The sequence below is a fragment of the Pieris napi genome, chromosome 11 (genome assembly GCF_905475465.1).
Source record: "Pieris napi chromosome 11, ilPieNapi1.2, whole genome shotgun sequence".
In the NCBI taxonomy this organism is placed as follows: domain Eukaryota; kingdom Metazoa; phylum Arthropoda; class Insecta; order Lepidoptera; family Pieridae; genus Pieris; species Pieris napi.
In genome coordinates, this window is record NC_062244.1 from 886,786 (window position 1) to 957,330 (window position 70,545).

General features: G+C 34.7%; 5 protein-coding genes, 1 long non-coding RNA gene and 1 other non-coding gene across 8 annotated transcripts; 2 read left to right on the forward strand and 5 right to left on the reverse strand.

Annotated features, from left to right (window-relative positions):
• Window positions 1–5,768: 5,768 nt before the first annotated feature.
• LOC125054176 (potassium channel subfamily K member 15) lies at window positions 5,769–24,951 on the reverse strand. Of its 2 annotated transcripts, none has more exons than XM_047655913.1 (11): window positions 24,819–24,951; window positions 18,608–18,760; window positions 15,013–15,160; window positions 14,318–14,454; window positions 12,366–12,467; window positions 11,472–11,575; window positions 10,179–10,285; window positions 7,844–8,038; window positions 7,685–7,774; window positions 6,713–6,842; window positions 5,769–5,884 (listed from the first exon to the last, which is right to left on the reverse strand). In XM_047655913.1, exons 2-11 carry the CDS (start codon window positions 18,723–18,725, stop codon window positions 5,816–5,818), a joined length of 1,200 nt encoding a protein of 399 aa, XP_047511869.1. In that variant the 5' UTR covers window positions 18,726–18,760; window positions 24,819–24,951; the 3' UTR covers window positions 5,769–5,815. The 2 variants fall into 2 exon arrangements, with proteins under 2 accessions (XP_047511869.1, XP_047511870.1); XM_047655914.1 differs by having other exon boundaries at window positions 18,608–18,763.
• Window positions 24,952–29,091: 4,140 nt separating this feature from the next.
• Window positions 29,092–31,106, forward strand: LOC125053984 (60S acidic ribosomal protein P2). Its single transcript, XM_047655628.1, has 5 exons — window positions 29,092–29,233; window positions 29,456–29,628; window positions 30,077–30,169; window positions 30,530–30,613; window positions 31,020–31,106. The coding sequence occupies exons 2-4, from the start codon at window positions 29,457–29,459 to the stop codon at window positions 30,598–30,600; spliced, it is 336 nt and encodes a 111-aa protein (XP_047511584.1). The 5' UTR covers window positions 29,092–29,233; window position 29,456; the 3' UTR covers window positions 30,601–30,613; window positions 31,020–31,106.
• LOC125054246 lies at window positions 30,395–30,467 on the forward strand. The gene has a single exon (XR_007117689.1). It is a non-coding gene; the product is annotated as a small nucleolar RNA Me28S-Am982 (small nucleolar RNA).
• Window positions 31,107–32,367: 1,261 nt separating the features above from the next.
• On the reverse strand, window positions 32,368–33,529 carry LOC125053851 (17-beta-hydroxysteroid dehydrogenase 14-like). The gene has a single exon (XM_047655442.1). It carries the CDS (start codon window positions 33,158–33,160, stop codon window positions 32,417–32,419), a length of 744 nt encoding a protein of 247 aa, XP_047511398.1. The 5' UTR covers window positions 33,161–33,529; the 3' UTR covers window positions 32,368–32,416.
• A 336-nt stretch (window positions 33,530–33,865) lies between these two features.
• LOC125053849 (retinaldehyde-binding protein 1-like) lies at window positions 33,866–40,213 on the reverse strand. Its single transcript, XM_047655441.1, has 7 exons — window positions 40,088–40,213; window positions 38,538–38,685; window positions 37,666–37,816; window positions 36,632–36,736; window positions 35,733–35,880; window positions 35,099–35,315; window positions 33,866–34,187 (listed from the first exon to the last, which is right to left on the reverse strand). Exons 2-7 carry the CDS (start codon window positions 38,671–38,673, stop codon window positions 34,033–34,035), a joined length of 912 nt encoding a protein of 303 aa, XP_047511397.1. The 5' UTR covers window positions 38,674–38,685; window positions 40,088–40,213; the 3' UTR covers window positions 33,866–34,032.
• Window positions 40,214–45,756: 5,543 nt separating this feature from the next.
• Window positions 45,757–47,521, reverse strand: LOC125053954. The gene is made up of 3 exons (XR_007117643.1): window positions 47,173–47,521; window positions 46,191–46,268; window positions 45,757–45,871 (listed from the first exon to the last, which is right to left on the reverse strand). It is a non-coding gene; the product is annotated as an uncharacterized LOC125053954 (long non-coding RNA).
• Window positions 47,522–49,301: 1,780 nt separating this feature from the next.
• On the reverse strand, window positions 49,302–58,967 carry LOC125054041 (alpha-tocopherol transfer protein-like). The gene is made up of 6 exons (XM_047655706.1): window positions 58,729–58,967; window positions 57,268–57,421; window positions 55,980–56,084; window positions 51,535–51,682; window positions 50,204–50,420; window positions 49,302–49,471 (listed from the first exon to the last, which is right to left on the reverse strand). The coding sequence occupies exons 1-6, from the start codon at window positions 58,850–58,852 to the stop codon at window positions 49,317–49,319; spliced, it is 903 nt and encodes a 300-aa protein (XP_047511662.1). The 5' UTR covers window positions 58,853–58,967; the 3' UTR covers window positions 49,302–49,316.
• Between the last annotated feature and the right edge of the window lie 11,578 nt (window positions 58,968–70,545).

The window sequence follows — 70,545 nt, forward strand, 5'->3', positions numbered from 1 at the left end:
TTCTTCTATATAGTATTAATAAATATTTAGAAAGAACACGCGTCATATAGGTAGCAAAAAACAAAAAGGCAATAATTTTCAGAATTAAAATGCCCAAAACATTACTTTACCTTTGTTTATTAATTTGCCATCTCAACTTCACTTGTTAGAGTATTGTGGCAACCCTAGCAGCCGCCATTTGTTAGAAAACTTCCTTCTAATGAACGACGCGATTGAAATATGGGGCAGTTTTGAGATGAAATGCAGACCTGCTAATGCTAATTTTCAGGTTTGAATTTAGAACGACATACAGATAAAGAATAGAACGCTTCAGTTTTACCTCTTCAATTTAGACTCTTTTGTTTTAATGTCACCCTGGTAGGTATTTTCTTTACTGCCAAATACATCTTCTTTGAAGGGGGGCTAACGGGCAAGAGGCTCATCTGACATCATAAGTGATACACCGCCCATAGACATATTCAATGCCAGAGGGTTCGCGAGTGCGTTGCCGGCCTTTTATGAATTGGTACGGTCTTGTCTTAAAGGACCCTAAGTCGAATTCGAAAACAGAGGGCAGCTTGTCCTGCATAGTGTTGGTGCGCAGCAAAAAGTGCATAAAAAGAGCTCAGTTTTGGAACGACGGACCTCGAGATGATACTGGTGGAATTTCGTATTCTGCCTCGACGTCTGATGATAAAACTCTGCAGGTATTAATAACGAACAACTTCTTCGAACACTTTCCATGGTAAATGCGGTAGAAGATGCATAGAGACCCCATCTCTCTACGCAACGCCAAGGGATCAAGTCCCTCGGAAAGCTGGTCGTCGACGATTCGAATCCCTCTTCGTTGAATACGGTGTAATACCTAAAAACGCCTTCATAATATACGTGAGACAGAAAATTATGTTTTTGTTAATCATTTCAATCAATACTATGCCGCAAAAACAACCCTTTGTGGTTATAATAAATCAAGATTAAACTAAATCCTTTTGAACAAAAATACACCCGCATTATTAATATCGGATGTTTTCTTGTTTATTTTCATGTAAATAAATCTATGTCACAGATTCACAACGCAGAAAGTGCCCCCACAGCGCACGGTTATCTTGTTTACTACAACATGTAATCAAATCTCTATTATAGAGAATTTATTTTGTTTACAATCAGTTTTCCTTGAAATAGGAAAACTGTACGTTGTTTTTCATGGATTAAATAGTTTTTAAAAATGTAACAATCATAGCCTTATTCGCAGTGAAAGTTTGGCCTAGTAGAAGGCTTATCAACTGGCCTATAAAACAATTACATTACGAATTGATAATCTCTTCCTTTGTATTTTTAAGTCGGTTAAAAAATAGATACAGGCGCATAAATGTATATGCCATGCCCCAGTTTGAAGTAACAACGCTTTTTAAGGTTAAAAAATAGATATTGACGCACAAATGTATCAAATAAAAATAAAATAAAAAAATCATTTAATCACATAGGTAACATAATGTACATTGTACACTTATGACTTGTCAGTAAAGAAATACATATTAATGCTTCTAATTTTACATTTACTCAAATCAAGAGGGTAGAACGGGAGAGAAGAACTAGCAATAAACTCTCCGCCACTCTTTTTAATCGCCATTTTTTTGTTTTACAAAATGTTTGTAAGGAGCTGCAACCATTACACCATGTCCCATGTGACATTTTAAGTAATTAATAATAATAACATAAATTAAAAACAAAGATTTTTCCTCTATCAGGAGAAGGCATGGTGAAATAGGAGCACGCACTTACATTATCGTGGGAACAACACGCATTGCATGCCCCAGTTTATTTAAAAGAGTACCGAGAGTTTTTTACTCCGGTTTGCCTACAGATTCAAATTTAATGACGTGGAATAAGTGATACCTGTATCTTAGGTTTCATAACAAACATATTTAATTTTATATTTTTTGACGTAAAAAAATTTTTTGAAGGATAAAAATTAGATCCAGACACAAAAATGTATCTACCATGCCCCAGTTTGACGTAACCACTTCATACAAGAAAGTAACAGTGTTACTTCTAATAAAACAATAAATTTATGACCCAAAGTCCACAAGTCCCATAGGTCATAACCGAAATTCAAAACCGATCGACAATCATAAAATGGATGACCACTTCCAGTGGTTCAATGGCATTCATATAAAAGATTTATTCGCCACATGCTCCCGAATAGGGTAAGTATAGAATTGGTATCGCGCGGACACGCCCCTTTTTACAGCTGCCCTCGTAAATATGGAATGTACTTGGGCATCAAATTCGAAATTGGAACGTTTGTGACACGTGTCAATTGCATTCTAATGGAAAACTGACGAAGCCTTTTTTTGTTATGTTACTAAAAATATGTAGGGACAACGTTTGTATTTTGTATTTTTTTAAAGAATGGGGGTAAACGGGTAGAAGGCTCGGCCTTTTAAGAATTGGTACGCTCTTTTCTTGAAGGACCCTACATCGGAAATGCTTTAGCGGGCAACTAGCTCATAGTGGTAAAAACTGCATTAAAAAAACGTTAAGGTGATACGGGTAAAATCTCGTAATCTTCCTCGTCCAATGATGAAACTCAGCTGCTATTAGCTCAGGTATTAATCCAAACTACTCCTCTGAACACTCTCCATGACAAATGCGGTAGAAGATGCAGAGCGACCCCATATCTCTACGCAACGCCAAGGGATCAAGCCGCTCGGAAAGCTAGTGGTTTCAAATAAGTGAAGTGTCTTATTAAAAACTTATTAACTGAATCGAAATCTCGTTTTGACATAAATAGCACGATATTATTATTTTTTAGATTTAATATTTGCCACTCAAATGTATTACAGAATATGTGACTTGGTTAAAAGATACCTTTTTAACCGACTTCAATAAACTGAAAGAGGAAAGGCGAACTTTGTAGATTTTAATGTTATTGTCACCCTACAGAGATATGGCGGTAATCTTTATAAGGTGATAACACATGTGTCACTCAGATAAGGGTGACCTGTTCATTGCAGCTATTACATATAAAATACGGTTCATTCCTTTCCTACATAAATTTCCAAAGGTTATTTGGGTGCGGAATGTTTAGAGGATGAAAATGGCTTTTTTACATAAATGCCGCAACCTGATTTTATAGCCCATAAGTTTGTAATAATCTTGAATAACCAATCTTGTGTTACCAATAGAATGACGTTTATTCTATTATTTATGTACTATCAAATTAGGCTTCCTGTTGGAAGATGTGGGTGAAATTTTTACTCAGACCCACGGATGGAAGCTATGAGGTTGTATATATTAAAAACAGTGGGTGCGGACAAAGTACACATGTTAGAAGTGAAACTTTGGCTAAAACTTTAGATTTCCGAGACTTAGAGGGAGGGAAAAAGGATGATATGTTAGGAATTTAATTGACATTAAAATATTAAAAGTGTCGAAAATTTATACAAATTATTATTTTTTTTAATTTATTTCTTTGATAATAAAAACACGTGGCAAAAGAAGACTTCCAGAAAAAAGCATTCCCTGAAAGGTCGGTAACCCGCTAGCCCAGACGTTGCAAGTGTCCATGGGCGGTTATCCCTTTAATAAAAGACTCGACTGCCCATTTGCCTCCTGTCCCATAAAACCACCTGGGCCAATCTAAATTTCTTTCTATATACGTAAGTAAATGAGATTCGTAGTATCGTATTTAGACCTGGAAGTTTTTAATACATCTTGTATCTAATCTAAATTAAAATCACAAGGCTAATGAAATCCTCCCCTAACAAGGCCTGAGTGCATTCCTTAACACATAATGAAAGTAAGTGGCTTGCGGGTTGCAAACTCTTTTTGCGGAGTGCTCACTCTTTCTCGAGATTAGCTACTCCTTGAGTACTACAGCACATCCATTTTCTGCAGAAATGAATGCGCACAGGGCTGGACTTACAGCTATCGGTCATTTATGGCCACCTAAATTTAGAACATCAGGTAAAATAATTTCTACCATAATAAGATTTTCTTTGCAAAGCACGCAAACGGACAGGAACCTCACCCAAGGTAAGTGATACCGCCGCCTATGGACACTCAAAGGCAGAACGCACTCCAGAAGGCTCGCGAGTTCTGGCCTTTTAAGAATTGATACGCTCTTTTCTTGAAGGACCCTAAGTCGAATTGGTTTCGAAATATTTAAGTGGGCAGCTGGTTCCACATAGTGGTAGCGGTGACGGAAAAATTGCCTTAAATAACGTTTAGTTGTGGAACGACGGATTTCGAGATACAGGTATTAAGTTTACAGGCATGTCACGAAATAACAAGAACAAAAAAAACAAACGATGGTGGTTTCATAATTGAAATATGTATAGCCAAATTTCAGTAAATGGCAACCTCAGTAATGACATGTTTCTTTCACACTCCTGATATCTGACCATTTTTGTTCAACTTAATACGTAATTCATTTGTGGTAAAATACCAGAGCAAAGTCATATATCCAATCCTAATATATCAAATACTAACACAGACAGTCAAAAATTTTCTTTACTTATTTTTATTTAAAATGCTATAAAGATCAACATAACGCTGCATGCATTGTTTATAAAAATATAATCTTTTTGTCTTTACCCGCAAATTTATTTTAGCTCAGAACCCTTGGCATATTGAGGCCCCTACCAAAAGCTCATTGAGTCCGTCCCTGTTGTTGCACGTACAATCTTATCTGCGAGCCACGTTCTAACCGCCCGGAAGACAAAGCGAAACGGATGTATTGAGTAATGTTGTATTTCCTTATATTTATGTTGAGTTTATTTTTCTTATAACCTTGATTATAAACGAAGCGTATACAACTGAATTATTTTTAGGACCCATATACCAATGGAATATAGGTAACACACTTTTGCGGTTATTTCGTTATTATTTTAATTTGAAAATATTTGTGTATAATGTATTTAGGTGAAGCGTATATTTGAGTTTTGCGTAAAAAATTCGGAATCTATCGAGATATTCTATCGCTTATAGTAGGTAGCTGAGGCTAGTGAACTATCTCTTTTAACTAACATCCTTTTTATTATGTGCAATTTTTTTTCTTTATTTAATTTCTGGTACGGACAGCACAATAATGAGTTTTTGTTCCGCGCAATCAGAATGTATTGGATGGATATTGAAGGAACAACATCTAACTTGTATGTATGACATGTATAAACAGATATTTATCGTTTAATTTCTAATTACAGACAGAAGACAGATGTCTAAAACCGTAACCGAATGGACTGTCCAAAAGGGAAAAGGAACAAGGGCACACCAATAGAGCAATGGGCCGACGGGATCGAAAGGGTAGCTTGAAAAAATTGGATGACGATGGCAAAAAATAAAATAGGGTGGAAAAAGTTAGAGATGGCCTTCTCTCGGGCAGAGTAAAATTCTATGTATATTTATTTTTGTATAATATGTATGTCAATAAGATGTGGTTGATCAAAGCCTTATTATTAATTTTTAATTATTCTTAACCTACATAATAATAATTAGACCTCCAGAATCCATTTATATCGTCCTTCAAAAAGCCTCATTTAAAAAGTTTGGCATTCCTCGCAGGATGGCGATACCTTGAGGAAAGCACCAGCAAGAGGGTCACCGGTACTATCTACCAGGCGCCAACTTAAATCTTTAATTGAGCCTATGAACTTGAACCCCAAGGCACAAGTCTACTAAAGGGAACAAAATTAAAATTGAAGGAAAGACTCTTATATTTAAATTACTATTAAAGTTAAGTTAAGTAATTATTACACATTCAATAAAAAATCTCATAAAGACGCAAGTAATTTTTTACAATGAAACAAGATTTTTTTTTATAATTTTATTAATGTCATCTTTTGCATCGACAAATCCTCTTAATGACGCGCTTAAGACATGCGTAGTAGTGTAGTACTTGTTCCTGAAAAATAAAATGTGTACATTAGTTTTGTTTATGATATAAATATTAATCCTTTTACTAACAAAAAATTAATGAATCTTAACACTTTTCATGGCAGCTTAAAGGCAATTTGACAGTAAGAGATGAAATGAGAGATAAAAAAACTTAAGATAAAAGAGTTCAATTGGACTAATTTAGTTCTTAGGAAGATTTTGTATAAATATTTGTATCCTAGTTCTGCGAGTAACCAGTGGTGATGTAACATATTTCATTCAATTATTGAATGAAACTTCTTTAGGCGCATGAGGGTAAAATTTTTACGGAACGTCACGAAGATGTGCAGCGTTTTTGTCAAAGAAAAGAGAGAGAGCGATTGAGACCGATTGAGAGATAATAAGAAGCGACCTTATTGAAATTATTTTTTAAAATTAAAATTTCGTAAAGAGAATTTATGAAATATTAGTACATATTTTATATTTTATGCAAAATAATATGTGTATGTATATGGTGAGATCTGGTTGGGTTTGGCTTGTCGTACATTCCTGGACCAAATCCAGGAGGTACTACAGAAGGGACAAGTTCAAAGTACCCATAACTGACGCGCATGCATGGTGAATTCCTTGAAAGTGGATGAAGCAAGAGAGGTACGGCAGAACCGTAGCAAGTGGAGATCCATCTCTGCCTACTTCTTCGGGAAAAAGGCATGATAATATAAATTAATAAACAGGTATATTATATACTGGAAGTTTTGGGTTCGATTCGCTGCGTAACAATAATTATATATTGTATGATAATGAAAGATAATGTTCTGACCCGTTAACCGTTGAAGTTTTCCATATTTTCACTTACTTGCATTAAATTAAAGCACATGGCCACCAATGCCATGCCCAGCATGAGATAGAGAGAGCAGACAATGAAGGAAGTCTCTATGCGCGGAGTGTACACTCGCTCTCCTGGGACGAAGTCACCGAATCCAATGCTGCAATTGGAAAATACCATCAAGATCTAATCAGTCGTATTCTTCATTGCTGAAGGTCGCGTCAACGTACGTGCGTACTGCCCTGCTAGTGATATCCCTCCACTTTGTTTGGTCTATAGTTTCCCTTAGCGCAGATGTTATGAAGAGACCCGTGAGAAGCGTGGCTTGGTCACAACAGCGGGTTGGCGTTTTGCCCCGCAAAACTCTCTGTCTCGGTATGGAAATGGTCACATGAGCAAAACGCCGATACAACCCTTGGTAATAATTATAAATGGTCATAATTTTCTCTAAAATGCCTTTATCATTTAATTTTATAGGCGGTTTTTGGGTTTTGCACATATACGTATAGAAGGAAAATTAAAATAAATGCGATCTTAGGGATGACAGTCGCTGACGTTAACATCAAAATTGGCATAAGGGTTTTAAAATAGAAAATATACTAAAACTGTTGTACCAACTAAGGCTTTCTTACCAACAACAAATAGTTTCATCGGGGATACGCACAACGGACCAAATGGGCGCCTAAGTGCGGTAACTGAGTCCACAGTACCATAGTTCCATCATCAACTAATTCGTGTTCTACGCTATGTATGTTAAGCACTTAAATATAACATTAATACTCATTTTTAATATATCTACCACACCACTACTATGTAGAACCAGCTACCCACGGAAGTATTTCCGAACCACTGTAATCCGACTTGGTCCTTCAAGAAAACAGCGTGCCAATTCTTTAAAGGCCGGCAACGCGCCCTCTAGCTTTGACAGTGTGAATGGGCGGCGGTATCACTTAACATCATATGAGCAAGTTTGCCCCTGTTCTATAAAAAAAAATTATGTACCTGCTAAGTGATATAAAGCAGAAATAGGCTCCGTCCAGTTTATCCCATTTCTCCCACATCCCAAACAACATTGATCCGAAAATTAAATACCTGAAAAACAAAACTGTTATTACGAAAAACCCAAAAACTAAAAAGTACTTTATTTTTCCCTGAACTTACCCAACCATGAATGCAACACAGGCACTTATGGGTACAGTGATGGTCTGCACGTCGAAGGTGACGTAGGTGAAGTCGCTGGAGACACTCCCTGGACGAGGAAGGGGTTCAGACCAACCCCTGATTGGGTCTGGACGGGGGTTTCGTGATGGTTGAGGGAGAGATATGCTTCGGAAGTAATCTCTTCTTGGATCTGGTCTATGAACAAGACAATTGTTAATATTACCTTGTTATCGTGAGAACAGTGATGGTTCTCGTACTTTAAAGACATTGTGAGGAAACTGGCATTCCTAGGACCTAAAAAGAATGTCGTGTGTCAGGCACAGAAGGCTGATCACTTACTTGCCCATTAGAAAAAGATTATATATATATAATACCACTAGTATTTTCATTATTTTTGTACAGGTAAAAACGATATAAGCGGTGTTGGCCTAGTGGCATCAGCGTGCTCCTCTCTCTCCCTGAGGTCGTAGGTTCGATCCCAGGTTGTGCACCACTGACTTTCTTTCTATGTGTGCATTTAACATTCGCTCGAACGATGAAGGAAAACATCGTGAGGAAACCGACATGTCTTAGACTCAAAAAGTCATGTGTTAGGCACTGGATGCTGATCACCTACCTGCCTATTAGATTTAAAAATGATCATGAAACAGATTCAGAAATCTGAGGCCTAAAGAGGTCGTAGCGCCACTTATTTTTTTTAGAAACGATATAATAACTTATGTAACGTACTTACTTTTTGGTTTTTTTTTTCTATTTCTATAGTTATATGTATTAAGGCAAATAAGTGTAAATAAATAAATAAAAATAAATAATAAGGTTTCTTAAATAAATATAAAAGGCAGAGAAATTTACCTAAAATAAACTGTTTTAATTATAATAAAAACGTCTTTTCACATATTTACCATCGCCGGGGGAATAAGTTGCGCTTGCAACACTAACTTTGCCGTCTAGTCTGCTAAAGTTTGGGACAATTTTTTATAACCTTAAATAATTGTAAAATGTATTTAAATTACTGTGATATTTACGTTTATGGGTGTATTAATAAGATTGTTATAATAACTACGACATACGATTTTCATGAAATAAATTTAATCGTTTAACAGACTCCCAGCATCACAAATTAAATTAAATTTCGCGAATTTCATCTCAAGATTTAATTAACATAGTTGGATAAATACTTTAAATTTAACTAAGAACGAAGAAACCGGTTGGATACATTCCTGTACTGTAATTAGCAGAAACAACGAAATATTGAAGCATGTTTAATTAACGTTCAATTTTAGCTTTAATCAAACTGAAACGTAATCAAAATGTAATAATAATTTCTAGATCCCGGAAGATTTCTATCAACGCATATAATACATACCTTTCAGGAAAATGATAATTTGTCTCGCAAAAATTTCTTTTAAAAAATTAATATTTAAAATTCCCTAATAACCTTCTGAACTGGATTTATATAATAATTGACCCGGCAATCAGCAGAATTTTCCAAATTCCGTCTGTAAAAACCAACCTAGGAGTTCAGGTCTGTCTTTCGAATTCTTCGGGTAGACTAATCTGCTGTTATGCTAGTAATTTTTATTGTATTTTTATAGCAACTTTGAAAAACTGAGTGTTATAGGAGGAATTCACGTTCTATGTATTGCACGAAACCCGATGTTAGTTACGGGCAAATCGAAGGTATCGCTCAACTAATAAGTATCGCAATATAGAGAGGAAATGCTGCCAGCGGTAAAAGCCACAGGGACCAAACTTTCAGGGATCAAAATTTTTATCATTACTATGCAACTCAATAAAATATATTAAAATTGTATTTTTATTATAAATGTAAATACTGTATATTCGCTTGTTATGATTACTGATGAAATGTATGTATTGCTTAACAAATTAACATGGTCAAAGATACTTACATTGTTTTTAAAGAAAATACTTCGCGAATATAACAGAATAAACATTTCTTACTTATCAAGAGCTTGACATAATAAATTACTTACATATATATATTATTCGGTAGTGGGCTGTTCAATTTTAAAAAGCGTCGTAAAGCGCCTATGAGATACCTTATCTGCCGTTTTGCTAGTAATTTATGTTTACCATAATTGTCATATATTTTAGAAAAGATAGCTTTTAATATATATTGTACATAAAGCATGAAATAAATATATAAATTATGTATCATGTGGTAATTTTAATAAATAAATAGTGTTTGAATAGAGTTAGTGACGTTAAAACTTTGGCAGTAAATGTAAATTTAGAGATTTTTCTTTTGGCGTTCGTAAATATACAAAAGTTTATACTTTTGTTATATCACGTCGCTATATAGATTGAAACTCACCTAGGTTGAGGAACATAAGGAATTGGTTCGGGAGTGATCTCCGACTCTGAGTATTCTGGCCTCCATCCTACAGGTCGTTCAATACTCTCTACATCACTTAGTTCCAGCTGAAAAAAACAACGAAATGCTAAAAATAATCAATTCAATCTAAAAATAATTATTACAAAAATTTGTTACAGTTAAAAGTTGTTTTTGTTTTCCTCCGGATACTCTCACTATTCTCTTTTATAAAAAACAAACCACTGGCGCTACAACCTCTTTAGGTCTGGGCCTCAGATTTCTGTATCTGTTTCATGATTTGTCAATCTAATAGGCAAGTAGATGATCAGCCTCTTGTGCATGACACGTCATCGAAATTTCGAGTCTTATGATAGTCGGTTTCACAACGATGATTTCCTTTACCGATCGAAAGAATGTTAATTGCGTAAGTAGAAAGAGATTGGTACATAGCCGGGGATCGAACCTACGACCTCAGGGGTGAGAGTCGCGCACTTAATCACTATCAATACTGCTGCTTGCAACTTTCTGTTTTACCATAATAATTTAATTCCAAAAATACTTCTTTCTATCGCATGCTGGCACGAACGTATTTTGGCTTTCGTTTTGTTTTGGTAAATCCAAGAAAAGGAAGGAACTGGACAGACATTTGGCCCCGTGATATTTAGTGAGATGTGGCCTATTGAGGGCACGCCTGTCCAGCCCTGAGGTTCTGTAACTCACTTTTCGAACTCACACAGCGGTTTTCGCATCGGCGGTCGCTCTCAAATCAGTCATGAAGCAGTTTCTGATAAACAATAAACTTCAAGCTCCCATCTTTTCAGAATGCCAAATCATAAAATGACTGCTTCACGACTGATTTGAGAGCGACCGCCGATGCGAAAACCGCTGTGTGAGTTCGAAAAGTGAGTTACAGAATCGCAGGGCTGGAGATGGCTGTTTATTTAGTAGTAAGAAAACACTCTGCTATGCTTTACAACTAACCCAAAAAGTGTGGTAACTCAGGGTGAATTTTTTTTATAAAAACTACTGAAGTCAGGAATTACATTTCATTATTTTGGAAGTTATATTTTTACCTCAATTGTCATGCATTTTGGAATAGATAGATTGTAAATTATACTATAGAAAATGCTTCATATGTGATATGGTGTACTTTAATAAATTAGTTTAGTCTAGTCTAGTTTCATCGCAGAAAAATAAAAGAAACAAAAGATTACGTTAATAGTGCAGTTTGCGTGGGAATTGCAGGTGAATAAAAACCTCGTCGTTGGTTTCAATAACGTTTTGGTTTTGTACCTGTGATCTAAAGTGAACAACTCGTCGCCTTGTGAATCCAGGACAGCCTCTGCACATGCAGACCAGAGCGTATATACATTTGAACCAGTTTGCAAGTAAGTCACCTATAAAATACAATGTATTATTAGTAGACACTTTAATTAAGAATATTTTGCTGTATATTAATTCATAAGTGGGTATTTAATTGACCTGAGTCACTGGCGATTTATTTGTGAAATATTACTTGTTTAAATATAACTCGAGAACGGCTGGACTGATTTGTGGTTCTAAATTTATTGTATTTGTCAACAAATAGCAGAATCACTATAAAAATATTAGTAAATTTACTTTAAAAAATCCAATTCGCTTTGTGTTAATTGCTTGATAGTAACATTTATTTTGATTATTTTTTATAATGTAATACGAGGCAAACAGCCAGGAGGCTCATCTGATGTTATGTGATACCGAACAGAAGAGAAGAAGGCTGGCAAGTGCGTTATCGGCCTTTTAAGATTTGGTACGCTCTTTTCTTGAAGAACCCTAAGTCGAATTGGTTCGGAAATACTACAGTAGACAGCTGGTTCCTCATAGTGGTGGTTCACGGTCAAAACTGCCTTAAAAAACGCTCAATGGAATTTCTTTCATTATTTAATAAATCATAATTCATATATAACAGCACATTCATGAATTGTTAGCATTACAAAGTTCGCGGGGTCATCTAGTAATAACTAAAATTAAGTTTGCGTTTTTAACTAAAGTACTTTTACGTCTGTTTCCGTCAAATAGTGTTTGTGTTCTCATAAAAAGAGATAGTACTTTAGTTTCAATAGTGCAATTTGGCTTTCATTTTATTCTTAAAATTTGGCATAAATGAAGCTTTATATAATAAAACAGATATATGTGAATATTACTTACCAACATTACTCAGATATAGCAGAAACAGCGGCATGCCCAGTAGAGCATAGAATATAGTTACTATCTTTCCCCAACTTGTCCGTGGACTGAGGTGGCCATATCCTGCAAATATTAAAAAAAATAATCTCCATGGTCAGCCATAGCTTATCTATATTGACACTAGCCATTTACGCAGGAGATATAATGCGCAAGTATCAGTAGACACGACACAGTATCACTCTAACGCGTACCAGCTGCAACGGCCGCGCTTACGCTACGTCACCGATCTCGCCAGAGAGAAGTGAATACGCAATATACGTTCTGTCCCACTCTAACGCACCTGCGCTACATCACCGATCACGCCAGACCGATGTGAGACGCAGTATGCGTTCTGTCCCGCTCTAACGCACCTGCGCTACATCTCCGATCACGCCAGACCGATGTGAGACGCAGTATGCGTTCTGTCCCGCTCTAACGCACCTGCGCTACATCTCCGATCACGCCAGACCGATGTGAGACGCAGTATGCGTTCTGTCCCACTCTACCACTTATTGGCCGCACCTATATTACGTCATCGTGTATTAGGTTTTTATTTTCGTTACGGAATTTCTTGATTCGGTGACCGCGCTCAAAGCCCGCGATATAATCTATGCAATAGCTTAAACATATCTGTTTATACCACGAATACATCCATCTTGACCCAACTCCGCTTACGGACTTGCCTTACTATATGCCGACAAGGGATAATATCATATTTTGGCCATACAATGCGCAGAGACGATGAGAACTTGGTGAAACTGAATGTTGGTAACACAGAAGCCAAATTACGTGGCCGTTCACCAACCAGATGAACCGATCAAATGAAAGACTCATGGTTAACAAAACTGAAACACTAGCGATGGACAGAAACCGGTGGAAACATTGTCCAGATGTTTCCTTGCTGACGCTCAGACATGAGCTTATACCGACTGAAGAAAGAGATATCTGTTTAGTATTTTTTCTAGACCAGTAGGTGAGTCTTCTGTGCTCGACTCGACTTTTTGGTTGGCCTGGTTGGTTTGTTGGGTTGTTGGACAGAGAAGAGGCAAAAAAACTCTACGATGACGATGACTCATTATTACAAGGTTGCAGAACGAGAGCCATCAACAGCTTTATGCCATTGATAAAATAAATCAAAACGGCGTATTTTATCGGCCGGGATTCGTATCTATTCGAACATGCTACATGAAAAAATGTGGTACAATAATCCTTGTGTTACAAAGGAATTTAGATTGATTAATTAAAGCGATTCTAAATAGATTTATGTTCGAGATAACGTGTTGAGCGTAAATTATTTTGTTGGCGCCGTGTCAAATATAAGAAATACACATGTTTGAATTAAGCTTTCGGTGTTTTTGCTCTTTTTATGGGTCAAGCGAGCTTGCACATGGACAGATGCAACGCCAAAAACCTTAGTAGCTGGTGGGTCACTTAGAAAGTAGCACTTATAGCCGCCCATAAAGACTTGGTGTTGACGGCGTTTAAAGGAATGGTGCGCTCTTTTCTTGATGACAAGAACGAACAAATTCATCTTCGGACGTCGAGGTTATGCAAAATTCCATGACTGATCTGATCCGGACGCCCGACATTTCACACAGCGCTTTTAATGCACTTTCTGCCGGTCTACCTCTTTGAGGAACCAGCTGCCAGTAGAGGTATTTAAAACCAATAAGACTCAGGGGACTACAAGAAAGGAGCGTACCAAGGCCACAGCCGCTAGACCGCGGCGTCACAGGTGTCCATGGGCGGCGGTTATCAATTATGTTTTATTAAGTATTAATAATGTATTAGGTTGTATTAGGTATTAATAATGTATTGTATTAAGTAGACTGCGTGAAGAGATCTATATATTTTGTTTCACCATACAACAATTCGTTTTCTATTTAAATAAGATCTTTTTACTAATATTAATGACAATTTAATAAAAAGTGTACCTATGGTGGTGATTACTGTCATAGAGTAAAGGAAAGCTGATGAGAAACTCCACTGTCGCGATGATATGCCACCATCCCATCCGCGCCGCACCGCAACGACTATTTTCCTTTGATAGTGTAATAGTTCTATGCTTATTCTAAAAAACACAAATAAAACTTATTTGACGACTTTTGTCGAATACATAATTAGTTATTTAAGCAGCTTTATATAAAATAGTATTTAATTCTCAATCTATCTATCCAGTAGTCGGATAGCTACTGATTAAAATATTTAAAAAAATCAGTGGCGCTACAACCTCTTTAGGTCTTGGGCTCAGATTTCTGAATCTGTTTAATGATCATTTTTAAATCTAATAGGCAGTGTTGGCAGAGTGGCTTCAGCGTGCGACTCTCATCCCTGAGGTCGTAGGTTTGATCCCCGGCTGTGCACCAATGGATTTTCTTTGTGCGCATTCGCTCGAACGGTGAAGGAAAACATCGTGAGGAAACCGACTTGCCTTTGACCCAATAAGTCGACGGCGTGTGTTACAGTAGGCTGATCACCTACGTGACAAATCATCATGAAACAGATACAGAAACCTGAGGCCCAGACCTAAGAAGGTTGTAGCCAGCGGTTTATTTAATTTATTGTGATGCCTTATATAATATTTTATATGGAGCTAAATTTTGCCTTAAAATCAGTACAAAAAGCTCACCTCTCTTTGAGAGCAGTTTCGTTGAACAAATTGAGCGTTAACGTAACATTTTGCCACAAGTATTGAGCAGTGTTGTCCCTTTCCCTCGTCATATTACTAACTCTTTCCATCTCGCTCGCACCCTCAATTGCTTGAAACATAAATGCACCTGAAAGTACTCAATAAGTTGTAAAATTTTACTTGAAATTTATAAGGAATGGATTGAACCACAATATATTTTACTACTATATGAAGTTTTATAATATTTAATCTACGTGGGTACTAAACTTATTACAAATATTACGATGCGATATTATAGAATTTACTATTAAGTTTGTTGTGGAAGATCTGGGAACCCTGGCAGGTATTTTTTATTAAAAGGGTGTCCAAATCTTACACAATTGTTTATAGTGAATAAACACATATATATAAGTATATGTTTCTAAATATCATAAACAAGAAGTACATCGATATTCTTTTCACAGGATTTCAATCAAGAAGAAAGCCTTATAAATAGAGTTGAGTCACCAAAGAGATTTAATTATTTGCCTAACCTTTAAAGTCAATTACATATTCCAATAGGCTACTTCTTTACTCTATTTATAGGTACACATTGACCTTTTCATTTCTTTGATATTCAGTTCAATCCCATTTCCCAATAATAATTATTACTGACATATATTATACAAAAATAGATATAATAGGTTGGGGAAAAAGTTTCTTCGCATTTTTTAAGAAAATTCAAAACATTTTTTAATATAGTTTATTTACATTTAACTAAAGTATGTAGGTACCATTTTGTTCGATAACTTTTTGCCATTATTTAGGTAGGGAGATGATCCCATTGCTATAGAAATTTTGGGGCTTCTGATCAAAATACCGCGATAATTGGTTTTGGCAGTCCTCTCGTGATGATAACCTGACACTTCCTAAAGAATTCTGAAGAGACTGAAACAGGTGGAAATCTGAAGATGCAAGGTCAGGACTATACGTCGGATGCATTATCACCTCCCAGCCAAGCTCTCTTAGTTTTTGCTGAGTGGCCAAAGATGTGTGAGGTCTAGCGTTATCATGATGAAAAACCACACCCCTTCTGGTGATTAATTCCGGCCGCTTTCTCTCAACTTCTTGCTTTAATCTCATCAGTTCTTAGCAGTAGAGTTCAGAATCGATGGTCCTGCCTGGTGGTAAAAGCTCATAATGAATAATGCCCTTCCAATCCCACCACACTCACAGCATCACCTTGTTGCGAGTTATCCCGGGTTTCACCATAGTCTGGGAAGCCTGACCGACCTTTGACCACGACCTTTTTCGCACGTTCTTGTCGTACGTGATCCACTTTTCATCATCAGTTATCAGCTTCTTCAAAATTTCAAATTGACATTTTATTATTATATTTCTTGGGACAACCTGTATAGAATGTTACTACTCAAGATGCGGCCCCTGTCCGGGAGAAGGCCTCTTCCAACGTTTGTCGTCACGACAGATTTTTTTTTTCAGCTACTCTTTCGACCAGTCCATCGCTCTATTGGTCTGTCCTTGTTTCTTCTTCCTTTTGGGCAAGTCCATTCCGATCATTCGTGCTACGAGACCTGCCCATCTTCATTTAAGTTATAGGGCTGTTGATCAAGATTAATTATTTTTGTTTCACTTTTCTGTTTGTCGCATAATTTAAATCCAAGAATACTTCTTTCTATCGCACGCTGGCACGAACGTATTTTGGCTTTCGTTTTGTTTTAGAAAATCTCTCTTTGTTCTTCATATGAAAGGCAAGGGAGCAAGCACGAATCCACCAGAAATATACAATATTCTGTTCATCATCTATTGAGAGGCGAACTAACCGAGTTCTATCTTTGCAAATAAACTCTTTCCACTTTCATTGGTGACATCCCCATGTGTCACTCTGCATGATTAAGATCTTCTTTTCTTGTAAAGAGAGATATGGGCATGTGAAACTCCCTTCTGTCTTCCCCAGAGAGTATGGATAAATAGGCACCTCCAATGCTTTACATTAAGTGGTAGCATTAAATCTACCTGGTCAAACATATAATATACTTTAATTAATACCTATAGCTAAACCAATTTCATTTTAGATTTATTTTAATTTCCGTTCACCGCAGTCCCCACGTCAAACCAATTAATCTAACAAAAGCCGACCAAAGTTAAATATTCCATTACGCTAATGAAAACTAATTCAGTAACAATTTTAAAATACACGTTCAGAAAATTTTCATATCGTTAATTCGTAAATTGTAACTATTTATTATATTTTTAAACTACCCTCATACATTTTTGTACCACCTAAACATATGTGAAGCAATTATTCCAATAGCTGCTCTTGTATAACATTACACACAACACACACAAATGCAAACACAGTATACCATTCGTACCATACACGAAAACTGGGTACTGGCAGAAATTTGTATTTAATTAAAGGGGGGTACATACGTAACAAAAGAAAACACAGTGCGTTTTTGGTTCCAACATTTTCGTTCTGGAAATTTCGAGATTTAAGATTTGAATTACGTTTCAAGTCATAATAATTAACCTACCATTATTGAGTTTCATTAAGAAATAATAAACCCAAAGACAATCGAGTCTGCTCTTTGTTTTAAAGTGTCGACACCTTATTGAGTATCGAGATAGGATTTCCATTGTTAATAGCTTTAAATCTATTAATAAGGTTCAACAAATGCCTTTAGGCGATCAAATTTTCAGCCAATGTTTATCTCAATAGAGGGTTTGTTCGTAATTATTTTATAGATAAATATTATTACGAAGCTCCGTAATTAGTAGTAGATTTTCGTATCGTTATACGGGTGTCTATCATAGCATAAGCATAATATATTAATTTCAAGAACAGGAATAATTCACAATCAGCCTATAGCTTTTATATTTCAGTCAATTAACTTAAAACTAAATAGTTTATATATTTAGATTATACATTTATTAATTCACAAAAAATACAAACAGTACTAATCCAATACGATACAATATTCAAGTTTGCCTTTGAGGAAGGAACATTCTTACTATGAAAAGTCAAAAATCATTTATTCATGTAGGTAACACAATGTACACTTATGAACGTCAAAAAAAGAAATATACATTAAACGCTTCTAATTTTACATTTACTGCCAGTTCTCAAATCCAGGGCATAGAACGGAAGAGAAGAACTGGCAATGAAATCTCCGCCACTTTTTAATCGCCAAATTTTTTGTTTTACACAACGTTTGTAAGGATCTGCAACCATTACACCAGGTTCCACATGAAATCTTAAGTAATACATAATAATAAAATAAATTGTCAAAGAATTGTCCTCTATCAGCAGGAGTCATGGTGAAATAGGAGCACGCACTTACATTCTCGTGGGAACAACACGCAAATACATAGTCGAAACAACAACAGTTGGGAGATCGTATCTTTTAGGGAAGGACCCTCATCGGGAGTCGATTCCACAGTTCGCTAGATGAGCAATTATGTTAAGCAATTGCTTTATAATAATAATAAATAATTTTGGATAAATAGAAATTATTAATTTGAGTTGTAAAAATTTTCTTTAAACGCAAATAAAAATGGTACATATTTAGTATTAAACGTATTTGTATGAACTTACCAGCTATAGTATAGGCGATGACTAGAACAACAACACCAACATTGCTGAAGAGGAAGGCGAGAAAGCCACGTATGTAGCCACGCACGCGCGAGGCCAACCTGCGCCTGCGACGCGCCATCACCCACCGCACATTATGACTACCTCAGGCGACATCTGCTGAAAATAAAAAAAACATTTACTTGATTTTTTTGATAATATTATTATTTGTTTTTCATGTTTTTTACAACTTATCTGATATAATTAACTGAAACCAAAGACATAATATGTTTCAACAATACAAGACTAGATGGTGATCTAGCTGATGAGCTACATTTAATTAATTACACTTCTTTGCAAGTATATAGAAATACAATTAAAATAATTAAATAAAAAACGAACGGAAGGCAACTAGCACCCCTTTCGAGCGATCTCTTCCAGGCAACGTGCGGGAGAAAATTAGATAAGGTGAGCGCAAGAAGTGCAAAACTACATACAAACACAAAACTACATGTAAACAGTGAAAGGGACATGGAAAAGAACTTGTACGTGAATCACGATAATGTCAGATCAGATCAATATATTTGTTATAATAACCAATACAATTATTATAATTACTAAACCCAATAAAAAATATGATTATAGCTATCACACTAAGACGTTAAGATTTAACAAAAAGATAGTATGCCAACAGCCGTATTAAGTCTACTATATATAAATGTATCCCTTTAAATTTACTATACCAGTTTTTATCCACCAATAGGTACAGCGATCACCGAAACATTGAACTATTAATGAATACTAAATTGTTAAGCAAAAATTTAGTTTTTGAAGTGTAATTTTAATTTTTTTATTTTTACACCTATGTATCATGTATTTTATAAAAGATAGCTTGTAACATATACCGTAAATATGCAGTAAATGCGAAGTGGTTATCTTTAATAAATTAATAAATAATAATTTGTGTTACGTTATAAAACATTTCTTGTATTAGTTGTTGTTGAAACTTCGTTTTTAAATTATATTTCGTTGAATTCTTCCAACAAATGTACATAGAATTCTGACACAGAAAGCCTATAGCTCCAAGGAATGTTTTCAATTCAACATAAACCAATTTCCTTCAATTTATCAAGCGATAAACAATAGTATAAGTTTCCATTTGTATACAGTGCTTCGTTCGATATTGTGCAGGCAGTTTAAATTTAAACAAACGTCTAACATACGTGCATTCTCAGTTTTAAATCGTAATTTGAAATAGTAAAATCGCATCGCATCAAGATCGTACACCTGGGTGCTACTTGAATAAAAATATAAAAATGTACTATAATAAGGATGACATTAAGTTTATGTTGTTATTGTATTTAATGTATAGTATAATATATATTTATACTAGCAGACCGGCCAAGCGTTACTGTGGCTAAGGTTTTTGTTATATTACATAGTAGTAACCTATTCAAGGGAAACGGTAGGAGAACACCATGCTTTTTTGGTGGTAATGTCATTAAATTGTAGCTTATGTGAAACGTTGGTAATTTCAACACAGCGCCATCTGTTAGAATTTTGACTATCAAATAATTTGCAATTAAATACCTAATATTGCGGGTATAAATTGAGATGTAAGCTACCCTATCTCTTAAGTTAGATCAAACCGCACACGGTGTGCAAATTTGATAGAAATTGGTTCAGTAGTTTAGGAGTCCATAGCGGACAAACAACGTGACACGAAATTTATATATATTAAGATTGTCAGTCTATTAGTCAAGTAGGTGATCAGCATCCTGTGACACAGGCCGTCGACATTTTGGGTCTAACGCAAGCCGTTTTCCTCACGATGTTTTCCTTCACCGTTCGAGCGCATGCTAAATGCGCACATAGAAAGAAAGTTAATTGGTGCACAGCCTGGGAACGAACCTACGCCCTCAGGGATGAGAGTCGCACGCTGAAGCCACTAGGCCAACACTGATCTGCTTAATTAATAAATGTTTTTTAAATACCTTTATAAAGTCTTCGTTAGTGCTACTAAATGGAACCATTAAAATTGATACAGAAATTTTGAGTGAATAATTATGAAAATTAGCCAATTCAGGCCAATTATATCATCATACGCTTTGAAAATGTATGAAAAGCTGAGTTATAATGAATGTCACAAATTCTAGCTGTAACTCGTTGGTAGTGGATTAAAAGGACGACAACGCACTTGCGAGCACTCTGGTTATGTGTCTATGGGCAATATCACTTAACATCAGGTGAGCCTCCTGCCCGTTTGCCCCATATAACATATAAGAAAATTGTCAGTAAACACCCAGCTTCGATTCCGTGTACAAAACTTGATATAACACACTGTGGAGGAAGTAGTTCTAGTGTTCCTCCAAGGCCGCAGTGGCAATTAACAAGGCCGTCGTGGGGTGGTCAATCGCCTGAAGGGCAGGACAGAAGCTCACTGATGACTGGAGTGTGCGAAGTAAAGATCCACGCCATCCCCGCTGTTGAATGCGGTTTTTTAAACTAATCTGAATTTGATTTGGCTTTCAATTTGGCATTAGCTATTGTTATTGGATCATCCATTTCCGTTAAGACATTGAGCCCTCAGTGGCTAAAGTCGAGAAGTTATATGCATATATAGTTCTATGCTGTAAAGCTTAAGCATTTAAACTTTACAGCATAGAACTCGCATTGCGCGATGTTACGTCTTCTCGGCTCTACGGCGTAGAATCTTGGACGCTGACAGAGACTATGTCCAAAAAAATGGAAGCGTTTGAGATCAGGGTTTATCGTATGCTTAAAATATCTTGGACAGACCGCATATGAAATACAACCGTGCTGGACAAAATGCAGAAGAACAAAGAAGTGCTTATGACGGTTAAGAAAAGGAAACTTGAGTATTTCGGACACGTTTTACGTAACTCCAAAAAATATGAGCTCCTTCAACTCATCATACTGAAGGCAAATTGGCAGGTAGAAGGAGACCTGGCCGCAGACGCACGTCTTGGTTGAAAAACTTAAGACAAATGTTTGGTCAAAGCACCAAGTCATTGTTTAGAAGTCCGGCCAAAATTCAATGCCATGATAACCGCCAACCTTCGCAATGAGATGGCACTTTAAGAAGAAGAAGAAGAACGGGAATAACCTCGTTAGCGCGTTTTAAGGGGTGACGTCATCGCAGTGATTTGTAGGCTACAATATTATTAAATAATCAAAGGCGGATTAGAAATTCTAACATCTTTATCGCATTAGTGACTTTAAATTTTTCATAGACAATATGAAAATCATAATATTTCACTCTATATTTATAACGCCCGGCGCCGTATAAAGCACGGAACACACTATACGTTTTTTATTCTTTTTTGTAGTAATTAATTTTTAGAGAGTATACGGAACAAACGCGTCCATCCGTCCTGTAAGACTCTTACAGGTAAAAAAATCGTATTTTGACACTTAGTTACCAACGCATCCTGACTTTTTTTTGACATGCAATCCGCAGAGGTTTAGAAAAACTCATCGTGACTGGCAGAGTGGAGGGCACCAGACCTCGAAGCCACTACTCGCTGGACCGATCTTTACAGGTCTTACCATAACCCAGGCACGGGTCGTCAAAGACAGATGAGAGTGGAGAGATGCGGCGCCAATAACACGACGTTCAGAAATACACATTGTATCATTAAAAAGTTCGGTTAATTTTTTTTATAAATTGCCTCTACACAAAGGCATCTTTTAGCATTACGATCCAGCCTAACTTAAGACTAATAAGTAATTTAAAAATAACCTTATTTAACCTAAAAATATTCAGATTAATAAACGCGATATTATTTTTTTATTAATTAAACATCAATCAAGACCGCATCGAAGTATATCTTTTACAATCACAATTATTTTAGACACTACTTACATTTACACAAAAATAGACTGTAGTTGCATGCGCACTATGTTGAAACAGCTGTCCACTGAAGTATTTCCGAACCAATTTGACTTAGGGTCCTTCAAAGACCGTACCAATTCTTAAGGTTTCTGGTAAGCCGATCTGCAGATCTGATTAAAAGGTCGGTATAGTCAAAGTCAATATATATATAAATAAAATAAAAATGCTTCTAATATCAAGGGCGAAAAACGGAAGAGAAGAACTGGCAATGAACTCTCCGCCACTCTTTTAAATAGTTTTTGTTTTACACAATGTGTGTAAGGAGCTGCAACCATTACACCATGTTCCACATGACATCTTAAGTAATCAATCGTTAATTAATAATAATAAAATAAATTAAAAACAAATATTTGTCCTCTATCAGCAGGAGGCATGGTGAAATAAGAGCACGCACTTACATTCTCGTGGGAACAACACGCAATATCGCAGCAACGTCATTTAACATTAGGTATGTCAGAGGTGTCTGTTTAACAAATAAAACGATTAAGCTTCATTAACATTCCAGATATTTGCTAATAAATATTGTTGATTCAATTTAAGTATCGAGATCTATTCTCCTAAGTTTTTTTGTGTTTGTAGATAGTCTCGCGTTTAGTTAATTTAATGTTTAATTTGGGTACTATTATGGATTAAAGCTCAATAGTTTATTGCTATAAACAAAATGTAAAAAGTCGACGAAAAATATATCCAAACTCATTACTTGATTGATCACAAAATTTGAAGCAATTTTAATAGTATGTAACGAGTCTAACACGTGTATATTTTGGGCCACAAATTATTTTTATTGTAAAACATCTCCGGTAGGGAATTTATAACGCGACCTGGCAACATAGACAATATGTCACAATTTTATTGACATTTTACGACAATAGATAATAGACATTGTTTTTAAAATAAACTATAAAGTTTCACACATCGAAATATTACACACGATTGGGTCATTTTGAATAGAATCAGAGGCCATACAAAATTTTTAGGTCTGGGCCTCAGATTTTTTTATATGTTTCATGATCATTTCTCAATCTAAAAAGCAAGTAATCAGCCTCCTGTGACCCACGCCGTTTACTTTTTGGGTCTAAGCCGGTTTCCTTACGATGTTTTCTAACACCGTTCGAACGAATGTTAAATGCGTACACAGAAAGAAACTACATTGGTGCACAGCCGGGGATCGAACCTACGATCTCAGGGATGAAAGTCGCACGCTGAAGCCACTAGGCCAACACTGATTGTGTTTGACACATTTCTATATAAGTGTGAGATACAGGAAAAATATTAGAAACTATTATCTGTCTGGCTTCACACTATTATGACATATAACTTCCGCCGAAATATACGTTTTTTGGCAAATTTATTACGTCAAAAATAGAGCGGATCTTGAGAAATGCGGCAAGCTTTAAATATTTCAATCAATCTTTTCCAAAAAAAATTAATTTTCTATCCCCTCAGAAAAATCATCTAAAGTTGAGAACACGCCAAAGAGAAATAGAAAGAAGTATGGTGGGTGTAACACTGAGACATCGAAAAAGAGATAAGATCAACGATCAAAGTAAACTAGACCGGGCTCATGACGAGAGATGGGCAGGTTGAAATGGACAAAAATAATTACAGGATTGGACAACAACCGATGGAAAAAGGAAAAGAGGAAGACAGAGCAAGAGATGGGCAGACGATATAAAGAGAATAGGAGGCACTACTTGGACAAGAAGAGCTAACATCAGAAATTAATGGAAGCAGCTAGAAGAGGCTTATGTGTCACAGCATGATTACCAAAAACGGGTCTTATGATGTTTTAGATAAGGTTTTATTATTTAACTTTTATAAATAATAATAACTAAATAATAATAAAAAAACCCTAATACTATGATGAGCACTATTGGCCTAGTGGCAGAATTGTATATTAAGGGTTAACAGTTATTCAAGATTTATAGAGTAATTGCAATAATCTAATTTTAAGAATCAGTTTTATTACTTACCATTTAACGGGCGACAGTAATTTTAAATTTCAATTTACGCAGATGAAGAAATAATTAAATTAAGAGGCCATTAAATCCCTACTTTACAATAAATCTTAAACAATACTTAGTTAGTATTATTATAATAATTAATCTTATCATATTTCAATTAGTACCTATCACTTTCTAAATCCTATTGCTTGGTCCTAGTTCTTGTTCGGCAACAAAATTAGGTATATGGGTGACCTAGTCATTTGTATGTAGAACTGAACTAAGAACTCATCTCTATAAATTAATATAATTCCATATAAAATAATATTCCCGAAATGTCTTGGCTTATGATTTAAATAAATCTTAACATACTCACGTATACACAAATAAATGTGAAACACAAACACTTATGCACATAACTATATCACACACAATATTGTACATAAAATAGTGTATTTGAATCGGAAAACAGGTGATTCTTTAGACCTACATTCGAGGACTAACTAGCCGACGGTTAAAAGTAGCAAAGATGAAAGAACGCAGATGTTTCACAATGCATCTTGTTCGAGCTTAGCTTTTCATACTCGTATATAGTTTTTATTATATTCAAATATACATAGGTTACTTCATGTGCCCCCAGCTAGGACTAACCTTCTGAAAAGGGCACATATGATTCGGTGTATTAATTTAGTTAACGAATTGCATAGGTTAACTAACCTTTTTTTATTGTCCGTTGAGTAAACTGACAACTGTTATATTATTTGTCAGTGCCTATAGTATTTTTCCTAATCAATATCTTAAATATTTTTGTATCTTGTGTAAAATGTTGTCGATTGTCAACTGTTAGGACAAGATTGTGTTTTTTATATTTAAATGTTTAAAAATTATTTTTCAACTTTATCGTTAACGGTAGAGATTTATCTTTCAGGTTACCACAAAATGATGATCTAGATACGCAGAAATATATCTAATTATCTCCTGGTGTACGTCACAGGACTTTAAAAACGTATCTTCTTCTTCTGGTGCCACATTATTGTTAAAGGTTAACAACTTGAATTGCCGGGTATCTTGCGCTAGTCTAAAAAAGTTCCTTCCGCAACCACGACTTCTTTCTTCTACCATCCCGACTTGCCTTAACTTTCGTCCATCATTATAAGCTGCAACAAGTCATATCGGTGATGACGCAAAACGTGTCCGAGCTGTCTCTCTCTATGTTAGTAACGATTAAGTCATCCTTCTTTAGTTTTGAGGAACACTACAAACATCGTCTGAGCGCGGATCTCGGTTTGATACCTCTGTATCTTAATTATACTCTTTGCCGTTCCAGTCTAATATTAGTTGCGCGTGCGACGGCCTGCGTTCCCGTATCAGTTATAGTTTTTATTGTACCACCGTCCGGCTTATTTTGGGAATAGTCCTAACTAGCTGCAATTGTTAACAATGTGCTTGTCCTTGTTGAAAGTTCACATTAACTTCTTAAATTAAACTGACAAATATATTGAAAAAATAATAATTTTAAAAGTTGAAATATAAATTCATTTTTATACCAGATAATAACTTTTACTTTTAATAATGCGCAGGGTGAATTACCGGGTACAGTTACTTTAGATTCATTTTCGCTTGATTATTTCAGCCGCAGTTTCATCTCAGAAACTCACCTTTAATAAGCGCTCTCTTAGTTGTTCTTAATATCTATTTATTTACAAAAAAATACATACACTATCCTTACAGTACGAAACTAAAACGATAAAATTGAAAAATAAATATTATAATTAAATATATTACTGGCCCTTGGCAAACAACAAAAGCCTTGGAGTCGCACAATGCGGATAATCATAAGTTTATTTTTAGAGTAATAAAATATCTATCCTTTACATATGAAAAATTAAGAACAAGACCATAATAAAAATTAAAAAGGCGCTTCACGAATTAAGTGGATAAGTTCAGGTATATGTTAAATCAAACACTTTGTTAAAAGCAGCTTAAAAGCTGGGTAACTACTGGCTTTCATTGTTTAAAACATGAGCTTATAACTTAGATAACATTAAGGCAGCCTACGCACTGGCGACCATAGACGCGGCCAGGCCGCCGCGGCCATGGTCGCCGGTGCGTAGGCAAGCGCGACATGCAGACGGCATCGCGTGGCATCAAATTAGATGCCGCGGTCAACGGTGGCCGCTGGTCGCTGGCCGCTAAGTGCGTAGGGGCTATAGCGATGGCCATATAAAGTCCAGAATTCACTGGCCGCCGCGGCCAGGTCGCGGCGACCATGGTCGCCAGTGCGTAGGCAGCCTAAGGGTAGAGAGGTTGAGACGCTGGTTTAACAAAAAACTAACTTGACTTATTGAAGAGTTCGTAAATCTATGTGACACATGTTATTGGACATTATGAGAAACGAAAATGTTAAATTCCAAATTGAGTGTGGGAAAAATTAAAGGGATTTTTGGCTTTAAGTGTTGATGGTTAACATTTTGTTTACGCTTTTAATTATTAACTTAAATATATATAGGTATGTAACTTAGCTAATATTAGGTTACGTGACTCAAGTTACAACAATTAATATTATGCATTTTCAACCTAAGATCCATATCATCCAAAACATGATAGATGATATAGATAGATGATACAATAAGATCTGAACAATGCACTGAGAAAAATCAGAGAAATAGAAAAATATGGAAAAGGCTTTTACCTTAAAAGAACCATACAATACTAGACCGCTAAAAAAACTAACTTTAATTTAAGTTACAACTTATACTAACACTACTAATCCTCATATTAAGATAACATTTCTAATCTATCATAATCTATCTAATCAATTTTTGTATGGATTTTAAAGCTCTAATAATCTCTTTATTAATGAATAATAAAGCTCTTATAATAATAAAGTATCTTTGAGCCAAATTTTGATTGAAATTGCCGAAAGCAAATATTTATCAACACTTATATGAATTAATAAATATTTATACTCATTCCGCGATGAAAGCCACAATCAACAGAAAAATTTAAAATTCAATTTTCGTAACAACCTCGACAAGCGATTTCCCTTATGTATATGAAATATCCCATATTCCATGATTTAGCAAAATGATTGACTACAACGCCTAATCACCAACAACAACAACCTCTAGACCTCAAATCTTTCGTGATCTTTTTCATAGTAGATCACCTAGCTTTCTGCGACACACGCCGTCGAGTTTTAGGTATATATCTGGTTTCTCACGATATACTTCATCGTAATATGCTGTATTAAAAGATCCATTGGTGCTGAATTTCAGGGTTGAGAAGCACACGTTCCACCCTAAACCTACACAGACCTAAATGCCTATTTCAATTTAGAATAATCTAGAAAGATTGCCAGATTGCACGTTTGATAAAAAACGTAACCTATTTTTACATTGTTAAGTAAATAAAAAATGTTAATAGCAGTTCGTAAACGTTCATAAATAAATAAACAGATGCATTGATGTTTTCAGAACATAAACAGTATTGAATTAAGGTTTATATAAAAAACATTAATTTAAATGATAATACAATTAATTCTTCATATTTATCAAAATATTTTGTGCACAAAAGAAACGTTTTGTTATATTTTTTCTTGTGTCGCCTTTTAATTCTTTTTCATTATTCCAATTTGACGGTAAGGGATAGGAGAATTATGTCACCAATTACCTAATAATTACTATAAAATATAGTCTATGAAAGTAATTATTCTCGCTTAAATTCAAGAGCCGGATAACGTTGTATTCATTAGTACCTACAAATCAAAACTAAGCGATATAAGGACAAGACCAACAAGAAGAAATATAACAAAACGTTTCTTTTGTGCACAAATTAATTTATTGTCAGAGTTGAATTATTCGTTTGTCGAGATTATCGCGGAGCTAATGTTCGGCGATTTATCTTTTGGGAAATCCAACTGAAACACTGTTTATTGCTTCTATTTCGTAATACTTATTTTTAAACTTATCATTGGTCGCTACGGACTTTTATTTTTTACCTGATTTTTATTTAGGTAATTCATGATGTATTTGAATGATGAATTTAAATTTGGCATGGATTCTTGTAGACCATGGGTGCTCTTATTGTTGATCTATCCATGAAAAGTCGTGCAGTATTCAAAATCGCAATGTTAAAATGATAAAATAATACATAGTTTCATATGAAAATATTTAACAGCGCTTCGTGGGCATATTGGGAACTAAACGGAACATACTTGGTTCGGTTTTCGTTCGCACACATTCAATACTATTCTACAAAAGTTGTTATACATATGACAGCAATTAAAATGTTTTGAGTATTCTATCAACAACAAACCAAATTTAGATTCAAAAACAATGAAATCCGAAAAAAAGTATTTGCGAAGAATTCTTGGTACCTATCTAACTCATAACTCATGATATATTTTGCAATAATTCAACTCTAATCACTTAACGTATTATTGCGCCACCTAGGTTATGTTTTTGAAACTACGGCAATGTTGATTAATGCGAATAAAAAGATCTTGTTATACATTGTTATTTATACTTAATTAATTTACGTTACTGCTAATGACTAAGGAAATGCATTGTATTAATTTACATTATTGATACTATAAGCCAATATTGACAGTTAAGCTACGATATAACTTTGAAAGCTGACAAATGATAAATGACAATTGACAGTCTACTTAAACGTCTTGCCAACTTCGCGATATTCCTGATTCCACCACCATCTCTCTTTTGCTTTGACATTTCGTTCAAGTAAACGTTTATTTTACGGCACTACACGTTTCGTGTCATAAGACTTAAAGTAAGTTAAAATTAATTAAAATAATTATAAAACTGATCTTATAGTGTGTTTCCGTGCATTTAATAAAGTTGTTATATGTTAAAAGTGATTATATTTCCAAGATTAGCTTGGATGAAAAGTGCGCGTTAAAAAATAACCTTATTTTACAAATCTTTCGATAGTACTATTTAGGATTTCACGCATCTTTATGGTTCAAGAGTTAAACGGCTAATTAAATTTCAGAATGCGTTACGTGGCCGCGTATTTGTTAGCCGTTTTGGGCGGTAAGGCGTCACCAGCCGCAGCTGATATCGAAAAGATCCTCAGCTCAGTCGGTATCGAAGCTGACTCCGAGAAACTGAAGAATGTTATCTCGAAGTTGGAGGGCAAGACTGTCGATGACTTGATCGCTGAAGGTAAGTTTTTTTTAGATCTAATTCTTACCATGTGTTTACATGCTTGTATTTTGAAACACACCGGCCTAACCTAATACTTGTGTTAAAATTATTGATAAATACTTATCAAATTATATGTGCGTTCTTATGTTCTATCACTAAAAATTACCATGAGGTCGTAGCACGGCTTGGTGGTGTGGTAAGATACTGTACGACTGCGTTATAAGCTAAATCCATAATTTTTGTACCCTTGTTAATCTAACACTCGCCAACCGTTTCTTTTTGATAAAATGTTCGGGTTAAATCTAAGCTAAAACCACCTAAACTTATTACTTTATGATGATATTCAATAAACACCATCTTTCGGCTGAATAGCATTGATGTTAATTTCATATCTGATGTTAATATTAAATGTCCTTTTTCATAAGAAATGAAACACTGAAACTAATTACAAATTTGTTCATTTTAGGGCGTGAGAAGCTCTCTTCGATGCCAGCTGGTGGTGCAGCGCCGGCCGCTGCTGCAGCTGCTGCCCCTGCTGCTGCTGCTGAGGAAAAGAAAGGTAAATTACTGGGTTACTTTATTTATGTATGATGAAAATATGTGGATTATTAACGCCTAAGACATACAAAGATTTTGCCTTTATCTGTTAAAAAGTAGTACATAGAAAAATATTTTGCATTGGCGATCATTTAGTTAAATTATTGATTTTTAATGGCGAAATGGGGATGTCTTAAAACTTAACTGATTGTTAACTTCTAAACAAAACATTTAAATTTAATTATTATTTACATGATGATTAACATTATCACCATCTTTCGACTGAGAAACAGTGCTGTTATTTACATGTTACTGATAAAGCTTTAATTTAATTTGTAATCTACTTTGAATGAACAATATTTAATATTCCCAATATTTGCAGAAGAGAAAGAGGCAAAGAAGGAAGAGTCTGAATCTGAGGATGAGGACATGGGCTTCGGTCTCTTTGACTAGGTACAACAAACAGGTACAATTGTTTTTTTGTTTTTATTAATTCATAAATATGTAATGTTATTGAACTTTTTAAGATATTAACTTATCGTCGAGAAGCTTGGCTAACATAAAAAGAAACATGTTTAATGAAAACAGTATGATTTGGCTCTGAAGTCATTCATAAACAGCCTGATTTGTTGATATGGCCTACTTTTAGGGTAAATTTAAAAAACAATGTGTTTTATAAAACAACAGTCATACTTATCAACCCATTTTTTTATCTCATTTAAGATTTTAATTTAAATTATCTATAATTCTTCTGGTTTACAAAATTACCATGTTCTTGAAGGTTCCATGCATGGTTAAGCATATTTCTTGATTAACTTATCTATTCAGTCAGTCCTTATATATTGTTTAACATATACCTCTTATTGTTTCAGCTGACGCGGAGTACGCGGTTTTTATTCCAATTTTTGGTATAAGAGTAACAGTGAGAATGTTTCTATGAAATATATCTTGCTTACATATTGCTGATGTTTTATTTAAACCAAATTATAGTATATATCGCCGTGCCCCGGGGAAAAGTCGTAAAAGCAAAATCTATATTTTTTTTCAGGAAAAATAAAAGAAGGTAATGCTATTACTACTACGATGCTAGTACATTACATATTTCAAATGAAACCTATTTAAACATTGTCGTTGTGTATTTAGTGTAAATAGTTAAAAAATAACTAAATATACATTACATAATAATTAATTCAGTGACACAGTAACCACACATTACAACGCGACGGCACGTTGGACGACTGTTTAGAACTATAAATCTATTACCACTTCGCGGAAACTACCCTTTATACGTTTTTAAAATGTCGCATTATCTTTATTATTATTTGGTAGAAAAACAATATAAACTTATCTATCTTTATGGTTGTTGGGATCTGTTTCAGGGGAGGTAAACAAGTATTGTTATATCCTTGTGTTTTTTACAATAAAATGTTTTGCAAAAATTATGAAAATAATTACAGTTATATTACCCAAGGAAGTCAAAAATGAAAAACATTAAAATATGTAGTCGTATTAGTGCGTAACGATTTTGTTCCCCAGGACAAGCGATATGATAGATAGCCCAGGGTTGGCAGCTAGTTTTCAAAGTAATTTATCAAAATATCACCTCACAAATTATCGGCCCGAAAAGAGGTGCACGACAAACAATCTATATTATGGACTTATTACTAATTGAGAATTTGACCGGTCCGATGTGAGGTATCCGATCAAAGCTGTTGGTGTCTGTTGTCCATTTTCTATTATAACGGTGTTGCGTCAGAGGAGTATAGGTATTGGTTATGCGGGGTATAGGGAGTGCAATGGATATGTAACAAGCGTGAACACGGCTCGTGGATTCAAGTCCCACATCTGTTTTAACGTGTGGATTTAGATGTACGGTGACAGGAACATGAGGTCTAAAAATCCAGTTGTAAACTTTCTAAGGCCCAAACGGTTGTAGCGTTGCTGGATTAAAATAGAGAAAACCACACAAAATATTTTTGTTTTCTACTTTATTTAATATAAATCATTTACTAGTTATACATAATAATAGAGTAAGCTATGTATTATCTAAAGATAACTCACGGTTATCTAATTTATAAAAAAATCCTTAACATTATAAGATAGTATGTTTACGCGAGTAGATTAAAATAATTTTATGGCAAACATCTAAAGCATTGTTGAATAATTTATAATAAATCTGCTATTGTACCATTTATGTAAGATAATTATTTTTATATGATATAATGATGTACTGTTGTTTACATAATACATATAATGTTAATGGTACCAATTAGTTCTTTAATGACATTCCATTGTCTGTAACATATATAGAACCAGTTATTCCCTTAGCCTTCTCACTAGCAAGGAATAAAGCAAGATCTGCTATTTCTTCTGGCTCAGATATTCTATCCAGCGCTGTCTTTTGCTTGAAAGCCTCCCACGGAATGGGTGTGCCAGTATTTTCCAGAATATCGGTACGAACTGGCCCAGGGCTTATTACATTTACCCTAACTTTATGAGGCGCTAGCTCCAGGGCAACATCCTTTGAGAAATGGTTTAATGCAGCTTTAGAACAAGAGTACATCATCAGAACTGGTACGGAGGTTGTCCTCTCACCGCCAATACTGGATATATTAATAATATTTCCTTTAGTAGCAATTAAATGTGGAGCGGCCAATTTAGTCAAGTGCACAATAGCTTTAAAATTAACGTTCATTACTTCGTCGTATGATTTTAATATATCTCCAACTAAAACGCTACCCATTGTTGACGTTCCAGCGTTGTTAACTAAAATATCAATTTTACCGAATTCCTTGATGGTTTCGTCGACAATTCGTACTATGTCTTCCTCCTTGGCTAGTTCTGCTTTGATAATAAGAGGATTTTTGCATCTGGCGGCCACGGCATTTAATTTGGTCTCATTCCGACCAACCATTACTACTTGAGCTCCTTCGCTGCTAAATTTCTCAGCGATTGCGGCTCCGATACCAGAACTCGCCCCCGTCACTATCACGACTTTCTCGTTGAAACTCATTGCACTTAAAGTTATCAATACGTGTTACTTCGACACTATTCCAGAGGACACTGAACTGTGAACAGACAATTATATCAACGAAGCTCCGCCTTCACCTTGAAATACGTGTACAAGGAATTAATCTAGGTACTTGCTTCGAAATCAATCGCAAACAATTATTGCATGTACCTACTATGCAGTATTTGTTTAATATTGTCCTATACGTCATAAATATTTGGCACTTCCAAAAATAAATTGTTACGTAACTACAGATAGAAGCGTGTGGTATATTATCGTAAAGGAAAATATAGCCATTTAATATATTCGTAAAATGAAAAATTTTCGAACACCAAAACTACCTACTGGTACATCAATTACAAAAATACAAAGGTATACTTAATGATAGTTTTATAATTTTTTTATGGTAAACCTTTCTTATCACAGCGTAAATTGATCGAATCGATAAACGATAACAGTGTGTGTCGGTAATATTTAATTTAAAATTAATATATCTATTAATCCGCATTTCCGCGTATATTTTCCGGTGATTGATAATTACAGCCATACCTACCACTTATACTTGTAAGCATCATTCTGTCCTTCAACTTCAAATATATTTTTTTATAGTATGTAGTATATACTGTATACCAAGAATTCTAAGTATACGCTGTTTATAGAGTCGCGGGAGTGTTACTACAAAATTTATCATTTATAAAAATGCAATAGTAGTTTTTAATGTGATTTATTTCTCAAAAGCTCCTAATGTTTTATAAAATACACAGTAGAAGCATCAATAACACATCAAGGGATTTTATAAGGTATGTTTAAAGTTAAAACTATTTTTGCCTTTTATTATCTTAAAAAATTACTGTACAGTTGTATTTCATGCGTTTTCAATCTATTTCAAGCTTTTTAAATGACCCTTCTAAGCCGCCAAATATGTCCGAAATAGTTTTTGCCTTTCCTTTTCTCAGCGCTTCTGTCACTCGTTTATTGTTTTCATTCTCAAAAAACGCTTTATTAGCCAGTAACTTCTTTAATACGTCATCTGAAAAGATATAATATTCTTAGTTGTGTGAATATAAATCGTAACTCTGAAGTAACGCCTGAAAGTTTTTGAGTGAATTGAACTAATAGCCTACTGTTGAGTCACGGATGTATGTAGGTATGCTTCTAATAAAACGCCGTTTCTCCACAATTATTTTAAAAGTATGTTCAATATAACCAAATCTTTTAAAAAGTTTGGTCCCTGTGGCAGTGTACCTTAAAAGTTTAATGCTGGCAGCATTTCCTCGCTGTATTGCGACACTTATTCGTTGTTGTTGCGATACCGGTACTACCAGGCGCTAACTTAAATCTTTAATTAGCGCCGGTGCAGTTTGCATCCTAGAACCCCACGATCTCCCAAATAGTCTCTACTCTAAAGGTAACAAAAACAAAGTTGGAGGAAAGACTTATATTTGAGCCGTATATATATATTTTTTAAATCTTTTATAAGTTAGAATTTTAAAAAAAAGTGCTTGCGTACAAAGTACACATGTCAGAAGTGAAACTTCTTTGTGAATTAATTATTACTAAGGTAAAAGCCCCGATAGATGATAATGTACCAGTATATGATCACTCCATGTATTTTTATATCTATATTCACACTGTATACGTGCTAATGATAATAAATATGAATAAAAAATCTGCGTTTACTGCACGAAACGTTATGCGACAGAATTGCCATCTAAAGTTCTAATATGTAACTACTAAACGAATACATCAACCAATAGCGTGTATTTTTTCTCCATCTCCCTTTCTCTCTCAATCGCTTTCTCCCTTTTCTTCGACAAAAACGTTGCACATCTTCGTGACTCGTGTAAACGAAATGATAATAAAATGTTATTATCATTTCGTTTCATCCTTAAAAATTTTACCCCCAAACGCCTAAAGAAGTTTCACTTCAAAAACAATTACCTTTGCATTCCAAAATTGTTTTGTAGGTCCCACCGGAATCTTTTGGGAGACCTTCAATCGGGATCCACTGCTGTAAAGTATCTGATCCAGTTGTATGGACTCGAAGCATTTCCATTAACTCCTTCTTCATAAACGGCTTCATCATCATTACGAGTTTATCCACCCAGGATGGAGCATTAACAAAGTGCATGCCTTTAAATCGTACTAACATAGTTTCCTGAAAATAGATAACTAAAGAAACATACTCGTAGGTACTTGATTCACACTCTAAGTAGGGCTGCCAACGTACGTAATCAATGCTTCTTCTGATATATATACTTAATACTTTATTTCCAATATGTAAATTAAAGTATAATTTAAGAAGTAAGAGAGAACTGAATTTATAACTGTTAGGGGGCTGATCAAGTATTACGTAAGCACTAGGGGGGTCATTGATTTTCTTATTTGGTGATTACGTCAACAGTAGGTAATTTATTTACTTTTTTACACATATTACCCACACATTGTCTATGCTTGAAAACGAAATGTATTTTCGAGGATACATACAAAAATTAATACGTACTCAAAGATTTGGCAAGCCCCGGAACCAAGGATGGAACACTAGGATGCTCAGATATAAAAATGTGTAAATTACCTGCAAATAATATAAAAACTGTTGTAGACTCTGCAAGTCAATCCTGGCCAGGTGCCCCAAAGACATTCCTTTGAAATCCACTACCATACAAAATCCTGGCCAAGTCCCTTCCTCATACTGCCAGAGATCTACCACCATCAATGTAGCCCTGAAAAAGGTTATTTGCTCAAGACTTTGTTACACTCCCGAACCCTCTCTGCGCGATAGGGACAATCACGGGTTATTGTCTCCTTAACATATTTTTGTCCTAGGCGCGACAGACAGCCCCTTGTGCAGAGGCTGTTTCAGCCCAGAGGAATCAGTCACCTATCAGGCTAAACAAAATGCAGAAATCCTCGGAACAGTGAGGTCGCTCCGTGAAGTCTGCGAAGTACCCAGGAGGATTCTGTGCTTTTGGAAGGAGTTAGGCTGGCTTAGTTAGCCAGGACTACGCACAACGGACCTATTGAGTATTATACTCCATATTTCGCGCTATACTCCAAAAATTGTTAAGCCATGGCTGTAAGAATATTTAATCACCTTCCTAGAAATTATAGATCGTTGCCATGTAATGTTTTCAAGGGGAAGGTGATTAGGTTTTTAAAGTCAAGGTGCTTTTATAGCGTGACCGAATATTTAGAACATAAGTTTAACAATTACTCATAAATGACTTGTCTTCTTATTATGACATTTGCATGCCTGTTTATGTATGGCTGATTGTGCGGACTTTTCTTGTTGTTCGATTTTTTTTTTATTTTGTACCACTATCATGGCAAATAAAGGATTTATTTATTATTATTATTTAATTATTATTGAGAGTCTAAGTGCGGAAACTGAGTCCACAAACCATAACCCTCTCCGTGTTCTTTTTAAAATGTAAAGACGCACCTATAAATGAGAGAAATAAAATGGAAACTTACTTTACAGCTGCACTGAACACAAATAACTTCGGGTCATAGTTTATCATATGTGAGTAAAAAATAGCATAGCCTTCTTTTGTGCGTGTCGGTAGAGGGCAGATCAATCTGAAAAAGAAAACGGAGTTTATTTTATTCGTATTTTCTTTCCTTAACTGCAAAATATTAAATAATCTAATATATAGTATTGTCTTTTATTGACATAACCTTTACACATTTAAAGAAAATACTTTTTAACCGGATTAATGTTATGTATTACTAGCAAACTCGGCGAACTCCGTTTCGCCACCAGGTGGCTTCGTTTTATGTAACATTTCGTTTGGTGATCCCGCTTTTCTGTTGAAATTTTTCCTGGATTTTCTTTGCTATAAACCTCACGGAGCCCGAGACCTTTCCAACGAATGCAAAACCGTGGAAATCGGTTCGTGCGTTCTGGAGTTATAGCGTCAGGAAGGAAAACCCGACTTATTTTTATATAGTAGATTATAAATTATGTATTATTATAATAATTGTAAATTTATAATAATACATAACTTTAATCCGGTTAAAAAGTTTTTTCTTTAATCTAATATAATATGTAAATCTATAATGGCTTATATATTAATATAAGGTGTGTTTGAAGTTACAGCCATAGCTTAAAAGCACCGTTGTGGTATTGTTCACAATCTTTCTTTGAAAACGAACAAAACGTAATCGAATAGTCAAACTGATAGAATAGTAACAATGTTACTTTCGTGCGAAATACTCGAGCAGCGTTACGTGGGCGTATTTGGAACTAAACGGTTGCTAACTGTAAAAAAATTTATGGAATATCTACTTATTATAAATTGTATTAAACTGAAACTTTATATATCATATAGTGCTTTTCATATTCGGCCACTATACAAATACTGTCTAGAACTATGAAAGTTTCTATTTAGACACTAATAACCACAAATCTTTTACGTTAACAATTAAATAAGTAATTACGATAATGCTTTTCGCATTTTTGTCAATATAATTGTCATTCTAACCTAGAAATAGAAAAAAGAACTTACGCTGTATTACAAATTTGTTCCACGTCTTCCACTCTTCTGTTCTTGAAGAAATTCGTGAAAAGCGTGCGTAGAGTGTAGTGTAGATCTAGCACTTGCTTGGTGACCCCGCTACTTCTCTCACAAGAGTGATAGGCGAAAATGAGATCCAGATCTGGAAAAAATAAATAATTTTACTAATCACTACTTTATATAATATTTTGGTGTGTTCAGCACATTCTTTATTGTATGAGTGGTAATAGAAATAAAAGTATCATGAATATAGAATAACAGAACAAGCTTCAGCGTGCTACTCTCATCTCTGAGTTCGTAGGTTCGATGCCTGGCTGTGCACCAATGGACTTTCTATGTGCACAAAAAACTTTCGCTCGAACGGTGAAGGAAAAAATCGTGAGGAAACTGGCTTGTCTTAGAAGCAAAAAGTAGACGGCGTGTGTCACAGGAGGCTGATCACCTACTTGTCTATTAAGATTAACATTAATCATGAAACAGATACATAAATCTAAGGCCCAGGCCTAGACTGTAGCCACTGATTTATTTTTGTATTGAATAACCCATACATTTCTGAGGTGATTTCAAGAACGTTTAGTGCACAAGTAATTTTAGTTATCTTATTTAAATAAAAACAAGTAATTATTACTATAATTATCATTTGCTGTAGAGCTTTTTTGCATATCATTCTCCTTATTATAAATAATTATATCTTCTGTCATTTAAGAATGCATGACAGTTGTTTTCTTATAATTGTTCGTGATGTTGGTATATTCAATGATATATATTTATTACTGACAAAACACACACACCGAAATACACAAAATAATATTAATAATACCTATTCAAAAATAATGGAAAAAAATAATAATAATGTTGTTTACCTGTTATGTATTTCTCAGGCAAATGTGGTTGTGTTTTCAACCATTGCCTCAGCTCCTGGACATCGCTGGAGCTGATTCCATTCTTCTTCTTGTACTCCTCTTCCAGGGAAAACTGTTGGACCTCTCCTAGTACCATTGTCTGAAGATACTGTTGTGTAATACAAAATACCTTTTAATAATAATAAGTCAAACACTGCCTGTAATTTTAGCTTATTACTACAAGTCCATTAGGTTAACACTAATAATTAAAAAACTTAACTAAAGTATACTTAATTAAAAATTTAAATATCATAATTCTATTGTTATATATGTATATTAAATTGTTTTGTAAAATATGCATTAATAAGTGAGTTTAATATTCTTATCTTAATTTCATAATTAATGCACTTTTTGTTTTCATACAATTAACGTGAAAAGTCCTTGATATAATATATGAGTATATATTATATGAGTTCATCATATACCGTGGTGTGGTCAAAACAAATCAAAACAATTTTTGGTTTTACCACTGGTGGGAATAAATGTATTTATTTACACAATAATTTATATTATACCATTTTGTGTTTATTTATTTCAAAAACTTTCATTAATAAATTTTTTACTTCACAATCTAATATTTTACACTACGTAAAAACGAAATTTATTACCGATACAAGACTGCTTTAAAGTACACAGAGATCAGCGTTGCCTATTTAGTTAGCTTAAGCGTAACTTATAACTAAGTATTACTTAAATTACGCTTTCAATAGAAATTACGTTTAAAATAAACACGACAAAGTAAGACACAATTTACATAAAGTTCAAGGTTTAATTTACAACCTTATTTCACGTTTTTGTTTGAATAACAATCTCGTTGGACAAATATTATAGACTACTTGTGCCCGCGACTTCGTCTGCGCAGGATTAAATCATTTGTCCAAATGATGTAGCGTGAAAGACATATTTTATCTACTTTAAATACCAGAAGCTATAAAAGTTTATATTTTAATTTAGGAATGAATTGGTTAATAACTAATGTGCATTTGAGATAAATTATCAATTTTTATTGTAGTAAATTGTATCACTATTTTGGCTAGAATGGCTTACAAATAAGATATATACTGTGGCGGGCTTTTTTGGTAGGACTATTTAAGATAAACATTTCCATCATACTTAACATAAGTATGTATAACTCTAGTGGTTTTGGCATCACACGCCACTTACTTGATATTTTGGAGAATTCACATAATACCTTTATAAATTGTAGCCTATGTGTTATTCTGATGTATAAGCTATATTATTGTAAAGTTTCATTAAAATCCATTCAGTAGTTTTTACGTGAAAGATTACCAAACATCCATCCATACTTACAAACTTTTGCGTTTATAATATTATTATGCATTACATAACACGAATATTTTGATAGAAACTCGAGTCTCCATTTTAGTTTTTAAAGTATACACATATTTTATTGAATCCTGCATTGTGCAATTTAGTTCAAAACACGTCCGCGGTGCGCAAAAGTTCTTCAAACAAAATATCATTACGATTAAATTTAAACTAAAACTTACTATTTTTTTCACGTAAAATCACATTTGAATCACACCACACCGGCTGACAACATGCAATCGAATGAAACTGGATTTCACGTTCGTCATGTTTGCAAAGAAATTACTGAACATTTAACTGTTTATTAAGTTTAAATGTGGTAGAAAACAAAAGACGCAGAGTTTTAAAAAACTTTTTTTGTTGGAATTTTTAAATGTTCAGTGCCTGCCACAGCGGCCGAACTCTTTGATTTATTTTAGTGTTTATTTATTTCTTTTAAATTACTTTGAAGCGCAGATTAGGTGAACTATTGATTAAATTGAAAATTTTTACTCGATCCATAGATATAGTTATTGAATTTTGACTATTATTTTTTTTAATCTTTCATAATACAGTAGAATCTCTTTAATTCGAAACTCGTTAAGTCGAAATCCTTGGTGAATTGAAAAAATGCCCATTCCGTTCCGCTGAACCCCTAAATACTCGGAATCTCGAATTATTTAGACTTTGTAACTCGAACAAATGTTATTTCCCTACGAAGTATTGATAATACATATTTATACTCTACCAGCTGACCCGACAAACGTTGTTTTGCCATGTATATTATTTCTAAGAAATAATATAGTGCAGTGTAATATATACTTGTTTTAAAAAACAGGGGTTGATCGTAGAGGGGTTTAAATTAAGGGTTCTATGTATTTTTGTATGTTGTATCATAAAAAAATAAAAAATAAAAATTGTCTAAAAATAAAAATAAAAATTGGGGTGGACACCCCTTATCACTTAAGGGTTTGAAAGATAAATAGTAGCCGATTCTCAGACTTACTGAATATGCATAAAACATTTCATAAGAATCGGTCGAGCCGTTTTGGAGGAGTATGGGAATGAACATTGTGACACGAGAAGTTTATATATTATATAGAGATAATATTTCAAAAAGGAGACTCCGTAAGTCGTAGTTAGTAAAATATATTTCTAATCTATTGTTTTTGTCTTATACACGGATGAATGAATGTATTCATTCCTTGCATACAATCGAAAAATATACTTAGAAATCGCGCTTCTGTAGGTCGAAATTTCAGCAGTTAAATCATCTGTATCTCGAAGTTCTTGTTAAGTTGAAAACTCGTATTTTGTTGCATTTCCCTACATATTTGAGCTGTAGAGATTCCTTTTTTTTTGTTATATAATAGGGGGGCAAACGAGCTTGCTTAGACTGGCCTTTTTGGGACGACCAAAAAGGGCAGTCTACGCAGCCCATAGACACCCATTTTTAGTGGGTGCGTTGCCGGCCTTTGTGGGAGGAGTAGACTCGCTTTTTTAACATTTGGAGGTCGTATCTCTGAGGGAAGACCCCCCCCCCAGCCCCGGGAGTCGATTCCACAGTTCGCTAGTATATATATTATATATATAGTATGTGTATAGTAGTCGTAGTATGTATTCCATTGTACATGTATAAATGTTAAACCTGTACACGTTTTCGAAGAACCAGCCGTGAAAGTGGTTTTTTACGAATTCGCCTTTGCAAAAGTCATATCTTTTATTTTACGTACAAATATAAATTAAAATTTTATTATAGACAATTTTTTTTTTTGTCTAAATAGTTTTGCATAGATGTTTTTGTAAAACCGATTTTTTTGCATTAGTGTGAATATATTACACCAAACAGGTTTTAATAATAGTCTAGCCATAAGTTCAAACAAATGATTTTTTTTAATGATGTAATGTAATATTATTAAAATTTATACCTACATATTGATTAAAGTCTCAGCAAAAAATAAAAAATATTTTTTTCGAAATGGCCACCACTTTTGTACAGGCCTTTAATCTGTTTGGCCAGGAAACGATGGATTTACGCACTATTTCCAAGATATTTCGCCACTGCTTGCTCCAAAGCTCCAAAGATTTTTTAAGAGACTCAATGTCGCCGTGTCGTTTAGAGCAGGCGATGTCATCTAAAACTGACCATAATTTGAAGTCTAAAGGGTTGAGGTCTCGGCTAGATGAATGCCAGTCTTCAGTTCCTATAAAGTCCGGATGTTGGTTTCAAGCCAGGCTTGGGTAGTTCGTGCCTTGTGAACAGGTGCAGAAACCTGCTGGAAAATCCACAGTATATTTTATAAAGTGTATTGCTGAGAGGTTTCACAACATGAAACCCACTTTGTAGCTACTGTAATCGAGAGAAGTTTTTAAAGTAATGTACCTGTTCTAATTTAAAAATAATTAAAAAGTTGATAAAAATAAAAGTTTTTATGTAACAGTATTTATGGCCAGACTAGTGTTAGCCAAATGTTAGACAAGCGACCTTGAAGTCGCATTTAGGTTTTTAAATAAAATCTTTTCTTAATTAACCGGCTCGATATATATAAAAAACAGGCTTTTATATCTCTATCTAGGCTCTATTTATAGATGCCAAGAGCAAATACAGATGATCGACAATCGATAGAAAATCGATTTTAATAGCTTTTAAAATAACAAAGCAAAGTATCAAAGCAAAATTCATATTTCTTTGGACACCAATAATTTAATAAATTTTTTGTATACATGTATATATATACATATTATACTTGAAAAGCCTCCGAAATTAAGATGTCAATGGCGGTTATTTAAAAGCTGAGGCTTACGAAATCTACGAAACGAAATTTAATTTTTAAGTCGTGAAGTGAGTGAGTTTGTGAAATCAAGATCGTTATGTACATATTTAGGTCAATTAATGTAATTTTTGAGTTCGTCGCATTCATACTGGCAAATAGCCGGAGGACTTAATAAAGTTACCTTTACGAACTTTGTTTCGGATCATCACATATAAACCTAGATAATATACGTTATTTACATTATTCTTAACCTACTAGTAATAATAAGAGAAGTTAATAAATAGAAAATTAAAACAAATGTAAAACGTTTGTCCCTGTGGCAGTGTACCTTTAATGCTGTCATTTCCTCGCTGTAACATACTTATTAGTTGAGCAAGGAAAACACCAGCTCTGAGGTCACCGGTACTATCTACCAAGCGCCATCTTAAATCTTTAATTAGCGCACTTGTAGACCCAAGAGTCTCTACTCCAAAGGGAACAAAAACAAAGTTGATTTAATAGATAATATACATAAATGACTGCGGGAAAATATCACAGAAGTTATTGTTTGAAATGACTATTCAATAATCTGTGGTGTGTTATTTCCATCTATTATATGCTATTATACGACAGGATATACGCAATTTGTCTATTGCGTTTGTGAGAACGGCTATTTTTAATTTTAAGTGCATATTACTAATAGAGTTATATCATTTACTGTTAAAAATAACACACCATAGGGCCACAACCAGCTGTATTCGATCTCAGGACAAGAGATCGAATACAGCTGGGTTGTGAACTAATGGATTTTCCTTCTATTTCTTATATTTCGTGAAATTTTCCGCTTGTAGCGGTCAGTGTATGGTGGGTCCGACAGCTCTAATCAGTCGACCGCACGGCGAAACTCGACCGCAGAGCGACTTCTCCGACCGCTCAGGAACTGCTCGAGCGGTCCGTTTATTGCAGATATGAATTTAGTATGGAAACTGTAGATCGCCGTGCGGTGACCGCTCTAGAGCAGTCGGTCTCGACTGCAACATGCGGTCCGTATATGGCCAGCGTTAGAGTCGAACTAAATCTTACCCTAAAGGTAGAACATAACTCAACTGAAAATTGTTTTTATAATGTTAAAATGTAGTCTACATTACGCATTAACTCTCTTCCGTATAATAAAAACAAATTATTCATATCCGTTCAGTGATTTCCGTAAATAAGTTTAATTCAAAAGAGGAAAAATCTATGTCATATTTAGTTTTAAAAAGTGGCATATTAAATCAATTACATTTTTGACATTCGCCTTGACTCGGAATCTTTTAAGAATGTTTAAGGTGAGGCGCCTGGGAGCCGGCGGGTAGAAGTATTTACGAGGGAAACGCCTTTCCTCATCTGTGACCTGCCTTCACTGACAAACGAGAAGTAGGTCCCCCCTCATATGCTGTCCATTCCACCATCATCCGGCTTTTTTATGTATTACGAGGCAAACAAACAGGAGGCTCACCTGATGTTAAGTGATACCGCCGCCCATGGACACTCACATTGCCAGAAGGCTCGCAAGTATGTTGCCGGCCTTTTAAGACTTAGTACGCTCTTTTCTTGAAGGACCCTAAGTCGAATTGGTTCGGTAATACTTCAGTGGGCAGCTAGTTCCGCATGGTGGTGGTGCGCGGCAAAAACTGCATTAAGAAACGCTCAGTTGTGGAACCACGGACGTCGAGGTGATACGGATGGATGTTGGATGTTGCCAGAGGAGAATACCCACAGGACCTTTGAGCAAAAAATCACATAAATTATTATTTTGTTGGGAATGTTCTTGGCCCTAATTCCTTACCTTTTCAATTTCATGTGCGCAACTCAAAGTAGTGAAATTAATTGTTATAATGAGCAATAATTTCATTTAGGTACGTATTATATACCGTGCATTTGAAATCTGACCATAAAAGCAATTCTTAGTTCATTCGCCTTTTATTACATTATTATGTATTCAAGATGTCGTCGCAACAACTTTGTTCGTTCTTATCTTTCGTTAACAATTTATACAAAGTGGATTTTTGTAAGGAAAATTATATTCAAACAACAAAAATGTAAGAAATAAATTTACTACATCCGGGAATCGAATCGCTTAAAATTCGGATTCGGTTATAAGCATCTCATGTTTTGTTTAGCTATCGTTTAGTTTTGCATATTTAGAAATGTATTTTAATAATAGCTATGTGCCCCTTCTTCCCGAGCCACTCCCTCCTACGACGGTTGCAGAGTTCAAAACTCTAATAAAGAGTTCACTACTTTGAAAATCACCAGGTCTCGACGCCATCTCGAACAAGGTCCTCATATGCCTACCGATCTGATAAAATTACTATTGGCCATATTCAATTGCCTCCTCGAAAACTGGAACATCCCGGCGCAGTGGAAAGAGTCCATAATAAATCTCATAACAATCCCACCAGTTACCGCCCAATCAGCCTTATCAATAGAGCAAGCAATTTGGAAGCCCCATTTCCAAAATTGAAAAAAAAATCATCGAAAGCATTGCAGTTGTATTTGCAAGGGCAACCCCGGTGCTCTCCCTCATTCTCGCGAAAAAATCCGCCTCAAAAAATAACCCTTTACGGGCAAGCCATCCCGTGGCCAAAGCCCGTCAAATATCTAAATGAATTAATCAAATATAATATTCAAAAATTATTTAAATTAGGGCGATTTCGATTTTAATATTGTTTTGGGCTTTCGTTGTTACATCGTTGTTATGTGGGGTATTTTGTTAATGGATGAAAATATCAATTATCAACGAACTATCGAGTCAATTTAGTTCGATATATTTGATAAGTATTACTTTTTCAGGGTTATATAATTTATCTATATTATACTGTATCTATATTTCGCAATCTTTACAAACTGAGTAACTGAGAACTGATATGGCTAACTGATTGTGACTTGTGTCTAATATTAATTCATTTTATTTATTTATTAACACTTCGTTACATACAGAGTTTTATTACTTTTTATAAAAAAAACTATTTTAATGTATTTGATACATTTTCAAATATCCAATAGTGTTTGTAGACTTCAATAAAGGTTTAGTAAAGGTTTTCAATACTCATAGTCAATAAAATATAAACAAGGTGTAATATTTATCGTAGCATTTATTAGGAACCTTAATATTTGACAAACAATCAAGTAGCGGAATGATGGTTGCCATCGTGATAAACCAAAATATTATTGTATTGGTATCATTTTAACCTGCAAAAACAATCGTTATTATTTATTATACCAAATGATTTGATATCAATAGGCAATTGAGAACATAAGATTAGAAAATCATGACGCATCACGCATTTGCGTCCGGATATTTGATGTTAATACCACCGCTCATACACACAGAATGTACAATGTGTGAAACATTTTAATTATAAATTACTTGTGGAAAAGGGATAGAAATTCCCCTAACCTTTTAATAATGACGCTGCTTTGTGTAAAATTCAGAGAAAGAGCGTAGACAAAAATGTTTTGGATTTGACATATGTGAGTATAACGTCATAAAGTTGGAAAAAGAACTTACCTTATACACTCTGTTGTATCACAAACAACCAGTTGACAGGGGTGGAATTTCTCATTTTGCCTCGAGTTTTCCGAATATCTACAACATTGGAATTAATATTTATTTACATTTTCCCTTATAGGCAGAGACCGCGCTATAATCACGTCTTTTTTCCAAACTTGCCACGGTCCTGTCATACATCTCTCGCTTCATCCACATGACATTGACTATGCAAGCTCGTTGGTTATGGGAACTTTACGATGCATTTGCGTTTTGTTCCCACGAGAATGTAAGTGCGTGCTCCTATTTCACCATGCCTCCTGCTGATAGAGAACAAATCTTTGTTTTTCATTTATTTTATTATTATTTATTACTTAAGATGTCATGTGTAACATGGTGTAATGGTTGCAGCACCTTACATTATGGAGAACAAAAAATTTAGCGATTAAAATGAGTTGCGGAGAGTTGCCAGTTCTTCTCGTCCGTTCCGTTCTACGCCCCTGATTTGAGAACTGGCAGTAAATATAAAATTAGAAGCATTTAATATGTATATTCTTTATTGACGTTCATAAGTGTACCTAAATGAATAAATGATTTTGACTTTAAACTTGTAGCTTCTCTAGTACCTCCTGGATGGGGTTCCGGTATGTTCGAGAAGGCTTACCCAACTCGACTTCACTTTTTCATACCGGTTGCCTTATATATCCTACTTCAAGCCGCTTCTCATCCATCCGTTCTACATGACCAAACCTAATAAGTGTTACTTTTCGTATCTATTCCTCTTTTAAACCACATTTTTCACTATTACGTACCCCACGTAATGTTACACTACACATACTTCTTAACGCCCTCATTTCCACGGTATTTATTCTACTTTCATTCTTTCTTTGCCACACCCAACATTCACTACCATACGTTAATAATAATGACCACGCAAATATATAGTTTTAAAATACTTGCAAAAGTCTATAGAATAGTTTTTAAATTTGATATGAAAACTTACCTTTTTCGAACAAAAACGGTTCTACAATAAACATTAGCTTTCCACTAGTTACAATAATAATATCACAGAGAGAAAAGGGAATTCATTTTAACAAATCAATAAACCAAAACAAAATAAATCCAGTTCTAACTTAATAAGAAATGTTTCCTTACATTTATACATACTTTTCGCATAAAAAATTTTGATTGCCTTTATTTATACCGGGGGTTCTGGCAAAACACATTTTTAGCACGATAATTAAGTGGTACTGCCATGAGCGTATCGTGGATTTGTGGGGCTCTGGGCTATTACGGGAAAATCCCCCGTAATTAGTACGAAGACGTACACGCGAAAAAATACACCGACCGAAAAAAAGCGACAGGGAATTCCCCGTTTCGTTCGATAAACGGGCGTGGGTTGATTGATCTCAGGGATCGATATTTCAGATATATATATTTTTTTAATTTAAAATATCGCCTATTGTTTTCAGTGGAGACTGGGGGCACTTTGTATCCACGGGGCTGCAGCCCAAAAAGACCTTAAGTAGATCCGCCCCTGTTCACTACTATTATACACTAATAATAAGTAATCCAGTGGCAAGTAATAAATAAATTGGTCTTGGGCTCCATTTGCATGCGTTTCTTTAAGCTGGGTATCCACTATTCCAAACCGTTCTTTGATTTTCTAATTTGGTGGTATATACATATATTACCCACACATTGTCTATGCTTGAAAACGAAATGTATTTTCGAGGATTATTATTATATTATTATTAAAACGTTTATGTACTTACTATTATTTTTGAGAGCTTTGCTTACTTTTTCTGACAAAAGGGAAGGGGGGGGGGGGATAAATTGCAGTAAACATGCTTACGTAATACTTGAGCGGCATCAGGGATCTCACGCTGAAGCCTTTCTTTTATCTTTATTAGTGTACACACTTAACAGATTAATAAACATTAATGTAAAGGTTATACTTTAGATTTATTGCCCAGCAAACTATTTACCTCATAAGATATACTAGTTTTTTAAATATTGGTAAGGTCGTACCATTAAGTCCAAGGTAGCGTGCGAGTTGTTTTATAAATGCATATATGCATTTTTACCGTTACTAGGTACTTAGTCAGTACCCACCTTAATAAACTGGCTGGCTAATGCTTAGGAAATTTGATTCGCACAATAGAGTCATCATTTGGCAGAAATAAAAAAGATGAAACATATGACATAAAAAATATTACTTTTAAAATTAAATTGCTCGAGTCAAATTCCCTTTATTATTGACACTACACTCTTCCATTGTATTTGTTGTTTTTCATGAAATTTTGGAGAACACCATATTGACAGTAATCCTAAATCTTACGAATTAAATTAAAGAAATTGTGATTTGAAAAACATTATATGAATTATTAGGTATGTATTCACAGCCTGTATATTTTTATTGTTATTATAATCATTAGGCATACAGATTATGTGATTATGGATAACGTTTCACGGTGTCTGATTTATGAAACAGTATAATATAAACAAAATCATTATTTGACTTCATGATAAGATTTTCATCTTCCCAAAAAAATCTAGTCTCGAAATTTCGAACAGTTATGGAAAAATATTATTCGTATTATGTAATTATATTCAATTGATATAAAATGAAAAGAGGAAGACCGAGCAAGAGATGGGCAGACGATATAAAGATAATAGGAGGCACAACTTGGACAAGAAGAGCTAATAACAGAAAAGAATGGAAAGAGCTGGAAGAGGCCTACGTGTCACAGGACACGCTGATTACCAAAAACGGGTCATATGATGTATTAGATTAAGTTTTATTTATGTGTTAGAATTAAGTGTTTTTTTATGTAACTTAAATAATTGTTATTACATTGTACTGGGTGTCAGCAATTAAGGCTAATGAAATGAAATGAAATGAAATGAAATGATATAAAATAGTTTATTTTATGGTTTATAAGTAGAGCTAAACTAAAAAATAATAGATTTTTCTATAACGCTTTCAATTAATAATTTGGACAACAATTACTTCGGATTCGGTACTACTGTATCCCTACAGTATAGTATAGAGTTCCACGTGGCGGTGCTTGCTTGAAAACTGTCGATAATATATCATCAAAATTCACATCACGGATAAATAAAAAATAATTTAAACAAATATTTTTAATCAATTTCCAGCTTTCTAAAAGAACCCTCAACACCTCCGAAAATATCTGCGTAACTCTTCACTTTTCCAGGCCTCAGTGACTCCACAACACGTTTCTTATTTTCCTCTGCAAAAAACGTCTGTGCTGCTTCTAGTTTCTTGAAAACCTCTTCTATAATCAAAGAAAAAGATTATGAATCTATCTTAAAATACACTTAAGATTATGACTTAAAATTGTCAAAAATAGATTTAATAATCTGTATTATATAATATTTGTCTTCTGAAATGCGTGTGCTTGTTGTATCTATAATTGGTATTATTCTTTATTGCAAATAATCGCAGAAGAAAAAAAAAATGTAACGTTGCTATATTCTCTTTAGTCTACTCGAGTAAAAACAAAACCAAGTTCCTTAACAAAACTTAAATTGAATGTAGTATTCACAAAAACAAAAGACAGTAAATGTTGTCTAGGATGTTGTTATCAGAAAAAATACCATATAGAAAAGAATAGGTCTAATCTTTAGCAAATATAAGTTGCGAATGGGGAGTACAAAAATCGAGGATAAAAGGTAACATGAACAACGTCATAGCGTTCTTTCGAGAGAGAGGTGACGAGATTTAGGCCGAGATAGTCGTTTTATTCCAAGAAGCCGTAACATATGTTCTTGTCATTTGACTATTGTCTGTAATTTATGGTGACGCACTGTTTTGGTATGATTAAAAGTGAAATAGGCAATTAATTAAACGCCTGCCAAAATATTACGGCAATATGGGAAATTGCTCCTATGAAATTTAATGGTCGGATAGTGAGATTTTTGAGTGTCATAAAGCCCACTTGTATGTACTAGTCACTTAGTTTATGAAATAAATTCTTTACTTTAATACATTTTACAAAAGTGCTTACCATTCAGCTCTACGACTGTTTTGTAATTTCCACCAACATCTTTGGGAAATGCTTCCAGAGGTAGCACCTTGCCAATATTTTTAAAACCATCAGTGTAAAACTCCAATAAATTTATCATTTCATTTTTAAAAAACGGCTTCATTATAGTTATCAAACGGTCAAAATACGACGGCGTATTTAATAAATGCATTTTGTTTAACTTCAAAGGTATTGCCTCCTGGAAGAAATTATAAATAATAGTTCACTTGAAATGTATAATATCAAAATATCATTTATGCTTTAAACGCCAAAAATTATTGCGTAATTTACATTTACTCCCAGTTCTCAAATCAGTGGCAAAGAACTGACTATTAATCTCTTTTCACTCCCTTTAATCGCCAAGAATTTGATGGCAAACCACATACCTCTCAGGGTTTTCAGGATGTCTCTCAAATCAGACCATAGTCTAATCATACCATACGAGAACCAATAAGTATTTGTGCCGCACAAACTCAAAATGGCGCCATAAGCACAATGGATATTGAGGGAAGTAAATCGTACTCGTATACAAAACCACTGGCATTGCTGCCATTATTGGAAGTTACCTAGTAGCACTTACGTAAGACTTTGAAATCCTTATACTATCTACAGTAATTAATCAACAAAGCTTTTTATAAATTTGAGGACTACTTAAATGATCCTAATCCTTGGGATTGAATTGCTCCAGTTCAAACAATTTGTATGACAATACTTGGCGATTAAAAAGAGTGGCGGAAAGTTTCTTGCCAGTTCTTCTTACCCGCTCTACGCCCTTGACTTGCGAACTGGTAGTAAATGTAAATTTACGATTAATTTAACTTGACTATTCAAAAGTGTACTTGGTTACCTACTTGAATAAAGATATTTTGAGTTTGAGTTTGAGTTTGAGTAGTAAAATTCCCACACAAATATACGAGATACTAAAAACATCGAATTATACATGACAAAGGTATCGTTTTGGTATTGATACCGTAGCTTATACAAGAATTTGACAAAGTCTTAGACGTAAGTATAAACAGGCTGCTTCAAAAATTTGTATAAAAATTCAACAAGAGCCGGTGTAGGATTTCTACTTAAGTTCTTTGTCAAACTCTGGTAAGGCATTTGTCCGCGTACCTCCAACAAATAAATAATTGGCAGAATTGAATATCGCCGATCTTAGGTTTTAATAATAATTGCAAACGAAAAGTCAAAAATCCCACATTAGTAGTTTGTTAATACCAATCATAGATGGCGCAAATTTCAATAGGTTTTATTATTGAAAGTAATAGGGTACAGATCGTATACTTAAAGAAAGATAAGCAAGCAAATACCTGTACATAATATAATATCTGCTGGACATTACGCAGATCTATTTTGGCAATATGTCCAATTGTGTATCCATCAAAATTAATTACTACTTCTAGACCTGGCCAGGTTCCGGTCTCGTACTGCAAGACGTCGATACTCATTAAAAACGCTCTGGAACAAAGTTTCAAGTTATTGGTATCCAAACGCAAATAAATTCTTGAAAGACAGTATTAATAATAATTCATTTGCAAGAATATGGTTCAATCTAAAGTTCGCATATTCTGCCATACAGAATGCCGTGCAAATTTGTCTTAATAGGTAGAATAGAAACTACAATTACATTATTGGTATCATTATAGTAAATCCTTATATTATTTTATTACTACACAATCACATTAAAATATATTATTACGTTATCAAATGAATATTAATTATAACGTTTCACGCAAATAATCATTAATAGAATTTTTTTTCAAAGTAGTCGATTTTTAAGTAGTAGGAATAGCTTTGAAAGTTTTCGTATATTATTATAAACCTTGATTGCCATACAAAAGGTGTTTTTCCTATACAATTCCAGATTCATTTTTGGCACAACCAATTTCTCCCCATGTCTTCGACAGTTGTCCATTCCCGTTGACTAAAAAATATTTATGTGCAATTATGAAGGTAGTTTGCTCCACAAATTGCTCTAATACATTTGTTTAGCCTTATCGTATTTTATTATCTTATATTCTTAATTAAAAGATAATTTTGTAACATTTGTAATTAAAAAGATGTTAAGGGAATATTATCAGGTTCCAAGTTAATTCTGTTGTGGCGAGATAAAAAGACATCCTCGATAAATGAAGAATTCAACACACAAAAACATTTTAAAACAGTAGCTCAAGATATTAGTTTATCTCTCTCTCTCTCAACTCAAATAAAAAATAATAACGTTCCTATAGATTATGCTTAGCTCTTAAGGCAGCCTAAGAGCTCTTGTTAACGAACGTTTTTGTCAACGGGTAACGGGCCGACGCAAAACTGTTACCTTTGTACACGATACGCTAAATATAACGTGAACGTGTCCGTTGTTGTCGATATCAGGTCTATTAAATTTGATATGTCCACTGCAAAGAAAAAGCTTATTCTAGCCTACTATTTATACAAAAAACAGCAGCTGGGTCGTTCTTCTTTTAAACCTACAATTTGATAAAGCTTTAGCTCAATTTTTAAAATAAAAATATAAAGCTTTCTTGTCAGTTTATATATATATTCTGATAGCAGATTTTCTATTCTATTGGAAAAAGTGGTTTGCCGAGATGTTTACAGATTTTTGTACGATTTTCTAGGCCTGAAAGAAAAATTCGACAAAAAAATTTACTATTTCGGCACGAAATCTTTTATTTTATTCTATCGAATACTCTTTGTCAAATAACTTGTACTTTTGTAATACATTAATTAACTAAATGAGCTTTTAGAAAACATATTAATATAATACATTTATTTTCATAAAATATGTTTTATTCGTGACCTAATACCACTCCGTCACATTTTCTGCTAATATACATGTATTTTTTGCTATAAATCAATTTTTACTATCATTTAAAAATAAATACCAATATCACAGATAGCAATATAATCAAATAATATAAATATAAATTTTAAATGTTGCACTAGTCATAACAAAATATATAAAAGACAAAAATAATTTTCCTATCAGGAGACAACATCGTGACGGAGTTTGATATTCTAGGGGATACCAGGCTGCGTTTTGGTATAAAACAGGTTTATTTTTCTAAAATAATTTATTTTGTTATACATCTTTTCAGTCTTCATCATTGTCATATAAAATAACATGAGATCGAACTTAGATAATTATTGAAATCACATTTGAGAACCTTTAGAATAAGAGATTCATATTTTAGTAAATTAAATGACTACTCATTCGTTTTAAGTAATTAAAGTCTAGTATAGCTTGACATCAAATTAACGTTTCCGAAAACATAAAACAAAATAATAATTAAGCCATTGATAGAAAGTCTTATTTTTCGAATATTGATAGTAGCTCTTCGAACTAGAAATATTGTCTCTTCCCTTTTTATTAACTTTCGGAGCCTGGAGTGTTTGGTAAGAAGTACCACAGACAGCAGTTTGATCAGTTGGATCTTGCGTGGCGAAAGGCTGATCTTCATTGGTTGATTCATCTGGGCTGGATTATGTATACATAATATCGTAAAATCTTTTTCGGGGCATTTTAATTGTGTTCATAATATCAGTGAGCATGAAATCTTCCACATCATAAATTATATCGTCTTCTTTTTCGTTAGATAAGAACACGCCCACAGTATATACAGAGGCAGGATATATAGGCAGAGGCTGTTGTTGAGAGAGTGTTTTTGAATAAGACAACAACGTCGTACGAACAGAATTGTTCACAGCAACAACTAAATACCCTATGGTTTAAGACGAGTTTCCGTGAACATTTGGTGGACTTGCTTTGTTCCTTTCAGGGGCACAATATTATTTGGAGTCGTTGTTGCAACCTTTTCCAAGTCTTCGTCTGTCAAAATGAACCGTTTAAATTTGTTGGCATCTTGAAAGTGGATAAGAATTGGAACATCTGCAATATAGTTTCCTCTACCTCCTATGGCATTATCTTGGCGTTTCATTGTCCCTCCAACCATCAGAAGCTCCTTTTCCATGCCGTGATTTAAAGAAGTTCCAGGATATTTGGCGAAACCCATAATCTTCGAAAAAATTGTTTGCCATTAGGTAAAAGTGTGACAGAGTTGACATGTGACATAGGGGTAAAAACTTGTTGCTAAGTCGATAACATTAAAAAGCTGACATAGAATTTATAATTTACTCATTGACAACAAAATATTTCCTATAACGTAAGAGTAGACAACAAAAAGTAACAATAATAATTATATTTTGAATCTATTACTCACGTGACGAAGCGGTAGCCGAATCAAAACACACACCTTCTGTCACAGCTTTCGAGCGATTGACGCACTGACTTTTGATCTCAGAGGGGAAAGTGTACCAAGGGGGGGAAGGAGGTCTAAACTTTCAATCGCAGGCCACAAAGACGAGCGGCACAAACCCGTATTTCGAAGGACAACCCACGTGACAGAATTTACAAAATAAAACACCAGGCAGTAGGAGACAAGTATTTGATATTTTTTAAATATTTTATTAAAAGTGATAAAAAATAATGGTTGCTATTGCATGATAGGTAATATATTTAGGAGTTATAAGATATTTTTATGTTTTGTGTCATCATATAATTTTTTCGTAATATTATGGATTAAACGCAAGCTGAGGTAGCGGGAGACACAGGGAATTTGTATGAGATACACTTCTGTCACGCGGATTTACTACTTTGTCACGTACTTTTACAATTAAATTATTCAATATATTTGTTATTTGATCGTGCATAGCCATTATGCATATAGTACAGTGCATGTTGAAATACAATTAAGAAAAAAATAATAGTAATTTCCTTGTTTATTTTCTCACTGATTAGTGGAGACAACTTATTGTAGGTTAAAAAGAAGAATGACCCAGCTACAAAATAAAAGGAAGAAGCTGTGGGTTCATCCAATTTTATTAGAAAGAGAGTCTTATGGATCATTCTGAACAAGGCTAATTAATAAATCCATATTAATGGTAAACTCCATATTCACAATGAGCAGCAGAGGGTAGGTAGATAGAAATATAAACGTGCGCACATCCGTCGTCGTCAACACACTTCTATGAAATGCCGTAGTTCACTGCATCGGACAGTCCGCCGTCGCGCCGAGGGGCAACGTGCGCGCATCCGTTGAGACACGTTGCAACGGGTATGAGCCCGTCGCGTTAACAAACATACACTCAACTTACTTGAACACTGCGCGTCGGCCCGTCGCCCGTTATAAAAATCGGGCCGTTGTCCGTTGTCGTTAACAAGAGCTCTAAAGCTAGCAAAATTTATGACTTCACCCGCTACAGTGACAAAATGTGTGAAATTATAGTGTATATATTTGGCATTCTGATAAACAATAAAATTCAGAATGCCAAATCATAAAATGACTGCTTCACGACTGATTTGAGAGCGACCGCCGATGCGAAAACCGCTGCGTGAGTTCGAAAAGTGAGTTACAGAATCGCAGGGCAGTACATATTTATTGTTTTTAATTCCAATATCACATAACTATTTAAAGAAAACACTCTTTAACCGGATTAGAGTTATGTATTATTATAAATTTCTATAAATTTTTAATCCGGTTAAAAAGTGTTTTCTTTAAATGTCTAAAGGTTATGTTAATAAAAGACAATACTATAACTATTTAATTTAAGCGCGAAATATCCCGAATATTTTAAATAAGGACCTTCACTTTAAAATTAAAAAATATATTGAGAAAATGACAATATTTTTTTTGCTTATTTTAAGAAATGAATGTGAATTTGTATTTTGTGAATAAAGTACCATAATGTCACTTACTTGATATTATGTGCAACATCAAATTCATTTGGATCACCGTTTACAAGGTGGCAATAAATAACCAGGCTACCGTCTTTTGTTCGCTCGGGCAGAGGAACAAATAATCTTAAAAAGATAAAAATAAACGTCTTGAGCAATTGTCGTGGTCGTAAAATTTACACTTGGATGAAACTACCAAAAATGTGTCTCGGGCCTGTAACTTCCAAAAACGATAACGACAGCTATCAGCTATATTGTGCCACTAGATTCCAAGGTTGCCGACATCAGAGTATACTGAGAGAACGACCTTGCATGGAACGTCGGGAAGTTATAGAGTAACGGCTCTGGGGCTTAAATCAAACTCCCTTTTCGAAAGGCGAGACTGACTCCAATGAGCATGAAAATGGTCACCAGATAAAGCGTATAATGTCTTTTTGTATGGTACTACAAATTCCTTTAGCATTATTCATTTTGTCAAGGCTCTGGTCTTGTTTGCAGTGGCGTAACAATAGGGTGGCAGGGCTGGCAAAATGCCACGGGCCCCCGACCCAAGAGATATTATGTTCTATGGATGAATGTGAAGTCTCCAATACGTATTGAGCTAGCGTGGGGACTACAGACCATTCCCTCTTGCCTAAGAGAGGAGGCCTATGGCCGTGGTCATGGGACATATACAACGTGTAATTGAGTACGCGAAAATCTCGTAGTTTATTACAATTAAACTGAGCGTCAACGTATCGGTTTTTCACTGATAGAGCCCCATCAAAAGAATTTGCCACGGGCCCCAGATGGTATAGTTACGCCACTGCTTGTTGGTCCAGAAACTTTGACCGCTCTAAACCCTTAAATGAATGACAATTACTATAGATATCTTTAATCTAAATATAACCATTTCAGGATATACCATATTATATAAAAAATCAATAAATCAGAGGCGCTGCAACCTTTTTAGGTCTATGCCAATCCTATTGCAATCTAATAGGCAAGTATGCGTGTAGTGGCTTCAGTGGGCGACTCTCATCCCCGAGGTCGTGAAGGAAAACATCGTGAGGAAACCGGCTTGCCTTAGACCCATAAAGTCGAATGAAACTGATCACCTGCCTATAAGATTGACAAATGATCATGAAACAGATACAGAAATCAGATAAAAAGGTTGTAGCGCCACTGATTTATTAATTTTTAAACAAGAAAATAGGGCAAATGAGCAGGCGGTTACGAGATGAGAGTTCTTAACTATTACGTAAGCAGATGTGTCGAACAAAAACATCATCATGCTCTCTTAAGTAAACATTTATAAAAAAACTCATACGTGTTCCTAAATGTCCTTTTAATTGTAGCTTCAAAAGATCTTTCTTGAAAGTAAGCTGTGAAGAGGGTCCTTAGCGAATAGTTGAGATCCATAAGCTGCTTCGCTACCTCGATACTTCTGTTACAACTGTGGTACGCTAATATTATGTCCAGGTCTATAAAAGAAAATTATTTAATATGATAATGCACCTGCTCCACTGTTTTAACTGTAACTTATTTAACTGGACATATTTTGTTACGCCAAGAATAGAATTAAATTTTTACAGCTAGCTGCGTGGACCCATTGTACACGTATTGACACATCGATACTGTTGTCTTTGATTGAAATTTAATAGTAATTTAATGCAACTGTCATATAATAGAGGGTATTAAAACATGAGTGTCGTAAGATTACACGAGTGTTTTAATACCTAATTATATGCAGTTGCATACACTACTTTATTTAATCTCATGGTTTCCAAGTCATAAAGTCTTGGTAACATTTGTCGTAAGTACGGTTTTCTTGATTATTCTGACAAAACACTATTGGTCAGTTTCGTAGCTGTTTCTAGAATGTCAATATTCATCGGTATCGTCGGTGTTGCTTGACATTTTTGCTACTTAAGTTTTATCCAACAAAATATTACTCAAATTCGTATGTACGAAATAGCGCCAAAATGGAAAAAGTCTGTTATTGGTCTATTAGCTCGGAACGCGCTCACCACAGATTATGTGTACTTAAATTAAATAAACTCCTAAAAAAACATTTTTTTGTTAGGAGAATAATGCTTTAATTTAATTTTCTTAATGAAGTATCTAAGTAAATAAAATATGCCAATAAAGCTCTGTATTTCATTTCATAATTAGAATATTACCGAATGAGATTATATAAATATATTTTTAGGCGAATTTATTACATTATTTACTTAACTCGATGGATATTTAAATGGATATTATAAAAAGATACAGAATGTAGATTTTTTCGAATTTTAATAAGAATTAGTAAAAAACAGTGAATTTTCTTGTTAAACGCAAAATAAATCATAACTCTGCAGGGGTTGAGCTTAGAGACCTCCCGTAGAACAATTTTTTGCAGCTGATGACCTCATCTATGGCCTATTTGCGTTTGATCCACGACATTTTGACCACCCTGTATATGTACTTTTTTTGTTATGACTCAGTATGACTTTGCTGTGGAATGGAAGCCTGGTTATCCATATCACAGGTTCTTACCTAGCTTGGAAACCAGTCTCCCAATACCTTCTTAATTGAAATCGTACTGTTTGTTTCAAATGTTATATGGAAGAAATGAAGAATTATTATTATTAAGATATATTTCTGAAAGACCTGTTAAGACTGAGTTATACTTGAAAGGTTTTTCTGTAATGCCGTTTATAAGTAGATTCAGTTTTTAAAATAATTAATAATAATAATCCTATGGAGCTACAATATGACCCACATAACAGATATACTGCAGTTTAACCTGTAATATGTTTTTCCGGCAAATGGGGCTGGGTTTTCAACCACTGACGAAGCTTTTCCACATCTTGGGGCGACACAATTCCCTTTTCATACGCCTCCTGAATTGGGAATTCCTTAAGTCCCATATTTATTCTAAAAAAAACAATATTTTTGTGTTGTTATACTTCTGTGTTAAATTAAAATACCTAAATCACTAAAATGTCAAACAACACTTATCACCAAACTCGAGAGACTGCACTACTTAAACAATCAATAAATCTTTATCAATAATGTTACAATGTAAAAAGATACAATAGCGGACACGAATTAATTCAATTTAAACATTACAAAGTTACGAATTATACATTCATTAAAATATCAAAAAGGTCTACGTACCTATATAGAGAAAACGTGAATTAAAAATTATGTTAGATAACAATGTTTTTCCACGTAACAATTAATTTATATTTGTGTATTTTAAAAGAAAACAAAACGCCAGTTATGCGTAAAGCGTACCGGCGCGACAGCCAACTTATCTAATTCGTATTTGCTACACTTCAACAAAATTAGAGTGAATTTTTTTCATACAAGATTACTGACGAACTATCATTAAATGTTGTCAACAAAAATATCACTGCTTTAAACCGATCGGTTGTCTTACCGCACAGAATCTACACTTTGTTGAGATACTAAAATATATTTGTAGATACAATAGACTAGAATTTACAATATTTTCAACGCTACTAATATTGCGTAAAATATAATGACATAAAATTGCCAAATTCGTTTATAATCTACCCATTTCAAGGACACACCGTTGTATCAAAATTCAAAATGTTTGTACGGTGGTGTATTATTATCAGTCACCTTCTTAGATACCGATTACGATGCATTTACGTCAACAAAATGGACGTTTATACGAGATCTACAAATTTAAATTAAACTTTTTTAACAAAACCCCAAATTTATTACATTGTCCAAACTCGACGGCAACTCTTAGCAGACGAATTTCCCTTTAACAGTATAATTGTGTATGTAAATACAAATACTGAAATATTACGTTTTAGTACCACGTAAATCCACGTTTTCGTCGTTGGATGACGTTTAGGTTTAAGTAATGAATAGTAGCGAGGCTGCTGACATGGTCCAAACCACTTAGTCAGAATTCGTATTAAACACATTTCCAAAACTCAATATTAAACACATTTTACTATAAAATATCAAATAAAAAATTAATTATTTTCTTCCGTTCTACGTCCTTGATTTGAGAACTGGCAGTAAATGTAAAATCAGAAGTATTTAATGTATATTTCGTTTTTGACGTTCATAAGTGTACATTGTGTTACCTATATGAATAAATGACTTTTGACTTTTTCGACTTCGTTTTGGCGGATTAGGAGTACGCCTATAACAAGTGATGCTCTTTCAGGGTTTCTCTCATCTGCTAGCAGTCTGCCCATATGTACTCTCTATAAGTGGCATTGAAGTAGCGCCGCGCTCAAGGACATCATAGGGCACTCTTTTGTCTCTGTCAATATTCTAGCAATTTTGAAGATAACAGCCGTCACTAGGGACGATGGCATACGCCCGGATGGGATGTCTTTGGTATGGAATCCTACTTATGTGGACACTATAGGCCCGTCTTACGTCCTTTGAACAAACCCATGAGCTGGCGCGGCAGCGGAGGCTAAAAATAATAGACGGCAAAAATGTAAGTCTTTCCTCCAACGTTGATTTTGTTCCCTTTGGAGTAGAGACTCTGGCCGCGGGGTTCATGTGCACATGCTCTAATTAAAGATTTAAGTTGGCTGGTTGATAGTACCGGTGATCCCAGAGCTGTTGCTTTCTTCGTAACAAATAAGTATCTCAATACAGCGAAGATATGGTACCGGCATTAAAAACACTGCCACAGGGACCAAGCTTATTAAATTTGTTTTAGTTTTCTATTTATTAGTGTTTAATTATTTTTATTACTACTATGTTGTTGTTAAGAATATAGTAAATACTATTAACCTACATAGTAATCATATTAATATATTTGTGTGTTAATAAATATATTATAATATTAAATTAGGGTTAAATAATTAAGCAGCATTCAAAATAAAGAAAATGTTTATTATCACAAAAGCACAAAGTTAGTGATATATTGGCGAGAGCACACAATAAAAGTACTGAACAAACTCAAACCTTCATCTTAACCAAAACAGTGTTGCCTTACAAAAATATTTTATTATTGTAGAATTGAACATTAACACCCACTCCCAATTCTACAAACCATATACAAAATTAAACATTTATTAGGTTCAATTTATTACAAAAATAAACAAGCTTATTTAAAGACAATGCCTTAGTCATTAAGTCTCCCAACTGTTCACAAGACTCTATATAGATTAATTTTATTCTACCCTTAGAAATTAAATCTTTAACAAAATGAAATCTAACATCAAAATGTTTAGATCTTTTAGTTTCCATAGTTTGGGCAATCTTTATGGTTCCTTGATTGTCTTCAAAAACTGTAATAGAATTTCTAATATTAAACATTTCAAATATCAACTCTTCCAGAAAAATAGATTCCAATAAACTGAAAGCAAGAGCATAATATTCTGCTTCACAAGAACTAAGAGCAACCAAGGATTGCTTCTTAGAACACCAACAAATTGCATTATCATTAATTTTAATTACATAACCTGAAGTGCTTTTCCTATCGTTAACATCAAATGCATAATCAGCATCTACAAAAACATAAATATCAAAAGTGTTATTCTCAGATTTTTTAAAATTTAAACCTATACATAAAGTATATTTCAAGTATCTAATTATATGTTTCAAATGCTTCCAATGGCTTACATCATAACAGTTTTGGAATCTTCCAAAATAAGAAACACAAAAACATAAATCAGGGCGGGTGCATAACATAAGATACATCAAACTACCAACTAATTCTTTATAAGGGACTTTAAAATTTACATCAATGTTATTAGATTTGGTCAAATTGAGTTTAGGTTGAATTGGTATCTTACTAGGCTTACAGTCGGTCATATTAAATCTTGTAATAATTTTCTGAATAAGAGCGGTTTGACTAAGCATAATACTTCCATTTTCATTCCTAAGAATTTTTATACCCAAGAATTGCAATTCTTCCGATGAAGTTAGATCCCTAACATCAATAATAGCAATTAAATGAGATTTAATACTTTGAAGATCATTTAATGACTCAGATACTAAAAGGAAATCATCAACCCATACTAAAATAAATGTTGATCCCTTAACATATAAACAAGGATCTTTTTGAGATCTAGAAAACCCGATTTTTATAAATATATCATTGACAAAATCATTCCATGCTTTTGGGCTTTGTTTAAGACCATATAAAGCTTTTATTAATTTTAACACTTTTCCATCATCACACTTAAGCCCCTCAGGAGGCTTCATAAACACAGACACTGGCAAATTACTTTTTAAAAAAGCTGATCTAACATCAAGTTGATGGATATGCAAACCTCGTTCAACAGCAACAGCCAGCAGGACCCGCAGCGTGGTAAGACGCGCAACAGGTGCAAAGATGTTCTCATCCTCAAGTGAGGGTTGTTGGTAGCCCCTTGCAACAAGCCTCGCTTTCTTCATAACTGCTCCATCGACGATCTTTGTAGTGAAAACCCACCGACTGTCGATTACTGTGGCATCTCTGGGACAATCCACCACCTCCCAAGTACCGTTGTCTTCCAATGACTTTAATTCTTCATCAATTGCTTGTCTCCAACCCGCATCCTGAACTGCATCAGTATAATTATTGGGAACATCTAGATCTGATGATGCAGATAGAGCTAATGCATCAAAGGCAAAATTGGTTACAAAATCTTCCAAATACTTTGGAGGCTTTCTAATTCTTGAGGTCTTCTTAACAGTGTCAATATTCTTGTCTGATTGAAAATCTTCATCCTCTAAAATAGGCAAATCTTCATCCTCCAACATAGGCTGCAAAACTTGCTCAACATCTGAAGACTGAAAGACTTCAGATTTGGTCTCGTGGTCAACGCAAGGAATTTGGACAGTATCGGGATTAGTAAATTGGCCTTCATTTGTCAAATCGGTTGTCCTAGATTCATCGAATATTACATTCCTAGCAAATTCAATTTTCCTCTTATTTGGATTCCATAATCGGTAACCATTGTCACAGTACCCTGCCATAAATAGTCTCTTAGAACGCTCACACAATTTTCCATTCCTATCCTCTTCATGAATCAATGAATAAACGGGACAACCAAATATTTTAATTTTACCTAAATCAGGTTTAAAGCCATACCATCTTTCTGCAGGCGTTACACCATTTGGTAGTGTAGAAGTAGGTAATCTGTTGATTAAGTAGATAGCTGTCATAATTGACTCACCCCACATATCCTTCTTAAAATCACTGTCAAATAAAAGACATCTCGCCTTTTCCAATATGGTTCTATTCATCCGTTCTGCTTTTCCGTTTTGTGAAGGATTCCTGGGCATGGTGTAGCTTATTCTAATACCCTCTGAATCACAAAAACACACAAACTCATTAGACACATATTCACCACCTCTGTCACAACGTAGGTTTTCAATTGATAGTCCAAATTTAACTTCCGCCATAGCCTTGAATGATTTGAATTTTTGAAAAACTTCAGATTTATTCCTTAACAAATATGTACAACAAAAATTGCTATAATGATCAATAAACGTGACAAAGTAATTATAGCCATCATACGTTTGGGGTGATATTTTACCACATACATCCGATGAAACAATTTGGAGAGGTCTAGAAGGCTTTCTTTCTTCTGGTGTATTACAATAAGGAAGCTTGGTCTGTTTCCCTTTAATGCATATGTCACACATAGTAACTGGATACTTAGAAGAATGCCCCATTCTCCTGTGCATCAATTCATTATTCATAGTTGAAACATTGGCATTTTCTAATAATAATTTGAGCTTAATAACATATAAACGTCCAAATACTTGACCTTTCAAAATTTTGTTTCTGAAAATAATTTTTACACTTGACTCCTCGAAAATGATCTTACATCCTTTTTCTTCTAATTTTCGAACTGATAATAGATTAAACGAAAGATTATTACATACCAAAACATCATTAATCCGTATGGTGTCACCAAAGTCGGACAAGCACGAAATAGTACCCTTGTTTACAGCTTTTATAGTTTCCCCTGCCTTGGCTACACTAATTTCCATGTCCAAATCAATTAAGTTAGTGACAAATTTTTTAAAACAATTTTGTATAAGATGGCAGCTAGCCCCACTATCAATAACAAAAACAATGTCCGTCAACTGTTCAGAACACAGCGACATTTCTCTGTTTACTTTGGAATTTTCAGAAGTAAAAAATGAAAAATCCTCCTCTACAGCAGCTGCCTTCTCTTTGTTTCGATTCATTAACTTGGGGCAATATTTTTTCGTATGACCCTGAGCCTTGCAATAATAACATATGAAAACGTTTTTTGAATTTGAGAATGGATTACCTTGGTTTCTATTAGAAGAAAATGCGTTGTGAGGCTGAGACCCTTCCTTTTTCAATATTCTCTCTTCTTCAGCTAAAAGAGTATTTCTTACGTAATCCAAAGTTATCTCAGTCTGCTTACTGCCACATAAAATATCAAGAGCGGAAATCACTGAATCAAATTCGGGTGGCATGGCGCCCAATAACTGATGTATGACATCTTCATTTTCTAACTTACCACCAGCCATCCTTAGTTCAGCTGCCCTAGTCTCGAATTCTTGAAGAAATTCCTGAAGAGGTTTCTCGAGCTTATATTCCATTTTTCTCCATGATTTCTGTGCCATCACAACACTTTTCATTCCGGTTTTCTCGTAAGTTTTTGACAGAGTGTCCACGATTTCTTTTGCTGAAGTTTTATCTTTTATTAAAATCAGGATGTTATCAGACATGCAACCAATCAAAATAGACCTTGCCTTAACATCAGCGGTTTTGAAAGTTTTTAACTCTTTGGTATCTGCAGGAGGGTCCTCTGTAATTACATAAAGTACTTCGTTCTGTTCCAACACCAATTTTATCCGAAAAAACCAATTTGCAAAATTTTGTCCATCAAATGGTTTAACACCAAAAACACCGACCGGTAAAACATTTGAAGCTGGTGAAGTCATATTTAGTTTACAATAGTCCAAACCAAACTCATGAACACGTGTGCTCTCTAACCACAACCACAATCACATCCCGAAACTTTCACAACGAAAGAATAAACATTTCACTGCTGGGCCCATAACCTATTAAATTAGGGTTAAATAATTAAGCAGCATTCAAAATAAAGAAAATGTTTATTATCACAAAAGCACAAAGTTAGTGATATATTGGCGAGAGCACACAATAAAAGTACTGAACAAACTCAAACCTTCATCTTAACCAAAACAGTGTTGCCTTACAAAAATATTTTATTATTGTAGAATTGAACATTAACATATAAACCTTTAAAAAAGTAAAAATTAATTGAGATAATAACATTTTGTTATAATATAATTAATTGATAATGGTAATTAAGATAATATTCTGATAGTTACAATGTATTTGACTTTCTTACATAATACATATATACCTACTATACGAGACACAGACGTAAAGTATCTATGAGTGGAATGGACAGCATTTTTTTGTATAAAATTGTACATTTTTAAGGCTAGATTTGAAAAAGGCCATTAAAAAGACCCTTACATGGAATGGGCCGGTGCTTCTAATTTTACATTTACTGCCAGTTCTCAAATCAAGGATGTAAAACAGACGAGAAGAGCTGGCAATAAACTCTCTACCACTCTTTTTAATCGCCAAGTTTTTTGTGTTACATAATGTTTGTAAGGAGCTGCAACCATTACACCATGTTCCACACGACATCTTAATAAATAATAATAAAATAAATTAAAAACAAAGATTTGTCCTCTATTAGCAGGAGGCATGGTGAAATAGGAGCACGCACTTACATGACACGATGTTAAATATAACGACATGGACTTAATATCTAATGTAGTAATCGAATAAAGATTATTTTTATTTTATTCATATATGGTTGCTTTGGTAGCTTGTATTATTGCATTTATTATTATTATAGGATAGGGCCGAGCCTACGGACCGCTTAAAAAGCACATCGCAACCCGTAGATACATGTGGAGGAAAAAAAGCAGTATTCTACACATTAAACAATTACTAGTATTAAACAATTGAAGGTCATATCTGCCAAGGAAAACCCCCACCGGGACTCGATTCCTCAGTTCGCTAGTTCGCAAAGGAAATGTCTAATAGGTTTGATAATTAAAAGGTTTTGTTTTTTGGCTAAACAGTAACAGTTGATTTTTAATAATAAATAACCGAACATTACACAAATACTTTATTTAATAATTATTTAAGTGTGTGTGTGTTCACATATGTACAGTTGGTATATTCACGATTGTTAAGCGCATATTAAACGTATCTGTGTAAGATGGTTTTATGAAATCTGGATCATCTGGAAGCTCTAAGGAAGATGTTTGGGAAGTAACTAGACAGAACATAAGTAAGCTGGTGTACTGTGTATTTTTTTTTTATATAATAGGGGGGCAAACGAGCTTGCGGGACGACCAAAAAGGGCAGTCCACACAGCCCATAGACACCCATTTTTAGTGGGTGCGTTGCCGGCCTTTGAGGAAGGAGTAGGCTCGCTTTTTAAAAATTTGGAGGTCGTATCTCTGAGGGAAGACCCCCCCCCCCCCCCCCCCCGGGAGCCGATTCCACAGTTCGCTAGTTCGCAAAAGAAAATGCCTTGTGAAGCGGACCGTGGAAGACCTCCAACCATCAAGATGATGCTGGTGAAATTTAGAGGTCGTTCGGCTCGTACGGTGTTGAAAAGAGGCAGGAGGGATCAACCCAAACAATTCTTCCGAACACTCTCCGTGATAGACTTTGTAAAAAACGCAAAGAGACGCAATGTCTCTGCGTAGCGATAGAGAATCAAGCCGATCAGTAAGACATTGGAGGTTGACAATTCGACAAGCCCTTCGCTGAATTTGGTCAAAAGGAAGAAGCTGGTATTTGGGAGCACCGGCCCAGAGATGCGAGCAGTATTCCATATGAGGTCGTTCTTATTATTTAGTATTTACTTTGACACAAATCAAATCCCCAGCTGATGAAAGATAACGAACTAAATTTCTATGTTCATACAAGATATATACGAGATTAATATTAATAGCATTAAAAGCTATATTTCATGTATTGCCTGGAATTAATTCTTACCTATGTAATAATTAGACAGCGACATTGATGCAATAACTATTTAGATTAAATCTTTGTGTTGTTTAAATAAAATGTTGCTGTCCATTAAAATCATTTTTATATCTGATTATACAATGCTACTACACACATACATGTGATGGGGAACAGGGGAAGAAAGCGCTGTTCCTGAAAGGCTCTTTGACCAGTCGAACCACTGACTGAAAACAACAAAGGTATTTTTTTTATATAGAACATGGGGCAAACGGGCAGGAGGCTCACCTGATGTTACGTGATACCGCCGCCCATGGACACTCTCAATGCCAGAGGGCTCGCGAGTGCGTTGCCGGCCTTTTAAGAATTGGTACGCTCTTTTCTTGAAGGACCCTAAGTCAATTAAGTATTTCTGGAGGAAGTTTGGCTGGTCTTGCCCTTACTTAATGAAGGAGCCGCCACCAGTCCAGTCACAGACCGGGGAACTCGAGCCTATTCAAATTTCATTGTACTTAGAAAATTCAAAGTAAACTTTTGTCTTTACTGTGTTATTATCGAATTGAATAATATAGTTTTAGGTCGAAGTCGAGGGCACAAAATATATTATAACTAGGTAACACTGCAAATGTTTAGAAAATGAAAAACGGCTTAATGTACATAGTCCATTGAAATATTACATTTTTTAGGCCTTACCTTGCGTTTTTTAGAGGACGCAATTTTATTTTTTTTGATGTGTAGGGGGCTCAGCGTAAAGCTAAAAACAAGTTTGTGGGGTCACCACCCTTGTCCCACGGCCGCTATCTTGGAAATAGGGGTTGAAATGGTATTTACGATATATCTCTTAAACTATTTATTTGATAAAAAAAATTATAATTTTCGATGTAACTTTTTTTAAATCATTTTACGAAAAAATACCTACATACATACATAACTGATGACATATTATTTACCTATAATATGTCATCAGTTATTGTTTTTTTTATTTTTTTTTTACTTTATTATTATAATTTTTTTAATTATAAATTTTGCAATATTATTAATAATTAAATATTGACTCTTTTCCCCATCACCCACGAGGTAGAGTCTAGAGGCGCTATATCGTAAATACCATTTCAACCCCTATTTCCAAGATGGCGGCCGTGGGACAAGGGTGGCGACCCCACAAACTTGTTTTTAGCTTTACACTGACCCCCCTCCCCCTACACATCAAAAAAATAAAATTGCGTTCTCTAAAAAACGCAACCCCAAATGTAACTTTTCAATCTACTAACAATGTTGCCAATACTTTTATTGTTTTCTCCGTTCTTCTCTACACCTCGTCCCATTCGATGGAACCACTGAGTTAAGCAGTAGGCCCAGTCTTTTTTGGTCTCTTCTATGGCATTTTCGTACGCTTTCACCGCTTCTCTCCTCTCTTCTTCATCTTCAGAGCTCGTAAAGCGAATACCTCGAATTTTATCTTTAGTTCTTGGGAATAAATGAAAGTCGCAGGGCGCCAGGTCAGGACTGTATGGATAACTCATTATCATAGCACCTGCCTTAGTCAAATATTCAACAGTCCGTTTTCAGGAGTGCGCTTCAGCGCCCTTAATAAGCAACAATGCTTCAGCATTGTCGTGGTGAAGGAGGATCCTGCTTCGAGGGCGCCGCTGCCGAATTTTTTCCAAGACAACAGGCAAACAGCGATTGACATACCAGTCTGCAGTAACTGTCCTTCCATCTTCTAGCACAACTGTCACGAAATGACCTTTCGGACCAAAGAATGAGGCAATCATCTTTTTTTTTTCACTTCTTTACCTTAGTTGGCCGATCCTCGAAAGGAAACACCCACTGAGCCAATTGACTTTTGGTTTCCGGTTCGTAGCTTTCATCACCTGTGACGATGGTAAATACAGCATTTGAGTCAATGCCGTTGAACTTATCTAACATTTGGCGACACCAGTCCATGCGAAGGTGTTTCTGGTCGTCGGTTAAAGTATGGAGAATCCATCTGGTACAAAGCTTCCTGACGCCTTAATATTCGTGTAATATTTTCTGAACTTGACTCATACCAATGCCTAGGCTTGCCCGTATCTGCTGATAGGTCATTATCTTATCTTCCTCTATCATGTGTCGCACAGCACTGATGTTATCTTCAGTAGTCGCTGTTAAAGGACGTCCCTCACGCGGATCATAATTAAGATCGCTACGTCAACGCTTAAACTCGTTAAACCAATTGTAAATAGTGGCACGAGATGGGACTTTATTAAGAAATGCTAATTACAGCCTATCATAGCTTTGTTGTTGAGTAAGCCCACAACGAAAGTAATAATAAATCATTGACCGAAAATTTTCTCGCGTTTGGTTCATTTTCACGCGTAACAAGAGTTTTAGATTTACCGCCAACTCACAAAAACAAATGACAAATGATTGCAATATACTACATTAGGTTACCAAAGAGTTCTAATAATAGAAATTAAATAAAGTTTTCATGAGCAATGTTTCTAACTGGCCAGTTCTAAACATTTTCAGTGTTACCCACGTATCTATATCCATACTAATACTATTAAGATGAAAGATTTAAATTCCTCTCAGGAATAAACTTAAACCCTACTAAAACGATTTTAAAACTCTTGCACCATAAGATTGCTCCATTTTTCTTAAGTGTGATCAGATGTTTAAACATATAGTATTTATATATATATACAGTTTTGTCAGTTAGGCCTACAACGCACTAGCGGCTGGCCGCAATGCGGTGTGCCGCTGCGGCGGGCCGCGGTATATACGGTCCGCCGTAGCGGCCTGCCGTATTCCGGCTAACCGTCCCTATTGCGGTCCTATTGCGGTCTGCCGCAATCGTCACTCGTCAGTGCTTCTTGAAATATTACAAATTCAAATTTAATGACGTGGAATAAGTGATACATGTATCTTATGTATAACCGGAGCGGTTGACGGTTGACCGCAAGTCAGTGCGTTGTTATCGTGCGGTTTCATGTAATAATCGATGTGCGGCCAGCCGCAGCGGCACACCGCATTGCGGCCAGCCGCTAGTGCGTTGTAGGTCTTAGTCGTGACTAGCTTCTAGTTGTTTGTAAATCAATAAATAATTCTGCATTCAACGAGGAAAATTAGTCCCGGGATTCTTGATAAATAGTCCAAGAAAGTCCATAAAATGAAAAACAAATGTGTAGCACCATGTCCGATAGGTACACATCATTAAAGTACAAAGCAAATATAATTATACTTCATATCGTCAAACTTCATTCTTGGTCAAAGTTAATTCCTGTGTGGAGTAGGTATGACATCATTTTTATTTTACATTAAAGACAATAATTACATATTTCAACTGCAATTTCCCCGTACTAGACTATATAAAGTTAGTATTTCTTTTCTGGGAAAAGGGATACTCTTCTTTATTAAAATCCCAGAGGCTCTTTTATCTCTGCCTTTTAATAAATTGAAGATAAGAAATGTATTAAAGAAAAGCTGTGTAAAAAGGCTTACTATAAAGTTAACGATTATCTAGTTGATAAAAGAGCCTGGGACTAGTGCTAGACAATTTGCGATATTTGTTTTATAATAAGTGTTGTTTGATGATTTGCTATTTTAAAAGAGTACCGAGAGTTTTTTACGCCGGCT

What these genes read in the sequence shown, in the direction of transcription:
- LOC125054176 (XM_047655913.1), bottom strand. Translation starts at nt 18,725, where the DNA reads ATGGCGCGTCGCAGGCGCAGGTTGGCCTCGCGCGTGCGTGGCTACATA. An exon ending in GAAACTGCTCTCAAAGAGAG is followed by an intron (nt 14,455 to 15,012) that starts GTGAGCTTTTTG and finishes TGTGTTTTTTAG; the next exon opens with AATAAGCATAGAACTATTAC. An exon ending in TTGTTCACTTTAGATCACAG is followed by an intron (nt 10,286 to 11,471) that starts GTACAAAACCAA and finishes TGTTTTTTTCAG; the next exon opens with CTGGAACTAAGTGATGTAGA.
- LOC125053984 (XM_047655628.1), top strand. Translation starts at nt 29,457, where the DNA reads ATGCGTTACGTGGCCGCGTATTTGTTAGCCGTTTTGGGCGGTAAGGCG. An exon ending in CGATGACTTGATCGCTGAAG is followed by an intron (nt 29,629 to 30,076) that starts GTAAGTTTTTTT and finishes TGTTCATTTTAG; the next exon opens with GGCGTGAGAAGCTCTCTTCG. An exon ending in TGCTGCTGAGGAAAAGAAAG is followed by an intron (nt 30,170 to 30,529) that starts GTAAATTACTGG and finishes CAATATTTGCAG; the next exon opens with AAGAGAAAGAGGCAAAGAAG.
- LOC125053851 (XM_047655442.1), bottom strand. Translation starts at nt 33,160, where the DNA reads ATGAGTTTCAACGAGAAAGTCGTGATAGTGACGGGGGCGAGTTCTGGT.
- LOC125053849 (XM_047655441.1), bottom strand. Translation starts at nt 38,673, where the DNA reads ATGGTACTAGGAGAGGTCCAACAGTTTTCCCTGGAAGAGGAGTACAAG. An exon ending in GAACAAATTTGTAATACAGC is followed by an intron (nt 36,737 to 37,665) that starts GTAAGTTCTTTT and finishes TTTCTTTTTCAG; the next exon opens with ATTGATCTGCCCTCTACCGA. An exon ending in AGTTTTTATATTATTTGCAG is followed by an intron (nt 35,316 to 35,732) that starts GTAATTTACACA and finishes ATCTATTTTCAG; the next exon opens with GAAACTATGTTAGTACGATT.
- LOC125054041 (XM_047655706.1), bottom strand. Translation starts at nt 58,852, where the DNA reads ATGGGACTTAAGGAATTCCCAATTCAGGAGGCGTATGAAAAGGGAATT. An exon ending in AAAAGGACATTTAGGAACAC is followed by an intron (nt 56,085 to 57,267) that starts GTATGAGTTTTT and finishes TATCTTTTTAAG; the next exon opens with ATTATTTGTTCCTCTGCCCG. An exon ending in GATGTTGCACATAATATCAA is followed by an intron (nt 51,683 to 55,979) that starts GTAAGTGACATT and finishes ACTTTGTTCCAG; the next exon opens with AGCGTTTTTAATGAGTATCG.